Here is a 72089-nt window from a genome sequence, read left to right as displayed (position 1 = left end):
CAGAGCTCCAGCTAGGATTAGAACGCTGATGAGAAAGTTACATTTCGAAATAATAATTGCGTAGATATCCGGATGTGGATTACAGCGGTAAGTCTGATGTTTTGGGGTAACTCTCCTGCGAATGCTTTTATGGTGAAGTTCCCATAGCTTGGTTCCTGTTTAAAAACTACGAACACTGGGTACTTAAAATGGACCGATGATTAGAAACGGTGATTAAAAAAACCCCCCTGATACTGCCAACAAAAATTCCTATGCCCATACTGCTATGCTGATTACCTCTCATCGAGAAGGCTGATTTTTCTCGGCACCTTTGAATGAACGACATATTGAGCGAGCAGATGTATCTTCACCTATGTGGTAAAAATCCCCTCTGTTAAAATGTGTCTCACAGGAAATGGGTAGAGACCAAGAAACGAAGCAGTACGCGCTTAAATGTTTCAGTGGTCTAAGACTGTCTGACAATTGCTGCAGAAAATACACCCGCAAGTACTCTTAAGAATTTTGAGACCGAGATCATGTAATGCTAATGGTGATATGAACCACTGCTTACTTAGGCAGCTTCTAACAAGCTGAGGAAATTGGGAGCTTTTTTAGTCTTGTCCCCTCCACGACACATACAGCTGTTGCCATCAGATCATTGCTAAAAGTGAGCGCCAGTCCTTCAAAATACGGTCAGTTCAATAAAAAAAAAGAAAAATAGTGATTAGGCAAAACAAAAAAATCTCTCTATTCACAGCAGCGCTGATTTCTGCAGAAAACCATTTTACAATCCAGTGGTTGTATCTTTTGCAATCATATTAGAGTAACTTTTATTATCCTTTCCTTAAAAATTAAAAAAAGAGCAAAGGACAAGACAGTGGCTCAGACTTGTATGTTCTTTTATTCCTCAGTGCAAAAATTTCAAGTTTACAGAGCTACAATGCCTCACATACAGAGAACCTGTGCACCTGCTCTCACAGAACAGCTAGGCAGGAAACACAGGCCCTGCAAAGACACGCCTGTACATTTAACAACGTGTTCCAAATGCCCCATTGTAACTGGGCTGGTTACTCTGCGCAAAATTAAGCATGTTTAAGCCTTCCCAAACTGGGGTTAAAATTCTACTCTGGAACCAACACTGCTGTAAAATTCTACAGCTGGTCAGCTGCAGGCAGAAAGATGTTATTAAACCTGTTGCTTTTCCTTTGTCTAATCAATGTAGTTCACTATACCATCCACTGGCTTTTCTCTGGGTACTTTCAGAAAACAGCTTTGTTTTCCCTCGATCCACAAATATTTGTTTGTAACAGGATCTCCCCGCTCAACACAAAATACTGCAAAATTGTCTTTCACTGAGCCATTGTATTCTGATTTCTGGTGGGAATACAAATAAAAGGAAAACATAACTGCGAAGAGGAATCCCCCTAAACGAACATAAAGGTAATGCTCTGTGCTGCAGAGCCAATAACACGTCTAGCATATAACCTGCAACATGCTATTATTAGATTTTGAAATTTAAGTGAATTTAGGACTGTTTTCTAACCTTATTGCTTGAAACCATCAAATTCAGTTTGTAGCCTTACACTTGGTATCAGGTCAGAGCCTACCAGTTCTCTCAGTTACTCAAGCGTTGCTGAACTTGCTAAAGTACAAGAGATGATATGGGTGATTTACATATAAAACTGGCTAGCAGTTGCCTTACAAGTGCTGCAGAAGGAGCTCTTGAGAGAACAACTGCACATCCTATGAAGATTATATAAGCAGGTAACACTTGCAGCCATACCAGCATCTTCTCAGGTAGCCCCTAATCTGATAGAAAATTTTAAGAACTGCAACTGCTGATTTTGCTTGCTTTGTTTTGCTTTTCCCTGACTACAATTATTGCCAAACTACTATATAAAGTGCACAGCAATTCATACATGACTGATGGCTGTAGTGAACTTTATGAAGCAAAATAGCAAACAATGAGGCTGGCTATTGTAAAAGAAAAACAAAAATGTCAACAAACATTGTGCACTTCAGTAGCGCAAATGATTTCTCAGGGATGTTGCACCCAATAGTCTAAATAGTTTAGATACTGAGGTTGTACTGTACTTTCATAGAACAAAGAACCCAGAACTTAAGGAAATGATGCAAACTGCTAGTGTTTTTTAAAGTCAGGAGAAAATTTGCCATCTGCTAGAATGGGACTGAGATCTCTGTGGCAGTTTTGATCTACAGTGAAATAATCAGCCATGCTTTTAAAAATGGAGGTAAAACAAGAGTTTGGCTACACATTGTAAAACAGAAGAGGGGTGAAAGATGACTATAGTATTTCTGCTGATAAAAGGAGAGGTTACAGACCAAAAAAAAACCCCAAACAAAAACTACCCATAGAATGGAGAGGGTATTGACAGCCAGGAAGTCAAGGAACTTGGAGAGCTGAGACACTGACATTGAGAGAAAAGGAGAAACAGCCAACTTGCTTTAGCCTAGATAATATTAAAAGCAACAGAAGTACAAAGAGGCAGACACAACTAGGAAGCATTTATTAAAGAGGAAATATCTGCAGTTCGTGGCCTCCTGAGGAGTAGCACATCTATCTTGTACTTTTCAGCAGTGCAGTATCACATCTTTCTGGAGCTTCTCCCTCCTGGTCTGGAACTACCCAGGCCATACAAACTGAATCTGAAAAAGAGATTAAAACTTTAATAGAGAACAGATTAGTGACATTTCCTCTGGCTAACAGGGACACTCTAAAGAAGCAGTCAGATAAGAGGGTTGGGGAAAAAGAACCTAGAAGCACAAAGCCTCCCAATTAATAGAAGGGAAGAGTAATCCTAAGAACAAAGCCACAAAGGAGTCCAGGCAATGCCTTTCCTTTCCCAGTGAATCAAATGAAAGCTGGCTTAGAAGAAATATGACAGGACAGCCAAGCAATTTTAGAAAGAAAGGTTGGTAGAAATGAATAAAACTTCAAAAGGTAAAAGCAAATAAAAAAAAAGACATTTGTCACTACAACAGAGCAAAGGGAGCCAGATGATGAGTTTGAGCTGGTAATCTGAGCTGGTGTCTGGAGTCACATGGTGGCAAGGGGGAAATAGAGTCACAAAAGGTAAAAAAAGCAAACCAAACAAAAACTGTCCGACATCTGAAGCTTGCCTTCCGTTCCCATCTCATTTATGGAGAAAAGGTTCTTTCTGCTTTGCTGCAACCTTCAAAAACATACCTCTTAAATCATTATGAACTCAGGGATTGGTTCTAAAAGGATCAAGCTGCACAGAAGGTCCAGCTGCAGGAAAATAAAAAAGGATCATTTTCAGTGTAAATAATAAGTAAAATTGCTTCTGTGCAGTAGAGAACATGCCATGCGTTACACTGCATTGCTGAAAGCCTGTAGCTTTGTGACTGAAGTAGTCTCTGAATTTATGATACAGGTCTCTTGCTGCAGGTGACAGCGGCAGCTGGATTGACAAGCTGCTCCCGAAGTGCATCCAGACATATCTTTCAAGCATTTGCAGAAACACCTTTTTTTCACCACTTTTTTTCATGTTCAGCTGAAATCACCTCAAGGGTTCAATAGCATTTAGAAGTGTGAAATATGCAGGGCTCTATTTTCTGGCTTGCAAAATAGTTGCCATAAGATTAACATGCCTACATCTTTCAATTAAAAGGAAAACATTGACAAACAGTTGACAGTATCCAACTCCACATTAGACTCTTAATCTGTTTGCCTGCAACTATCCTGTAAGATGCCATACCAACAAGGCAGTTACTTTAGATTGTATCACATCAATCTGATGTGCCGTTATTGAAAGAGAAATTGATTTCTCCAAATGACACTGTATTTAATTAAAGGTGATAACAAGGCACATACCAATTCAAGATCTATACTGTAAATAGAGCAGATACCTAGAGCCATCACATAACCACTGGAGAAGTCTGGCTTAAAAAAAAACAAAGGCTTCTCATTTACAGTCAAAAAATATACTAGATGCGAATTGTGAGAACTGAAAGTACTATTAAGTGCTAGCAAAAAAGTAGTCTTTTGAGTTTGTATACTAGATGCGAATATACTAGATGCGAATTGTGAGAACTGAAAGTACTATTAAGTACAAGCTCAAAAGGCTACTTTTTTGCTAGCAAATAAAAACTGTGCTTGCAGTAGCATAAACTATTACTGAAGGACCACACTGCTAGTTCTTAGGCCTTTAGAGGTTCTAAACCTAGCTATTAAGAGCCTCTAAGCCCGGCTATTCCTAGCCCAACCTTCAGCTAGCTATAAAAGCTCGAAGCCTCGCCGCCCCGCACAGAGGACGGCCCGCGACCGTTAGCGCGCGGGCGACCGTTAGCGCGCGGGCGACCGTTAGCGCGCGGGCGACCGTTAGCGCGCGGGCGACCGTTAGCGCGCGGGCGACCGTTAGCGCGCGGGCGACCGTTAGCGCGCGGGCGACCGTTAGCGCGCGGGCGACCGTTAGCGCGCGGGCGACCGTTAGCGCGCGGGTACAGCCCCCCCCCCCCCCCCAACCTCTGCAGGGAGCCCAGGCGCTGCTTAAGCCCTGTTTCAGGGAAAGAAAAAAGAGCATCTCCTTACAACATACCGTTAACGCGGACATACTGTTTCTAGCACTGAAAACAGGAGCACTTGCGCCGCGTTTATTTGTAGCCGCGCAGCTGAGGAGGGAGGCGGAGCTTCCGGCTCATTGCATGAGAGGAATCTTCTGGAAGGCAGGCGGTGCCGTCTGCTACTGAGCATGCTCGGGGAAGGGCGGGAGTTAGGTGGCTATAGAGGGCAGGTGGCTATAGAGGGCAGGTGGCTGCGGCGCGTGAGGGTGCTGCGTTTTTTTGTTTTTTTTTTTTTGTTTTGGAGTTGGCTGGCTGTCTGGCCGGCCTTTCCTGAGGGGATGGAAATGGTATGCAGCACTGGTGTTACTGCTTTTTCTTTTTGTGTTGTTCTTTCTGTTCCTATCACACATCTGGTATGCTTTTACTTCAGACCTGGGGTGGGGGGGTTACTGTGCAGTCTGTAGGCCAAACAGTGGTTGCCTGAAGGCTAGTTAGCACAATATGTTAATTTATAGAATAAGTATGTAGTTAAGTAAGGGGCTTATCTACTGGAATGGAAGATTGGCAACATATATTCAGTTTGCCAGCAAAGGAGTGTGTGGCAACTGTATTAGTGCTTTTATTTTTAGTGTGAGGTGGTTGTCTCACTAAAATGTTGGAGTAGGATTAGCAGATAAAAGAGTTCTGATGAGGAAGAAAAGGTGTGTGAGTCATGGTAAACTGTATCTAAAATGAGAGGAAAAAACAGGGATGAATAGGGATGCTGGTGTTGGAAATCGTGTGCTAGAGTTATATGAGGGTGTAAAGAAGGAAGGGTTGAAAAACAGGGTGGAAGTCAATGAAGTGAGACTCTCACTGGTGGGGGGGAGGGGGAGAAGTAATGTACTGCTGTTCTGACTGCCTCCATTAAAACTCATCGCGTGTTCCTCATCCTTGTAGGTGACTCTTCTACCAGTTCAGTGTAACCTCAAAAAAAAAAACAAAAAAAAACAAAAAAAAAACTTGACACAAAGTGGAGAGAGGACAGAACCCTGAGGGAGAATAATAAATTCTTTTAATCTTTTCTCATTTATAGAGATGTTGAAGGCTCAGTTAGATATCAGAACTCAGAAAAAGGGACTGCAGAAAGAGAAGGGGTTCAGTAGGATGAAAACTTTTCAGGCTAAGAAAGGTAAGTGATGAACCAAGTCATATTGGAGGTGATCAGGACCGGTGTGGGCAGCATGAGAACAATGTTGAAAGGATGGAAATGAGAGTATAACAAAGGTACTTGAGATATGAGGTAGGATGTTGAAATTTGGGCGGGATCAGGATTTGGGAATGGGAAGAAACGTATTCCAAGCCTCAGATGAGACAGTGGCTATTCAGAAATTTATTCATGCAGTACTGTAAACTTGCATGCTCATTAAAACTTGGCTTTAGCCTCTATTCTTGTTGAGGTTGAGTATAGCTTGCGCAATGGCTTATTTTTATCTTGTTTCTTCAAGATGAAAGGCCATGGAGATGTTCAGCAAAAGAGCTAATGAAGTGAATTTGCTGTTTGCGTTGTCTTAAGATTATTATCAGGCAGAAAGCTCTGGAACTGAGATCAAAGGTTTTGCCTTGACTGTAGCTCTCTGCTTTTCCCTAGTCCATAATTGGTGCTTGTTTGGTGGAAGTCAAAAGTCTCTTTTATTCAAATTTCGAAATAAGCAATAGTATAAAATGTGTATGTGTCAGATACTTATTACTTCCTTAAGCCTTAGGTGTTTGTGCTAAGCAACTATCCTGTCTGTAGACTAATGGAGCATTATGCAGTATAAGCAGCTTTGCTCTTAGAAAAGAAGCAACTGACATTTCCAAAACAGGCCTTGCATTTATTTAACATATGCTGGTAAAGCCATACATCAGCTTGCAAAATCAATACAGCCTGTAGGACAAATAGCTAGCAGCATCATCTGTTTAAGTTATCGTGTAAAATTAAGTTTCATCTTTAAAAAATAAAATAAATTGTTCATTGTACATGATTAAATAAATGTGGAAATGATAAATAAATGTGGAAAGTATTGCATGTTTTTTTTTTTTTTGGACAGATACTGGTTTCAGTGGAAGGTGCACTTTCAGCTGTCGATGTGCTAAGAAGTGCACAACAGGCTTGAATAGATAGAACTCTTGTGTAACTGATGCCTTTTCTGCTCAACAGGTGCTGATATTCCCCCCACTTTTTTTTTTCCAGATGCCACTGCAGAGAGTCTGGGGTTTCTTTGTTACTGGTTTCCCCAAAACCATATTGCACAGCTTCTTGACAAGTTTGTCATCAGTGCTGAGATGCTGCTTTAGCACTGCAAGAGAAGTGGCAGTGAAGGGGATGGCTTCATTTTCACAGAATTAACTTACTACTGAATCAGGTACAATAGATGGTGGGGATGGCATCAGATGTCTGAAGGAGAAAAAAAAACAGGGCATGAGATGCATTGTCATTGCACGTGTTTGGCTTCCACGAACAGCCGATCCATACTAACCAGCTGAATGCAAAAGACATGCTATATAAATGCTTTCTGTGGCCAGTGGCATTAAGATAACATATATAAAAACAACTTTCCAGTCCTCTCATTGGTCTCATCTTCCCAGTCCCACGAATAAAGTTAAGGAAGATGAAGGAAGCACAGAGGAAAGTCTCATTGCTAATGGGACATCTGCCCTGGAGGTAAGGTATTTAGCTCCTAAAAGCAATCGGAACTCAGTGAGAAGTGTTCTGACTAAGCAGTTATTCTGTTTCCACAGCAAAACTGAAAAGTATATTAGCTCTTCCAGAAGGTGGTAGTGGAAGAGCTCAGTTTTTATTGCTGTTAACAGTTTAACTGTGCTTTAAGTCAAAATCATTTCTTAGTTACACAACAGGTCACACTCATGACAGTTACCATTTAAGGGCAGGATTTTTGACAATTGACAAATAAGGTGTTAGCATGTGACAGATGATTTTTGTTTGATTCTTGGAATTTTTCTGTTTACTTAAAATCAGCTTGCCATCTATGCAGCTCAGCTTCCAGTGAGCTGCTGTGGCCTTTGTCCCAACGTGGACAATGAGGCAGAGCTACTTCCCTGAAAATCCCTAAGTCCTACTTCTGCAGAATTGCTTTTTCCTCTTAAATCCATTGCTCAGTTAATTTTCAGAAGTACTGTGGTAAGTGTTCTGCATAGATCTACTAAATTCTGAAGCTTTTTCATGTTAAACTATTTGGACTATATGTGCTTTGTTCTGCTTGGTTTTTAGATGTTAAAAATAAGGACATTTGAAAATGTTTGGCTTACCAATATATTCTCATGCCCTTTTCCTCATAAGCTTATGCCTTTGCTTTTGAGTTTAGAGTACTAATACAAATCAGTTGGTTTTGCGCAAGCCTTTATGAAGCAATACTTAATGTTTAAGCCCTGGTCCTGTAGAGAGCTTGAGACATTATGCATACAAGTTCAGTAAGGGCTAGTGTGTGAGCTAATGCAGGTGCATAATCTTTCTGATCTGAATTTCTGTATGTGTTCTGTTAGATAAGACTTTGCATGGGAATCCAAGTGTAGGTAGAGGTATGTGTTAAAAGCAGGTGTTAGTCACTAGATAAGGCAAAAGAGTATGACCTTAAAAGCTGTCTGGGCTGGTATGGGGTGGGGAATCCCTCTTTTGCTGATTACATTGTTAGATGGTCTTTAGTTGTGCAGCAGCTTAGCTCCTGTTACGGACTGATACATTGGTATTGTGGAAATCGGGCAGTTGCTCAGACTGTGGCACTTAGATGGTTTGCTTGCATATTGGTTAAGAGAGAGAAGCTGGAGAGCAGCACATAACGAGAGAGAGAGGTTATCTTCTCATAGCCTTGAATGTTGTAATGCCTGTAGAAGTAATCAGAGTTCTGATCCTGCATCAGTCAGTGGCAGAAGTAGAGGGATTGAGCAGGTCGGCAGGATCCAGTATATAAGCACGTTTCCAGAACATGGCAGGATATTCGGGTTTCCAGGCTATCGCTAAACTTTACCCCAGGGATATGTATTGGAGAAAATGATTTTAAATTAAACTTCAGAATTATGAATCTGGCTTAAGCCCTGCATGCATAAGCGCGAATAACTTCTCTTCTTCATGAACTTTTGTTCAGTCTCGGCCTCTGAGTCACTGTCTCTTCTTGCAAAGGTTGCTTTTAAGCATAGTAAGCATTGCCATGGTGAACCTGTGATCAACTGTTTGCTTTACATGTATCAGCAGGGTTGAACCCTGATGCACTGTTGTCAGTTCATGCTACTTGGTGTTTTTGCATGTTTCTAATGCAAGTCTCATGTTCACTGCGATGTTTTAGTAAGAAAATCATGAAAGTGTTTTCCAGACACATAGAATAAGCTTGGGAACCAGAAGACCAAACCAGCAAGAACATAAGTATTGAGGTCTGTCTGGCAATCTTTTAGTATTTTAAGATTGCTAGTATCGCTCACTTCCGGCAAGGATGTCTAGACCTTGAAAGTAGGCAATATAGGGCAGCGGTATTAGCCTGCAGCAGTAGTATATTGGTATCCTGTATATGGGCTCTCTTTTTATGTGGTCTATACTCGGACTGCGTATTAAGCCAAACACCACTGTCACTGTTTTCTGGCAATCTCTGTAATGTATTTGTTGCTGTTTCACTTCCTGTATGGAGCAGAGAATTAAAGCTGACCTTGAATCTAATCTGACAGATGCGAAGTGAAATGGTCAGTAGAAAGGCACGTGTTTTTCCTTTGGGCCATGTTTTGCCGTGAGTGAATCTGGGTTTTGTCACAAAGCATGAGAAATATTGGCTATGCTAATGAAGGACCATCAAGTTTGTGGCATGTATTGACAAACCTTAATTGGAGGACAATGCTATAGGAAGACCTAAGTTTACTCCTTTGAGATGCTTCATAAGTGAACGCATGTAACCACAGAGGCAGTATACCTTAAACAGCCGTAGTTTCAGTAAATGCACTTTGTTTTGTTCATCTGTGAATAGTAATCAAGCCCTGGATTGCATTTATAATGAGGAGGCAGTAAGACAACTACCATAATGTATAATAATGCTTAAGAGCTCCAGGGAGGCTCATTGACATGATAGTGAAGGAAACAGTCTTGCTGGGAATAAGAATTAAGAGGCTGGTATTGTGTGAATTACAAAGTGCTTTTGGTGTGGGGAAAGCTTGTGAGTGACATGAAGTTATTAGAGTATAAAAAGCCATGTAAAGTTCAGTTTTAAAAAGATGGGTTGTCTTTTGTTTTTTTTTGATTATGACTTGTAATAAAGGGGTTCCATTCCTCTCGTATTTGAAAGAGACAGTAAGGTAGTCTGAGGGAGCTGGACACTTCTGTTTCTGAAGATTTTGATGGTCTGGCTTCCATCGCAAAGAAACCCGGGCACGTAAGCCCAGTGGAAACTGGAGCATGTTTCAAGGACTCTGATGTGGTCAGCTGGGAAAGAAGGTGTCTCTAATGTTTCTTGTATTTTTTAGTTATATCACTGGTTTATGCTTGTCACTTGCTGTTGGTTGGGTGCCTGATTTTTTTTTTTTTTCCTGCTTTGATAATCCCTAGGAGTGTTCAAATGTTATCCAAGTTTAGACTTGGTAATAAAGGATGCTGCAGTTCTCATTGGTTGGTTGATATTTGGCAGGGGCGTTCATCAAAGCATCTCATCTTGTGCTAAGGGCTATTGATAGATAGATATAGATGGGGGGGTGTATGGCAGAAAGGCAGCTAGTAGGAGTAAGATGCACAGGCAGTCAGTGATAAGCATAAAATGCGTAGTATATTTCGAAACCACAAACTCTTACTTGAGAGTATGTTAAAATTTGGGCTTTCATGTGTCCTTGCTATTTGCGCACTCATCACCCCTGTTTTATAAATTTGCTGAAAATATAACTTGAATTGTTTGGTTAGCTGTGTAACTTACTTTCTACTGCTGAGGAAACTCCAGTTATCTGTTAGAAAGTAGACCTCAGATGCCAGTGAAAAGCAAATGCTTGGTGCATTTGCTTCAGTGCTCTGTGCAGGATAATCCAGGTCATGTATTGATTTCTCTGCGAACAATGAGGGATAACGGGAATAGGCCCACATTGTATAATCATCATAAGAGGCAGAAAAAAAATTAGGTGTGCTTTGACGCACTTTGTATTTTGTGTTTCTGCACTACAGTTTCCTACTGTCACTTTTATGAGTGATGCCTTATTGTAGATGACTGTGCTTACAGTTGCTGAGGCATTGCATGTGCTGAGCCTGTGCATTCAGCCACAGTCTAGAAGGTGAATGAGAGATCTTTCCTATTGCCTCATGGGATAATTTGAGAAGGACAACAGAATAAGAGTCCATTTTATCCTGCCACCGCTGTAAACATAATTCCTTTCTTCCTCAGGAAAGAGGCTGTCTGGCAATAGTGATAAATGTATATTTCAAAGGCTTATTTTGAAGTTTCAGGTTTCCTTCTGATACATGGGCAGTGTGATCCCTGGACCATTTTTGTCTTGTATTTCTTTGGATTTTGGGAAACTGGGAGATTTTGGTGTTGTGTCCCTGTTCCCCCTTCCCCCCCCCCCCAAAAAAAAAAAAAAGCTTTTCTCTGTGCTTTCATTTGATTTAATATTGGATGAATTTTTTTCTCACTGCTATACTGAGTTTGAAGGGCCTCATTAGTGGTATAGTCCTCCAGGTACAGGTGTTTCTTTTCTGTAATACAAACCAATGAAGAAGCAGCACTTTCTGGGGTATCTCTTGTGCTAAATAAAGCACTTCAGAGTTATAAACATTTTTGCATTTTTAACTTCATTTGTGAAGGAGCATGAAGCTTTTGTATTAAAACTTCTCCAAGAAGGATTCAAGACAGTGAATTCTGGCAAGCGGCTCCCCGAGTTGTCCTTTCTAATTTGATTCCCAAATCAAGAAGTTGTTTTTAGGATAACAAGACTGATAAACCTGCAAAGAGGCGGCATCATTTGCCACAAGGTTGTCAAATGGAGAAAATTCAAAGCAAAAGGCATGATGTCTGGTGCAAAAGGGAATTACTGTCTGAATAAGCTAGAGCTTTCTGCACTGGCAGAAAGCTTAGCCTGAAACTGATAGACTATTAACAATCATGTCAGTAACTTTTTAATTGCATCAGGAAACTGTTGCAGACAGTCAACCCAGAGGAACATTAAACTGCCCTTGAAGGGCTTAGGTACTCAGCCCAAAGGCATGGTCAACAGTAAGCAAGCATAGTAGCAAAGTACCATTATACCTCAGTTTTGTGTAAATGAGTTGAACAGGAAAGATTTATGTGACTGAAACACGGAAGCGGAGCTTAACGATATTATGAATTATTCAGAGCCCTGCATTGCATGTCCTGCCTTTGTCAGCTTTCTTCACTCTTAACTGTGTACATCATACAATGTTGCGTAGAGAAGAAACATGCTTTTTGTTAAAGTTCCTTTGGCGTGTTTGTTTTGATTGAAAAGATTTTGTTGCTTTGTGTGACATGATAATCTCTTACCGATGGCAATTGGTTTTGAAGGCAAATCTAACTAAGAGAGTAGAACTTAAGTAGAAAACTGCCTGTTCAGCAGCCTAGGAGCTCCTTTGGGAGGAGTGATGTCTCCTCTTGGACTACAGGCCAGAGGGTCAAGAAGGCTACATCTGTTTCATGGAATTACTAGTTACTTCCTTGACCTGAAAAAGCTTCCTTTCTGTGACTCCATTTCTGTCACTCCAATTTCTCCATGTATAGAAGAATGAACTTAATGACTTTTTTACCTTGCAGACCAATCCATGATCTTCCGCATACTACCACTGAGTCATTTTAAATTCATGAATGTTTGTCCTCTAAAATGTTTGAGTCCATAAGCACAGTGTGCAAGGAGCTGTTTTTTTCAAGTAGTCCAAGTTCCCTTTAAAATTGGAGGAGGCTAAGGGAGAGTGTTTACAAATACTAATTTTCCAGTGCTCCCTATGTAGTTGGAGAGACAAGCTCCTGTAGGAAGTGATTTGTAACAGCCCTAACTTAGCCTCTGTCTCTGCTGACTGCAGAGCATCTGCAACAATTGGCCTCCTTAGCTGAAGTTAGCTTCTTTGAATGTTCCCAGAGGTATACTGAGAAGCTGTGAGCATCTGCTCCATCGTATTTGTAAAGCCTACTGAGATCTTGCAGTCAAGATGCTACTGGAAAACAAAATAGTATACCAGTTGTTATAAAGTTGACATTAGTATGCCCCCATGTCCTAGGGGAAGGCACTGTGTGACAATCAAGTGTCTCGATAGTTTTCCCACCCTAAAAAGCTAGTTACTCTTACAGCTGCTGTACCCTTGTTTATAAAACATGTCAGTCGATAATCTTCAGATGTGACTTTTTCATGCCCCACTTACTTGGTAATACTGCCTCCAGTTTGTGAGCTAACTTGGGATGCTCCTGACTTGAATTCTGCTATTGCCTTGCTGTGCAGTGGTGTCTCCAGAACCGAACTTGCACCACCTAAAAACAAGTTTTCAGATTGCTAATGTATATACGGTGACAGAGCATTCTTTTTGGTGATAGTGACTCCAGAATTTATTGTTTTTATGGTCTTGATTGGTTGACTTGAGAGTTGGAGTCAGAGTATACCTTGCAGAAGTGGCTTCTGCATACTTCCTTGCAGCTGGGCAGCAGTCAGAGGGGTAGTGAAAGGACTGCTTGGATGAAGGGCGGGGGCGGTCAAGTGGTGGATATTTTGGACCGATCAAAAAAACAGGTGCAGTTCTGTGTCCTTGTAGGTACTGCTTTTTGTTCTGAAAGAATGAATTGGTTAACCATTTATTTGGGGAGTTGGGAGGGCAGGAAGGGTGCTTTTGCAGAAGTAGATAGCGTCATCCACTGCCTGTTGAAAGACACCCTCTCACAATGTTACAGGAAGAAAAAATGCTAGTCTCCTTGTTAACTAGGTCAAGTGATCACAAGTAGTTTCTAGACCAAAATGAAAACCTGCAGATGCTACACCTTCATTAATATTCACACAAACCTGTCTTTCCTTCTGCTCAATGCTTAATGGTCCAGTAGGCAGGACAGTGGCATCCTAGAAAGAAGGTGCAGCCATCTTAGCCCTCCATCCTTTACACTCTGGCCAAGTGCTTCTATTAATAGACAGGACAGTGGCTTCTGTCCCAGGTTCTCTTTCTCTCTCTCAATTGCATGCTTTTAGTTTTCAGCAGAGCTGGTTGATGTGCTCGTTGGACCTTGAAGGGTTTGTTCCATATCAGTATGCTGGATACTAGTATAAGTGTAAGACATACACAGGGCCTTAAATATACAAAAGAATTCTCACAAGGCTGATGGTGGGGGGATGAGGAGGGGAGAGCTGAAGATAGGTTGGTTTTCCTGCCTTATGTACCAGGAGAGAGAGCGCCCTTGTCATGGTAATCTTGCTGGGATGAAGCAGTTACCTGATATTTTTTCAGACAGAATGCATGATCCCCCTTTTGGTCTCTCCATTCTAGTGGTAATGGAGAGGACCACTGTTGAGGTCAGTTCAACAGGAAAAAATAAAGCCTCGGGGGATTTAGGGTCTCCATCCTCCTGCCCCCCTCGCCGCCCCCCCCCCTTCCTTCTTAGGCTCTTTTTAAAGATCATCTGACACAGTTTGACTTCCTGTGGTTTATTACTTTTTCTGTAGAGGGAGAAGAATTGTTTATTGGCTGCAGTGTAGAAGCAGAATAAGAATTAATCTGTGCACTTAAATATGCTGGCCTTCTTCCAAGGATCATAAAGCACTCTGTAAAGGTGAATTGGCGAATTGCTTGTTTTATAGGTAACTGAGGAACCAAGGGTAATATTATGCACCTTGTTCTATGGGTCTAAAGCCTGATAATATCACTGGTTTTGAAGTGAAGATAAGGATTAACTTGCTTTGTAAGAACACTTAGCTCTTATGTAACTTTTGACCTGTCTGCTACTGGTGAAAGCACTTGAGTACTTTGCAAGAGCAGATCTTAAATGAGCATTGGCAGGAGGACATTTTCCTTCTTAAGGTTTTGTTAAGTAGGAACCCCTGGTCTGGTGAAATTGCAGATCCCTCATTTTCACTCATCAAATGATGTGCATATCCTGCTCCCAGCCCGAACTTTGTATCGGTGTACTGATCTGTTTGCAGCAAATGACTAAAAAAGGTGGATGGCTAAGGTAAAAACACTACCTGCAGTGGAGTGAATGAGATTTTTACTTAATTTATTTAAAGAAACAATTTTCAGACCAACTGGTCAGTTGCTCTGTGGACAAGCTTTTAAATTTTGTTGTTACCAGATTAGAATGGCTATGCTGGTAATAGATGAGCAGAGTGAGTTCAGAGCCTCTTGTGCTTGCTTTCTTCGGGGATGGGCCAACTTGTAAGTGTTTTTCCTCCTGTTTCACACCAAGTTAACATGCGAAAAGAAATACTGTATATGTAAACAAGTACATCTGTTATAAGAGCATTGGAAAAGAAGGAAATGCTAGAAGTACTCCTTGCCCACTTGGAAGACCGTTTTATTGGATTGGACAAGTGTAGTTGTAGACCTCGGCTCCGGTCTGGCTTTCTGTAATCTTTGTATATGTTCTGGTTCTGGATCTGTAAATTCTTAGAAGATGAGGCTGTTTAAGCTTAATTTAGGACAGTTTGATACTTATGAGCAAAGTTCATGTACCGCAGACAAGAACTGCGGAACTCGGCAGGTTTGTTTCACAAGACTTGGTGCATATATTGTCTCTGGTTTAACCTGCTAAGAATTGGTTCTTTGCTTTGCCATGTTCTCCGGTTTGAATAAACCAGATATCTCAAAGCAAAAATCGTGTGTGTGTGTGGGGGGAGGAACCAAAAAAACCCAAACCCGGCCTCTGAGGGTTTTTTCTGGTTTCCCATCACAGCCAAAGAAAGTGGTGAACTATGTGGTTTTGACATCAGACTAAGGTTTAGCTCAAAAATAGGCCTAAGAGTTCACTTGAAACCTGCAGCAAGTTCTCGATAAGCGTTGTTGCAGAAAAAGTGTGATCATTCAAAAAAGGACTGAGAATCTGTAACTCCAGTTTGACGCTTGTGCTCAGATTGTCCTCTGAGTTCAAAAAGGAGATTGCCTATCTCAGTCCAGTAATCCGTACTAGGGAATGAATTTCAAGACGTGGTGTCCCTTCTCTGGCTCTTGCTGGAATGTTGCCCTGACTGTTCTTGTTTTTGGCAGCAAACCAACTCTGCTCCCATGGCTGTTGGGAGAACTCGGTTCTGTCACGTTCTTAGAAATAATCTATGCGTTTCTCTTGAAGCAGTTTCCTCTCCAGTGTTTATCCTCAATTATTGTGTAAATATGGAAAGCACACCGACACTAGCAACAATGGAAAAGCATTAGATGTAACAAAATGCTGGTTTTGAAATTCACATTTTGAGCCATGTGAGGAACAATATGACATAAATTACTGTAAGGTGTATGCTGCACTTTATTGCCACATCTATTAACTCGCTTGTTTTATATGAAACAGGGCTTGATAGAGGCAAAATGTGTTTTTTAGTCTTTGTGAAGTATGTGTTCCAAGGTGCTTAAAAGGTGCAGAGGGTAGTTTAAATGAGATTTTTAGGATGTTGTCAATTAAAGTTATCTCTTTCTGTCAAGTGAAAGTCTCTAACTTTGTATGAGTGAATAGTTTCAGTTGACACCTTTGAGAAAGGAGGCTTGTTTCCTATGTGAATTCAGAATTATCTGTCTGAACAGGTTTCCCGGGCCAGAGAGAAAGGACTAGCTTTATTGTCTTTATTGACCACATTGGTGCTTTATGGCATGAAATGCAGAGTGAACAGGAAAGGCAGTGTCAGCTGTGTACCCATCTGCCTTGAAGTGATTTGTTCTTGGTGACTGTGTATCCATCTGTGTTGAGGAGTGTTGCCAAAGGTAACTGTGTGTCTCATTTCCATCTCTCTTCGGTAGAGATGGACCTAAACCAAAGCTTTTAAGCTATGCTTCATTAAACTTGGGAACAATTCTGATCTGGGCCAGTTCTACTTTACCAGGTAATAGAAATGATTATCTTGAGTGTTTCAGAGGTGACTTCACCCCAAATTCCATCTCTTCACCCTTATATATGTAATTGGGGCTAGTTCTGAATATCTCTAATCTTGAGTGAAAGGAAAGAGAGGAGAGCGCATAACCTGATGTGGTTGGAGTAGAACTTGTATTTTTGCACTGTATGTTTTGGTTGAAAATGATATTTCCGAATGGTATTTTCTAAAGTCGGTTACTGCTACTTCTCATGTTTTAGGAACCGTTGCTTCATGTAAGCAGAGAAGTACTGTATAGCTGTTAGCTGTCCTTGCGTTTAAAACGGAAATTATGGAAATCGTATATACAAGAATAATGGTGCGTGTTGTGAAGAAACTGCCGTGTTGCTTTATTACTTACCTCCTTGTTCCAACTGTGAAAGGAACTTTACTAATTCAAAGCTGTGTCCCTAGCTACTTCGTTGCATTTTTTCCTTTGTAAACTTGGAATGCGTGAGAGAGTTAATTGTGAAGAAGGTCTTATATGAGATCATGGCAAAGTAAACTGAGATGAAAGTATGTGATGTATACTGAGTGAAGCGGACAGGTTTTGGTATGATGTGCTTCCTGTCTGCTCCCTCCTTTTGAGGCCAGAGTTGCTTTTTTCTTTGGTTGAGTTCTTTGGCCAGTTGCCGGTATGTCGGAAGGAAATCGATGTGGCAGTTAAACTATCTTCCAGGTATGAGCCTGTTAACAACAACCGTTCTTTTGTTCAAGAGCAATGTGCTCATCTCGCTCAGGCTCAAAGCATTAGACCCAGCTTTGCAACTTATTGGGATCTTGTGCTGCTTCTGGTATTTGTTTGACTGCTTTATCACTGCTTTTCTTATTCTGCAGGTTTGGCAATATCTGTCTAATTCCTGACGCCCGTGTAGTTGAGTGCATCTTTTTAATTAAAGGCCTAAGATTGGAGTATTTGCCATATTGGTGCATTGACCTGTCCGTTCTGCTGTGTGGCTTCTGATATTAGCAAATAAAATGGGAAGGTAGGAATTGCCAGACCTGATGAAATCAAAAAACCTTTTAGAGTAATATCCTGTCTCTAGCAGTGCCTGGGGCTGCATCAAAATACATAGTAAATCCAGAAGTGAACAGTTAGGAAATAACCCATGTCTGAAAAGCTTTTTCCTTCCTCTCTGATAAGTGCTGTCTGATGCTCTGAAGGAGGAGGTTTAATTGCTGGTTAATGTTTGCAAAACATTGTGAATGTGAAAAGAGTTTGTATTCACATATGTGAATCCAATTGTTTGAAGCACATCCTGAAGTTGTTTCTGAAGCTTCTGTTGGGGTAAGTCATCTTTGTGCATGTAGATAACATCCTGTATGCAGTTCTGGGAAGTTGTTTTGCCTGCCTGTTCTTTGGTTGGCCTATCGAAGGGGCAACCTCTAGCCATAACTGCATTGCACAAGCGTGCTGTGTGGTTTGTTTCAGGCTTGGGTCTGTGTTGTACTTGGGAATGCTAGAGGAAGGCTGTTACTGTGTTAACTCAGTGGAGATGAGCACAGTGGAGATGGATATGCTTCTGATCCCTATCCGCAAAATGCGAGTGATGTGTGCTTAACTTTTTAGGGGTGTATAATTCAGATATATCCAGATTTTGTGTAATCCGTGATTCTGCAAGCAGCCCCCTTGAAGTGGGCATGAGAAACCAGAGTGAAGTTCTACTTATTGGGAATCATCTGGAATCCTGCTTCTTTGAGAAAACTTTATGATGAGACAAGTGTGTCAGTTCTGGGATAAGCAGACAAAATGTTTCATAACTTGGTCTCTTTCTCCCTTCCCTTGCATGCATTATAATACCTGTTTATAGAGGGAGGAAGCTTTTCTCTTGCCAATGAAAGATTTCGGATTCTTTTGCCTAGTTGGAAATGATCTGACAACTTCCAACATAGCAGGAAGTAATCCCTGTTAGTATTAAAAAAATATTTTTTATACTATCATATGAAAAGTAGGCAGGCAAAGAAGAAGAGAGAAGATGACAGGAAGGAAGGAAAGACGTTCTTCCCTTTGCCTTAAGACATGTGCCTTTTTAATTACTGCGTATATGTTGCTATCATAACCGGGGGATAAAAGCTTGTTCTTGTTCCCTCTTGTTCTTTCATATGCCACGCATGAAGTAATACTCCTGCAGAAGTGGATGGAGAGCGAAGTGCTTTATAAATTCTTAAAACCATACTTTGAACTATCCAAATGATCATTATAATACATTATTCAGTCAGTTAGAAGTACTTTGCAAAAAACCTGAAATATATCTTCATTGTAAGTGCATCTGTTGTTTCTTGCAAGTGATTAGCTGTCACTGAAATGTAAATTTTATTTTATTGTGTGGCTGCACTGATTTGTTCTAATTAAGGAGCGTGCGCGCGACTAAAACTAGTTGTATTTGGTGGAGCTAGGGCATTCGGTCATGCTGTGTTTACCAGACTGTAAATGTGGTTGATAAAGTAAAGTGTGGGGTGTTATGGCAGAGTCTGAAGACTCTACCTGTGCTTGAGCCCCATTGTTACACAGGCTGGAAGGATGGATAGTGAAACCAGCAGGAGAGTGTTAGAATCTAAATAGAACAGACAAAGAGCTGAGTAAAAGACATCTTATTTTTAGAACTGGCTGATGTTTATAATTCTCATTTTGGTAAGGGGAGGATGAGAAGAGCATCAAGAAATGGTTTTGTTGCTGAAGCAGAACAGCTGTGAAAAGGTCAAGGCCAAAACTTCCTGTCCTTCTCTCCCCTGCCCCTGAAAAGCAGAAAAGAAACCTCCCTACCTCCAGAAGAACAAAGCAGAGCACTTCTGGGATAAAGAAAAATTAGAGCTTTCAGTTTGGTTTCAGTTTTAAAACCGAAGGCTCTTCCTTAGAAAGTGTTTCTGAAATATTTATATTACATTCCTGTTTCCACTGGAAAGCAAGGCCTGTTTCATGTGATGATAAATGAACAGAGGAAGATGTTATTTTGTAGTTGAAAGATTGTTCTGAGAATCGGGTCAGTTTTTATCTGTGTTCTTTTATGTATAAACATTGATAAAATGGAAAGCACGGAGTGCTTGGAGATGACCTCAGACAAGGCAGTTATGTAACTCCTATACTTTATTCTGTGATAGACTACATGTTTTGTTGGGTTCTTTACATAACTGTTTTCTATTGTAGTTAGAGAAGTCAGGCCATAAAGGGATTGGGGAAATGCTCCAAAATCATGAGGATAGGTGTGAAGGCTAGTGTTCTCTAGCCTTACGTAGTGAAATTTTCTTAATTTTCGGTCAACTTCTTCCTCTTCGATCTTCTCTTTGTCATTTAGAAAGAAAGTATTACCACGAGGAAAGTGTATACAGTTAGCTGTTTTCGCCCAAATAACTACTAGGTAGACTAAGCATGTGCCTAGTTGATTTCTGTAGAGGAAAAGGGGAGAAGTTTGAAATGCTGGAAAGATGTGGCTCTACTTTCACATACCAGTTTTAGCAAAATAATTGTAGGAGATGGTAGTAATAGCATGAAGGAATAAGTGCCACAGTGTTGTGGGTGGAAGAAGAGTAGGAAATAACAAAGAATGGAAAAGTATGATGTGCAGATGACAAGGATGGCAGAAAGGATAGGTGAATGAGTAGAACCACTGATATGAAGACCAGCGTACAGGTGTGCTCCCCCCTCCCCCAAATGGAGGTGATTCAAAGCTTTATGCAGGGGACTCCAGACAACTTGAGAGGTAGCCTTGAAGGCTAAAACTTCCAGCTTCTGAGGGTGAAATTCACTTTTGGGCAAAAGTTTTCTGAGTGTGTAACAGACCTGAAATGATACTGTGCTTTATATGTAGCATTTCTTTGGCAGAGCATGCAGTTAATTCATTCATCTAGGGACTTCAAGCTGTCTGGAGAGCTCAACTCTGACCTTTTAAAGTAGCTACTGAAGTGAAAAATGCTAAGCAGTGGAGTTGGCAAGCTGCTTATCCTTAAACTGAGGTAGGCAGGGTTCTGTGCATTTGGTATGTTCTGCACTACTTCAGAGTAGTAACTATTTTACTGTCAACAAAGAGCTTCATTCCACATCACTGTGGCCCTACATTGTATGGCTATTTAAAGGAGGTAATATTTGATTATTTTTCTGCTCTCAAGCTGCTGCTTTTTAAGTTGCCTTTCCAAGTTAGAAACTGAAGAGCACCAAGTTAGAACTCATAGCACCCAGGCAGAAAGCGGTTCACACTGTCAGCCTTAGGTGCCTCAAGCAGTACGCCCAGTTCCATGTTTTATGTAGGCTTGCATGTGAAGTTAACTTTTGTCCAGCGCAGCTGCTGAGATGATCAGTAAACACTTGGATCTCTCCATAGGACTGTTTCTTTCTGAGCTGGTAAAATGAAAAGGCGGTTAAAGGGAATAGCTATCAGCAAATAAACAGATATTAGCAAAACAGGTGGCTGTAGGAGATGGCCTCTGTGTTGCTTACCCCCAAAAGAAACCTCTTGAAGCGTGAAGGCGTCTTCCACTGTTCTGGCCTTGTTGCTCGTGGTCCAGCTGCTGCACTAAGAATGAGTTGTCTTTTTTTATTTGTTATTGCCAGGCCTTTTCGTTTGCACTCGGAAGTGGAACAGTTGGGAGGAAGCTCATGGTAAGTTTTTTCCATGACGTTTCTATGGAAACTGTCAGCTCTCCAGCAGGTTCTCCAAAGGGCACGAGCTGCGGATGCCTCTGAGTAATTGTTACATTTACGCACCTCTGAACCTTGGTTCCCTGGACGCCAGCGGATCTCTCTAATGGTTTCCTAGGTGACTGTTCTCTGTGCTGTGGACAATAATAGGTATGTCAGCACTGCTAAACGGCGCTTTCTATACTACTTGTTGCTGATAGTGAAACATCACCTGAAATCTTGGGACTGTAGATCCCAGTCTGAGGCATTTCTGTGCAGTCAGGGAATGCGTCTGTGAGACGGTGAAAGTATGCATTTTCATATGGGTTACGGTGACAACTGGATTTTGTCCTGAGTTGATAGAGCTGCTAGGTGGAAAAGCAGCTTTTTCTGCTGTGAAAACGTGGGGTTTTTTTGCCTGTTATTGCCTCTTTCTCACTGTTATGATCAACTGAGGACCTTTTAGGGTGGAAGATCTTTTCCTCAGGAGTAGGTGGCACGGCTCAGATGTTCGCTCTTTCTTGTTGCTCGAATAAACTTTTGGAAGGTGCATGGAAGTTCCAGCAGAAGATCCTGCAGAAATAGGCAGGGGTTATCCAGTATGTTGTCAGTCCAGGCATTTGCCTGAACTGTAAGAGGAAAAAAGTTTTAAGGACTTGCTGTGATGTGTATATAAGTAACCATTTTATTCAAAATGAAATGGACAGTAGTGAGAATTTCACTGTAAAACGGCTCGAATCTGCTCTCTCCTGTAGTGTATTACTTTGTTTTGTATTAGACTCTACAGAAAGGTTTCTGAAAGAGAAATAGATGATTCTTTTCCTGGAAGACATATTTCAGTTCTTCTATACAAAAACCCTTCTCCTCGCGTCTGTCCTGCCAGCCATGGTGGGATGATAGGCTGTGATAAAAGCTTCTAGATAAATTTTGTCTTTTTTTCCCCCACTATTCTAGTGAGCGGAGGTAGTGGGTGTGAGTTTGTGGGGGGGCTGTTTTCTTTTTAGAACTTCAAATAGTTGTATGAAGTCTTTAAACCTTTATTTTAAACCTTTATTTCAGCTTGAGTTCTTTACAAATGCTGAATCTGTAACGTAATTGCCGCTTATGGCAAAGTGACATCTGGGCATCAAAGATGTGGTGTTTTGGGTGAATGGGAATATTAGAAACACAGCAAAGCTCCTATTTTGAAGATGATGTCTGTAGAACTCTGGAGTGCAAATACTTTGTTTTTTCAAAAAATAATCTTTGTGAAATGAGAACTTTAATTATAAGAAACTATTTCAACATGTGCTGAAAAGTGAACAAATTCTCCGAGTTGATCGATAATTTCTTTTCAGTGTTAGAATGGTTAAATGCAAGTCTTAAATACAAAATTAAGGCTTTTAGTACTGAAAGAAAATGTCAAAAATGTCGACCTTTATCTGGGACTGTTTCATTGGCATGCAGCAAGTCTTTCCTTCATGAATACAGTAAACTGCTTTTAGTCTTGTTTTCATAGTTTTCCTCTGCTAGAGTTTGTCATCTTTGAGTCGTGTGGGTTAGTGGGGCAATACAGATGTAGATTTTGAAATATTTGTAAGATTTTTACATGAGAAATGACCTCTTGTGACATTTGGTTGGTGTGTGGAACTACTTGAATGTGAACGTAAGGTTGAACATGGAGTAGATTAATAGATTGTCAGCAATGCCTGGGTAGGGTGTGTGCATAATACTGTCAAGAGTGCAAGCTAATACTTCAGTTTTGTCCTACTTCCGGATTGCATTTGTACTCTGATTGGGCTGGCTGGGCACAGAAGTTGAGACAGAGATCCTGAGGATTTTTTCCATGGGTGAATTTAGATCCTGCTTGAATAACCAACAAACCAAAACGCATCAAGTATTTTTGGCTTTTTACTACTTGTGCGGTTTAACCTCTTCTCTCGTATGGGTAGGCTTGTATACTGAAGTGCAGCATCCAGTAGGATAAATAATGGAAGCTCAGGATCTGTATAAACTGAAGTTGTAGGACAGAAAGTAGAAAAACACCTTTCTAGGCAGCAGCAGTTTAGGGAGGCCAAGTATGTAGATTCCAAGGTAAAAAGCCGAGTGTGACACCTTCATTTCAATGACTACAGGTAGTCAGGAGCCTATTGTTGGTGGGGTTCTTCTTTTTGTTGTTTGTTTTGTTTTTTGTTTTTTGTTTTTTTTCCCCCCCCCAGGATGTTTGAAAGTGATAGGGCTTTCTGATTGGCGCATGCACTAGTTTCATCCAATGTTATTCATTGGGTACTAGCTGGGAAAGAAATGGGGGTGGGGTGGGGAAGAGAATGTCAGCTCCTGAATCAGAACACAGTTTGTCTTTAGAGGTCTGCCAACAGTATATACAGACACAGCTGAATGTTTTGAACTGGAGAGATTGTTGAGCACTTCCTGAGATCTAAGGTGAAGAACAGAAGCTGCAGTGGAAGAGAATGAAGGCAGCATGTCCTGTCACTTCATGAAAGATGATGGCAGTTGTCCAGACAAGCAGAGAGGTCTATAGCAATTCATGCAAGCCTGTATCTTTTATCCAGTTTAAGTGCCTGAGGGCAATATGTGATCAGAGTAGTGTTTCACTCTCGCAGGAAGAGCACCAGAGGGTTCCAGTCTATGTCACTTCTATCTGTAAGGGCAGGCCAAAATGTTACATGTCGATGGTCTGTTGCAGAATGAGAACAGAGTTTCTCTGTGTGAGATGAATCTAGCAACAACAATAAAAATGGCTATAACATATGTTACAGGGCTGCCAAATGTCTTTAAGCAGTCCGTAAACACTGCATGCTGGAATCCTTTTTCCCACTGCTGCCAGGGTGAAATGTGGAAACCGCTTAACACTAAGGAAGATAATGCACCAGCTCCTAATGACAGTAACTTATATTTTCTAAAACCATTGAACAAACAGGTGGTAGAGCAGGTGACTTCAGTGGAACAATGTTGAGTTACGGGAGTGAGATGATAGGGCTCTGGAGTGGAATTTTTAGAAAGCTAAGAGTACTTTTAAGCAGTCAGGAAGGTGGTTATGGGAAAGCTGTGTACGCTTGAATAGAGAATGAGTTCACTTTCTTTTGTGTGATTTTTTTTTGTTGTTGTTGTTGTTTTAATAACCAATTTAAACAGTAGGAATGCAAGTCGCTTAAATTCTGTGGATGAGCTTTAAAATGCAGAGAAAGCATCTCCCCTTCTGAAAAAGGACACTGCTTTATTTTAATTGCTGTACCATCCTATTAACTTCTTATTGGCTTCCTCTCTAGGGATCTGTGGGGAGCCTTATAGAAAGGGCTTTGTAAGGTGACACGGTTCAATGTTCATTTTGACTCCTGCATGGGCTTTTTGTAAACAGTGTTGGGTCAAGTTCTTCAATCTTGGGAGCTGAGGTTATGCAGCATCTAGTAGAAAATGCTTGAGGATTTGGCCTAGCCCTTCAGTAGGTATAAATATAGTTCTGTCTTGCATGAGTTGCACACTTGATATTACCAGCCTGAACAAATAAGGGTGCACGCTTCATAGTTGAGAGCGGATGGTCGCTGTGGATCAGACTCGGGAATAAGTTCGTAATGTTTTTGAACTGATAGGTGCTACCTTGGTGCCTGACTGCTGCTTTTCCCCACTCTCTGGAAAGAAAAAAGAATCAGTTATCTGTGGGAGCAGAGAGGTGCTTTCTAATCTCATGTGCAGCAGTAGAATGTTGGAATTACTTCAAGTCCTTTCCTAGGGTGAAATCTTTGTTGCTTTCTTCCCTGCTGAGGGCCTGCCAGAGGAGTGTAGATGGTGGTTGTGAATACTCGGTTCCCAAGTCTAAGCAGAGCCTGTTGCTTGTGGTGCCCTCCTATGTAGAAGTAAACCTTACCATTTTAGAAGTGATCTCCGATCTAAGTGCCTTTCTAGTGCTCATGTTATTCCACCCTTAGTGGTTATTTAACCAATAATCACTAAAGTTTAACAGTGCTAAGAATCTGTTTGAGCTTAATATATTAAATATGAGCCTTTCTTCAGAACCTTACTGGGAGTAATCTCTGAAAAGTATTGGGGGGGGGGTCTTCCCTGCGCTTCCCCCTCCCCCCACTCATGAAGAGCCCTAGGAGATCCCATAAGGATTTTTTTTCTATGCCGAGCAACTCAGAATCAGCAGGGTTAGAGGAAGTGCCTGACCTCTTCTGTCCTTTTTCCCCTCAAAGCTTTTCTAAAGGGCCTGTAAAAAATGCTTCTGTAACGAGACACTCTTCTCATTTGGATCCTTTTGCTAATGGTGACCCTTGTTGGCAAAGAATGGGGAAAATCAGACACTGATTTTATTCTTCAGTGTTGTAGAAGACTGACGCTAATCCAACCAGTCAGTGGACTTGCCCCATGTATCCCTTGACTTCATTGTGCAATAACTGTTGATCCCTTGCATGGATGTAATGAATATGCAAGTGTGCTGCAACTGACTGTTAAGCCTAGGACAGGGAAGGGTGTATTTCCTGGTTTTGTGTAACCTGGACCTTCAGGCGGAGGGAGAACTCTCTGTTCTTCCTTGTTCTGTTGGCCCTGAGAAATCCTAGAACTGGCAAGGCCCATTAATTTTTAATTTAGTTCTCTCTACACTGCACTGCTGTTGTGTTTTATGAGGACGTTATGCTGAAATGAGGGCTTGTAAAACAGAACTTAAGTTTGAAAAAAGCACAGTTGTACATAATATGCATGCTGAAGTAGAAATGAATGGGTATTTATAGCACAGCTATATTATTTTTTATTATTTCATCCTTATAAGTCAACTGGATATTAAGACAATTTAGTCCAGGAATCCTGAGGCATTAAAGGCAGATGACTATGATATGGGGACTTCAGGTGTTGGGACAAGCTTTGCAGATACTGGTGCAGGAAGAGACAGCTACTGGTCTATGAAAGTAACGTCCTCTTTGTACCCAGTTTTCACAAACACACCCGTATCCCCCTTCAGCCTTGGCCCAAGCTTGTTGTATGTGAATGTTTCTGTTCTCAGTCACACGACACTGTTTTGAAATGACACCTTTTTCATGCGCCTTTGCCCTTGCCGTCACAGACACAAAATGGGTCCACTGTCCAGAGAAAGAGTCGCACTGAAATGTATTCAGGTGACGGTTACCCTCATAAAGTTGTACTTACTTTATATTTTCAAGCAAAACAGTTTCAGGTGTCTGCTGCTAAAAGGCATGCTCTCTCCCTGTGTTCATATGTTTTCACCTCTGTTTACTTTCTCAAAATCTTACTGGTGAAATGCATCAAGGATGGTAGATGTGGGTACATTGTAGCAGGCAATCTTATTAAGAAACCTCTCCGCAGCAGTTATACTTCACGTTCTTGCAGGAGATGCTGTTTGCGCTGCAGCAAGGTGGGCCGAGGAATGCAAGCCATCTTGTAATGAGGAAAGGCTGATGACTGACCATACTGTTCATCAGGCCCTTTATAGCAGTTGAGACAGTTTTGGTTTTTGGATCAGACTCTGGCTGCTATTTTGTGGTTATTCACCAAAATAGATGGAGATACGTGAAGTATCACAGGTGAAATTGAGATGGATGTGACTTCAGACAGGGTTTGGGGATACAACTGCTAAAACCAGTGGGGTGGTATAACTGCAGCTGAGAGCAAAATTTGTGTTTTCTGGGTTCTGCCATCTTTTCAGAGGAACAGAGCTGACATATAGATAAGCAGAACCCTTGTTTTATGTCTTGTTTATGCATGTGTTGGGAGTAAATTCTACTGGTGGGGTAGCCTGGCCAATCCAACTGAACCTGTGGGATTTTACTTAAACCTGGGATCAGACTTAATTTAGAAAGTACTTAAATCCATGCTTAATCTTGATACAGAATGTTAGCACGTTTTACTTCTGTAGCCTCCAAAAAGGACTACAGGTTTAAAGTGGTTTCTTTTATCATCTAGTTTATACGCCCCTAAGTAGCATTATGAGCATGCGTATTATTATTCAGAGCTACTACCATGGAAGAAGGTCTGTTACATCAGTGGCAAACCTCAGAGGTGCGCTTCTGTCTTTAAACTAGAGAGAACCTTCTGAATACTGTTTTCCACTTAGCGCTATTCATCTTTGACTCAGATGCTTTTCAGAGTGATATGTTTAACTTTGCTTTGCTTGGGATTGTAGGGTAGTTCAGTTTGGAAGGGACCTGAGGAGGTCGCTAGTCCAAGCAAGCTCATGCTCAGAGCACGGTCTGCATTGAGGTCAGACCGGGCACCTCGGGGCTTTATCCGGTCGGGCCTTGAAATCCTCCAAGGGTGGAGACTGTGTGACTGGTCTGTTTTGTGTTGGCTTGACTGTCCTCACGGGGGATGATGTTTTTCCTTGAGCCTGTTCTGCTGAATGTATCAGTGTGCTAGGCTCCAAGTGTGTTTTGATCCACTACTCATCTTAAATCCCAAACCCTTCACCTACAGCTCCTTGTTCACCCAGAAACGTTATCGGTGTAGTCACGCTTCTGTTAGCAAATAGTATTCGTTCATTATGACACTTTAAACTTATCTCTGCTTCACCTAGACATATAGGTGGTCTGTCTGTTCTCAAATAGGAAGTTGGGCATGTTCGGAATTCTTGTTTAGTGTGCCCAAACTAATTTCTGTGGCAGTGTCCTAACTTCTGGATTTTGTGGTGCTTGGAGGAAAAGGAGCAGTTCCTTTCAGGGTTAGGACTGGTTGAAAAACTTTCCTAGAGGGAAACTTTCAATGGAAGTTTCCAATGAAGTACTTGGGCTTTATTCATGAGGTACTCCAGTTTGGAGCAGAGTTTTGCCCTCCCCTGAACACCTGAGCAGCAGATTTTCAGCTGCGAAGCGAGGTTCAAAATTTCGAAGACCTCCATGAAGGGCAAAAGAAAATCCAGTAAAAATCTAAATAGTTCACATAGCAGTCAGTCAGGCTTTAGTGGGACAATCCTATTGCAGAAATAAATGCGGAAGCGCAAGTGTTAGCAGGGTTAAGGCCGTGTGGAGACTTCAGGATTCTAGTCTATGAGGAGATTTCTAGTCTGCGAGGAGAAATCTTGTTCAGGAGTGTGCTGTGAGAAGCTCTTGTTCCCAATGAAGTTTTCTATGAAGCTCGATTGTGTGTATTTTATCAAGGTCATTTGCAATATTGGGTGATTTCTCTCTGTCTTCTCCCACCCTTCATGTAGTATATTTTTATGAAACTGACATTTGTGACTCTCCTGAGTCTCAAAACCAAACTATGAGGGAAAACTGACAGCAAAATATTTGTTCGGAGTTCATTAAGCTTTTGGGAAGAAAGCTTTGAGATGCAGGGAGTAAGTCTTCAGTCCTTTTGGACCTGTATTGTACCCATCATGTGCATATCTTCTGTAGAATGCATGATAGAGGCCTATGAATTCTTTGGAAGATGTCTGCAAGGTAGATAATTTCAGGACACAGAAATTGCTTCATCCTGAAACTTCCTCCTGGGATGTTTCTCCCCTAAAAAGGAGAATTTTCAGAGTACGTGGCAGCAAACCCCTGGATACCTCAACTCTGAAAGTTTTCTTCCAAGAGAATGTTGTTTAGCTTCTCTACTGTGCGTGGTTGAACAATATAGTCAAGGAGCACTTGTCTCTTACAGATAAGATGGTGAGTCTCAACTCTTTACTCACTCTGCTCCAGGTTTTTCTTCTAGAGCTGTACTTGATTTGTTTGAGCAGAAATTGAGGATGAAGCGTACCTAAATGATGATTATGTTGTGGTCCCATGAAGGTAAGAGCTAGTGAATTCAGGTACTTAAAAGAAGGGGGGGGGAGGAGAGAAAGTACTTGCATATCTACAGACTTAAAAGGTGAAATTCTGATCCCATAGGAGTCGATGGCAGAGTTTCCAGGACTTGAGCCAACTGTGCAGAATGCAATGTGAATTAAATTCATGAATATCTGAGAGGCAGCTTGTATGAAAACTGTATTTTGAAGCAAATCCATTATGTTCATCTGAAGTTTTGAAACTTGTATCCAGCTCAAGAACAAGATTGAGGTTTCTGTGTTCTTTGCCTCAACATGAGTAAATAGTTCACAACTGTTGAAATAATTAAGCAGCACTGGAAATGGAGAAAGCTTCCTAGGTTTATTTTACTTGTTCCTCAGTTTACTTGCATGCATGTAAGTGAAATAACTTGTACAAAAGCCCACTGGATGCTGTGCTCTCCTGTCTGGAAATCGGCCTGAATGTTGGACACTGTTATAATACTGTTTGAACAGTATAAATAGTCCCACTTGGTTAGCCCTCTGGCCTGGAGGCCTTTGTTTGGCCCTCTGGATCTGAGGGCCTGCTATGAGAGGGCTGGAAGCGTGCGTGAGACCTGGTCTCAGTCTTCTGTGCTAACATGTAGAGCTTAGCATAAGAACCAGCTCCGGCTGATTTGCTCTTGTTCTTGACAGGTTTGCTGCCGGGGAGAGGGTGGGTGATTTGGAAGGCTCAGGCTACTTGAAAACTGCAGCATCTTAAATCTCTGAAGTTCCCCTCCCTCAAAGCACAGAAGAGTAATGAAAAGTTGATGAAGCCCAGGAGGAAGTTTCTAGTCAGCACACTGCAGTGATGGTGAGTGGGGTTTTCACAGCTCACTAACCTCTTAAGTGTTTAATAAATCCAAAAGTGCCATTCCAAGGATAATGTGGCCCTGTTACCTAACCAGACGCTCTACCTGCTGTCATCTTTCTTAAAACTGACCTCGAACAGCAGGACCAATTACCCTGCTAACAAACTGGAGACAAGTATCTCCTTTTGTGGCATGCTGTCTGCTGTGCTAAAGGTATCATGGTTGCCATGGCGATGTTGCTTTAGATGCTGATAGCAGAAGTGGTTTTGATTAAGTGATAAAGCATTGGGTATGTAGGTTTTTCTCCTGCTTTTTTTCATATAGATTTTCTTGGTTAATCATGTGACCTCTCATTGACAGATTGAAGAATAGGCTTCCCTCTTGTACAGTCGCCGATGCTATGATTACTTGCTGAAGCAAATTGGAGACTTCAAGATGCAGTAGATCATGAAGACATATCGGTAAATGAGTTGCTGTGCTGGATGAGATGGCCTTGCATGAATATCTGAAATCCCCCCCCCTTTTTTTTTGCAGGTGCGGTGCTAGGGATGAGCAGCTTTAGCTTTCCTGTAAGCTCACTTTAAATGTTGCCATAGCTCTGTTGAATTTATACATATATACATAAATTTTTTCTTGTATGCTCTTGATAAAGCACAGATAACCTGGTATCTCCAAGCAGGGAGTTAAGGTCCTGTAGGTTTTTGGATCTTAACTAGTGAGTCTACAGCCCGAGGTAAAAGGCCTGCTTCCTGTCTCAAAGTCTGTACTGTCCTGGGGGGGGGGGGGAACATGCTATCCATTTAATAGAGAGGGGTTAAAGAAAGGACACAGAAGTTTAGCAACATAGCAGTGATCCTACAAAAGGCATTGTGGGGCACAGCACTTCCTATCAAAGCTACCTCTTCTATCAAAGGGTGTACTAAGGGGTCACTGAAAGGGGAGCCCTAGAAATTCCTGAAGGAAGAGAAACTGATTTTTTTTTTCTTTCCCTCCTCTCTCCTCATGAATAGAGTTACAAGTCTCTACCCAGCAGGTAGCTTTGCTTTCCTGAAATGCCCCTTCAGTTTTGTGAGCGTATCATCTTTGGTCATGTATAAGACATGGGAATTTTTGTTGAATAGTTCTGTTAACAAATATGGGGGAAGAATTGCTTGCCTCAGCAGAAGAAATGTAGAATTTCTGTGAAGGGACCAGATATTACTGTTATTCAGTGCCGGTTAATACACCCTTGCTGAAGCTCCAAGGAAATAATTGCTGACAATGACTGTGCGTGTAGAAGTGAAAAATCTGGTCAACTTACCTAAGAATGACTAGAATCATGGTTTATCAGCTACTTCTGAATGTAGTGGAACTGACCAGGTATAAGGATAAAGGTCTCCACTGAGGCAGTTAGGTGCAGATTCATCTAGTGCCTCTCTGAGTTTGTTTGGTTTTGTTTTGGGGTTTTAATTTGAGGGCAAATGTTGACTTCTAGTGGAATATTCTGAATTTTTGGACTGTGTGTGCAAGCTTTGAGTCTGAGCTGATGCCCAATTTATGTTAGCTTAGGAGGAAAATTATCTAGACAAGAGAAAATGATGAAATGCTAATGAAGGAAAGTTTTTCTTTTTTCAGAAAGCAGATGCTCCTAACCCTATGCCAGCAGGCTTAGACCATTGTTTCTGTTCGGGCAAGTGTGTTTAAAGTGCTTCCTTTGACTGTGATCATGTACTAGTGTGTTTTAAAGGTATATGCTCATTCAGAAAGGTAGGCCGGCTGGGAAGAGCTGCCTAGGTCATAATAGTGTGTTGATGGGAGGAGGGTTAAGCAAGCCTTGTTAGGAGTTGTCTAATACCACATTCAACAGCTGTGTTGATTTAATGAGGTACTAGAGAGGAAAAATGCAAGGTGGCAGGCCAGCAGCTCTGGTGCTGCATGCTGCCTATGTCACCTGTTGGCCTGGGTACTTGGTAGGCATTTGCTTTGAAAGCTTATTCCTGATGTAAAGATACATGTGGCTGTTTCCCTTCATCCTTGCCGCAGTTGGACTGGGGGTTGAACAGCTGGGGATGTATGTTTTTTGTTTGCAGCATCCAGTTCTGTTGTCATGGAGGGTGGGGGTTATGGCTACAAACCATGCTGCTATTTGTTCTTGCTGCTGGATGCAGTGTCTGAGTAATGAGAGAACTCTCGAAGAACTAATGATAGTCAGGCTCTTTAAAAATCTTCCTAATATTCCCCTGATACTAAGGGCGAGAACTTGCCAAAGGCGGATGTCTAAGACATGGTAGGTTTGTAGTGACATGAATAATGGTTGCTCCATGTAGTGTTGGGTATATATTGTAGTTAACGCTTATGGGGAAGCTGATGTAATACGGAATGAATTCAGCCCCCTCAGTGATTTTTTTTTTTTTTTTTGGTGGTGGTGGTTGCGGGGGGATGGAAATCACTGACCTAACAGAATGGATAATATGGTTTGGAAGACTCTTCCTCTGGACCTGGAAGTCAAGATTTCGGCATCTTGGTGTTTCAGCCAAATGCAAAACCATATAATACTCGCCAGGTTTGAGATGGCATGTAACAGACTGAATTTTATGCTGCTTAAATAATGGAAGAGAAGGAGTAGAAATAAAATTGGGTTGTGTACAGAGGCATTGTTTCTCTGGTATTGTCATCAAATTGGCCGGAGTTAAGTTCAGGTCAGTGTCATGCTTTTTCCCCCATGAGCTAAAAGTTATCACCTGTGTTTTCTGAAAACCTCAGAAATCTAGCATCCTTGTGCAACACTTTCTGTGGCATCCCTGAGCAGATTGATTTCTTAACATGCTTTAGCATAATGCTGTGATCTGATCTGTTTTATTTCTAGCCTTATAGCATGTTGGTTTTTTTTTTTTTGGTGCTTAGAATAAATGAAGTGCTGTAGTCGCTTCCTTAAAAAAATATTTTTTGTTTACCTGGCATGTGACTCTATGTTCAGGATTAAAGACTTCACAAAATGCTTATGCTCTGGTGGTTCAGGGATGTGTTTCCTATTAATATTTGAGGTATAAAATCTGTTGCAGTATTTCTTCCTCTACTCCAAAATGTTGTGGTTTGTTTGTCTCTGTATGTGTAGTAAGATTAAATAACACGCTGACAAAACAGCTGTCCAGAATGCTGCTTTACTGTTAGGAGGTATTGAGCCTGATGTGAGAGCTGTGGCTTCTGCTGACACACCGATTTATTACCTCATGCAGATACAATGTAGCTAGAGAGACGATAGAGGATGCGAGCTCCCTTCTTGGGGAGGATTCATCAAGTTTCACCGTGGCTAGTGACAATCTTGATGTGAACTGCATTATGTAACTATGCTGTCAACCCTTTAGCAGGCAGGGAAGCGGAGCACGGCCTTTCGAGTTTGTGTGAGATGCAGTTTCAGACTGACTGTGGTGCTTACCAGTGGCCAGGGCAGCTTTTGTTCTTTCCCTGAGGGAAATAGTAATCCATTGGTCTCTGTGCCTGTGATGCTCAGTTTGGTAAGACTGGAATCGGCAGGACCACAGGGCTTCTGTTAATAAAAGTAGTATTTGAATGCTCATTCTCTCTCCCCTTCCCTCTTGCTTCCGAAATAAAGCTTGGTCTGCGTTTCTCTTCTCTCTCATCTTATCCCCTCGTGCTAAGGGTTTTGTTGTCTTACACGCATAGAACAAGCTGTTACTACACTGAGGTGTTTTTCCTCTCTGTTTTCCAAACTTGAATTTAATAGAAAACATGTCTTGAAGGGAAAGCATGTTTGTGATCTCGATTCCTCGTGGAAAGGGAGCTGTGGCATTTTCATGGTGAAATAGGCTGTTTTGTTTTCCTCGGTAGTGAAGAATGCTGAAGCAGGAGATCTGAAGACTGAAGCTTTTTACCTGCTGCATGGGTGGGCGCGGGGCAACTGAAGTACAAGTTTCTTCATGCAATGCTGTTTTCATCAGCTCTAGTTTGGAGAAGAGTCCTTTTTCCCTTATCAATATGGTCTGTGGCCTCCCTGTTTAGACCTCTGGAAGGAGGAACAAGTGGGACTGGATGCTTGTGACGGTTTTCCTTGCTAAGTTGCACTTCATTTTTAGTTTACAGATGTTACTGACACGTTTAATATGGTAGCTAAAGGTGAATTTATTGTGGGTCTATTCTGTGAGATTTCACTGAGTTACGAAAAGGAAGGGGGTGGAGGGGAGTGAAAGCATGACCAGAAAAGCACTTATGTTAACTGACTGTGGAAACACTTTCAGAGCCTTGCATGGGAGGCTTTAGGATGTGCAAAGTACTCTTAGAAGTAACTTGCAGGATATACATCAAAAATGGGGAATAATGAGGCTGACTTTACAGGCAGTGTTAACCATGCTCAGGGAGACTATTACTTTCTTTCAGAATTTCCTCTGTAGGGGTGAGATAATTGTTGCTCTATGTTTCAGTTTGAGATCTGCATGAATATCTTGCTCCTTAAGCTATTGCTCCTGGTCAGTGTTGTAGATTAGGCAAACGAAGAGCTAAGGAGCTGAGATTCTTGCCAGGGAAGGGTAATTGGGGAGCTGATATAATCGGACAATTGATGTCCTAATCAGTCAGCTGGTGGCAGAAGGCCCAGTCAGCAGCTCTGAAGTGATCTTCAGGATGAGCTGCTTGCTCTCCAGATCGAGTCCCTGTGGAGTGATTGCGTGCTTTATTTTCAGAAAAATTGGCTGCTTGGCCCTGTGGCTGGTGATGCAGTATTTAAAGTTTTGGGTCCTGCTTCAGCCTGGAAATGTGAGAATATTGGACTAAAAGACAAATCTGAAGTCGCCATCTTTTTGTTCTTGTATCCTGTCTGTCTGCATATCTGAAAATGACAAGTCTATAGACTGTCATCTTCTGTCAATTTGTATGCTGTAAACTATAAATAAAAAAAGGAATACGAATCACTCAGTTTGAACATAACTGAGTGTAATTACATTATGAAATGTTAGTGTTGGAAATGAAAGCTATATCCATGAGGTATATTTGGGGGGGGGGGGGGAGAAATGGGTAGAACCATTTGCAAATGTCAGCTGAGCTGGCATAGGATTTTGAATAGCTAGATAGCTATAGTTTGCCTTATTTCTCTCTTTCATTTCTAGATTGGCTCTCATCAGTGCTGAGCATGCTTGTTCTCCTAAAAGTTGCATCTCTTCCGTGGAAGAGTCTAAATACTGCAGGGTCGATCTCTTTGGCACAGTTAAAAATACCTAGCTGACAATTGTAAGGGAGGGAACTGGAAAAGAGTAGAAAGGATCCCTTTCAGATTGGAGCCTTAGGATGGCTAAAGCCCATGTGTTGGGCTGAATTTCTGATTTGGGAGTTGAAAGGAGGGAAGGGAAGGAGTAGATGGATTTGCTGGTCCAGCAGAGCAGGTGGAATTTTAAGTGTGTTTTTGTGTAAGCGGTTGAGATAGAAAACAAAATGCATGTGATGGAAACTGGAGATAACAGTGAGAAGTTATTGCTGTAAAGCCAACATGTCATTTCAGGGCTAGTTTTATTCAATAAGTCTGTATTGTGTACAGGTGCCATTAAGTTAACCTTGTTACAGTTTCTGTGATGGCAGAATCTTTGGGAAGGTCTCTCTCTTTCATGTTGCTGGGTTCCGGATTGACTCACATATTTAAGCGGCCTAGTAAAGTGTTAGACCAATAGAAGAATTTAAGACTGAGGCTTTGAAATAGGAGACTCTGGACTAGCAGCCAAATTGAGGCCTGGCTTCTTGCTGCCGAGTTGTTCAGTGACCTTGGGAAAACTGCTTTTTGGTCTTTTTGCCTCAGTTTACTTAATAATATTGCTTCACCTTGAGTAATTTGTCTTCATATTTAGTATGTTACAAGAGGGAGAGGATTAAAAATACCTGTGTGTTTTTTTTTGTTTTTTCTCCTCCAAATTGTCCTGATACTGTATATAATTGTCCTAGAACAAGCTAAAATTGCTTTTTGACCACAGAACGGGCATGTTTTCTGCGGGTTGGTTTTCTTCCTTCTAAGCTTGGCGCATAACATGAGAATTGACAGGGATGAAAATAACAGCAGGAGGATCAGAGCAAGTGGGTTAGCTTACACTGTGAATGTGATGTTCCTCAGTAACAGCAGCATACTGTACAGTGACAGCCAGAAAGTTCTGGTGATATCATAGCAACAGTATTGCAGCACAGTGATTCTTCTACTCTGAAAGTTCAAGTCCTGCTGCTCGGTGACCAAATTCCTCGTTTCAGCTCTGTAAGGGGCTCTAACACACACCCTGGAGTGGTTCTGATTTAATTTGTTCAGGGTCTTTTGCGCATATACATGCGGGTCTGATAATATCAGTGCAGAATCTTCTCTCGCAGGTATCGTTTGGAAGAGTCTGTGTAGATAAACCTGAATGAGGAACAGACTGAAACATCTCTGTAGGCTAAGGTTTTTTCACATGTTTACAGTCTGCATATAGGCCTAATCTGGAAGTTGATCCAAACTCATCAGCACAACACTGATGCAAACAGGTTGAGCTCCAGTCTGTCTGTCTAACTGTAGTTGTAAATTTGTATTTTGTAGTTAGGGGTCAGAGCAAGTCTGCTTACTCCTGTGTTCTGGCCAGGCTCCGGTTGCATTCTAGGAACAGGCTCCGGTTCTGTAGTACTGGATCCAAAGTGACTTAGTACTTTTGCAGGAAGTGGCATTTGTGCCGTTCAGTGACGTGGAACACAGCTTAGTAAAACCATGTAAGGGCATGCACCTTGGGTGCCAGCGGGAGAGGTAGTGATTTGCATAAAGAAGGTAAAAGCCTTTACACATTGCAGATAATGCGCTTTGTAAAACAGTTACAATAACATTCACTGCAGGCATGAAAACAATTTTACAGCAGATTAAACACTCTTAGAAAAAGAGAAGAGATGAGCGTGAAAGCAATGCGAATGCTAAATTAGGGTTTAGTCAGCAACGGAGAGAGAGCATGAGAAAATGAGAAGATGTTCTAACTTGTTCTCTACTGCTTTAACTTTTTCCAGGGCAGCTGTATTTTGCTTTGGTAATTTTGTTAGGCTACTGTTTAAACTGAGAGCTTTCCTGCTTTCTGAAATCATGCAAGTGCTAGCAAAAGATAACTGAGACGAACTGTTGGTTGAATTAGTGCTTAGCTGGTAAGTCAGAGTTGCGTTGTTCTCGGACAAATACTTACTTGGTGGGTTTGGTCTTCCATCTTCCTTTTTCTTGTCAAATGACCTGTGAGAGGTTGAGAGTATTGGAATCGGTTTAGTCGAGTGACCTACGTAGGCATATTTCATTGGGTTGCTATAAAACTGCAGTCATCAAGGTAATGGTGTTGAAATATTTGAGGTACGTTATCAAATCCCATTGCGTTGTTTCTGTACGTGGTTTGGAATCTGTTGTACTGAATGCTCCTAGCGTGAATGTGGTGTAGAAGTTGAGACAAATGCCGATTTCTGACCCGGATTTGAGCATGAAAGGCTACATCCTGCAGGAACAAAAGTGTATTTTGTGCTCAAAGTCATGGTAACAGGTAAGTGATTTTTAAACTCAAAGTTCACCTTCTGTAAATGTTTTTTTGACTTAAAACTCTTTCCATGGTAGTTCTTTCCTGCATAAGTGATTAGTTAGGTATTTTCAGAAGGGTGGTATATGGTGTGAAACAAACACGCAAAAACAAACCTGAGCTGGTGTTGGAGAGCACTGAGCCCCGTGTCTGTGTGCTAGCACAGCCTAGCAGGGGAAAAAACTGGGTAAATTTAACTTGGGCAACAAGAGGAGGAGTGGTTTTTCAGAGCTAACCCAAGGAAAGGACTTGCTTTGTGCTTTGGTAATGAGATGGATAAGGCATAATGGCAGTGCAGCGAGAGCCTCTTTGAGTAGGGAAGATAGAGAATGAGGGGGGTCCCGCATGGGTTTTCTGTCCCACGTTGAGCGGTATCATGAGTTTCTTCAGTGTCACCAAGTGATGTTGGTGATGGAAAAACCCAAAGCTACTGGAATTCAAGAACTGGAACAATAGCAGTCTCCAGGATAATGCTGTAACGTGTTGCTGCTTGAAATGACAATTTCTTCCAGATAGGGAGAGCTCTTAAGATGACAGTAAAGCCTGTGCAACAGTGGCATAGTATTTGGGGAACCTAACTGTTCTTACTTTGATTATGCAACAACTGGAAGAGGTTTGTGATCTGTGGTTAACGTTTACCCTATGACCAGTAGAAAATCCCATCTAGAGTGGGTCTCTCCTCACCTTTTATGTCTGTCGCTTACTGTTATGAGTGTGCTAGAAACTTGTAGGCAATGTTCCTGATGAAGATGCCTCCTCATGTTATCTGAGGATAATTGCTTTGTGTGCTTGTTGCCTGAATGCAGGCAGAATTATGCAGCTTTGAATGACTTATGCAGAAGTCAACCGTGGCTCTCCCAGTCAGCACGATTTATTAGTCTTCCTATCTAGCAAGGTTTTGCACTTCTACGCTGTGCGAGAACATGAGCGTGTAGGGTGTTTTGTTTCAAAAGTGTTCAGGCTCATCGTTAGGAACTACCAATTACTTTTCCTCTTCTGTGTGTTGTTACTTTCAATGTTTCCTGACTGTGGAGAGGCTTTTTCTCTGCATATAACCGCAAGGTGCTCTGTGGTGGCTTTAAACCAGTGTCTCTTGTTACAGTGTGAAAAGGATGGAACAGAATATACAGACATGTTCTTTACTGCTAGCCTTGTCATTTTGATCGGCTTGGTGAAAAGATAGTGCAACACAATTCCATGTCTATCCCGATCCAAGGAAATTGGACCATTTTGTAAATGGCAATGGATAATCCCTTTCCTATGAAACCAGACTAGTGGCGGTGGTCAAGTTTAGGTGAAGGAAAGCTGAGGTACAGAGAGAAACAACCTAAGTAGTACGCAAATAGCAAAATTACTGCTTCAGAATCTGATTTGCTGTATGATGCACCAAGCGCCGTGTCCCCCTCTCGTGGCTGAACCTTGTAAAAAGCAGGAGCCTCGCTAATGCCGGTGGAGCAGCTCCTCAGCTCAGGAGGTGGAGGCCTGTGCTTTGATGCCAAAGGCTTTAAACCAGTCTCCACTGACAGTACAACTTGGGAGGTGAATCACGCTTGTTTCAGCTGCTTGACTGTGTTGCCTGTGGGATTGCCATTAATGAGCAGTTGGTTCTGCTGTGTACATGAGCATTTACTGGTTGATTGTGTGGGTTTATCTTGCTATAGCACATACGCACCTATGGGGGGAAAGAGTAATCCTGGTAGAGTGAGAAAAGAAGCCTCATCTGATAGTTAAGCATGGTGTGCTTATAGCCCACCTGTCAGGTCTGTTTAATTCAGCGTGCATGCCTGTGTCAGATCTTGTGTTGATTCATTGGGATTGCTGGGCATCTTTTGTAGATATTAACCTTGTACGTCTGACAAAGCGACAGGCTTACTGCAGAAAATGCAAAGTTGGTCGTAAGTGCTACAGACTTTAGCATCTAGTTGACTTTCTGTTGTATAAATAGCCTTATCTTTCTTTCTGTGGGTCTTCTTATGTATATACCCATATCACTGCAGTGTTCCACAAGAGTTAGCATATGTATGACTGCCTCCTGCTGAATAGACTTAGGACCGCTCTGCTGTGCTTCATGGACTTAATGCTGGTGACGGTGAAAGGGGGTTTCTCTCCTTCAGCTCGTGCACCAAAGGTTAGGTGAGTTTTTTGGAACAAAAGTTTGGATTTTCTGTTATGGCGAAGGTCTGCTTGGCTCTGATGTGTTAGGGAGAATAGGCGACTTAAGAGTCTGTGGCCTTGTCTGACTGTTGTCTTTCAACTGAGGCATTCCATGTGCCTTACAAGTGATAAATATTCTGGTGCATTATGTTTCCCTTTTGAAAGGTTTATCATCAGGGACTGGGTCTAATGCAAATTGCCATAATGCTTGATGGCAGCGGCCAAGCTCAGAACTCGCTGGCACTGTTGCATGAGGTAATGAAATGGTTCTTGCCTTAAATGGCTTGTTTTCTCTTAATTCAAAGTGGACTTGAGCAAGTAGATGTCGCAGATAAGAGCCTGGAGATAACTCTAGCCATGAAAAACAGCAGTTGTGGCATGTCAGCTGCCACCATATGCCTTTATTCCAAGAGGGAAAGGGTGAAAGGACAAGAGAGGTCAAGGAACTTGCCCAAGGTCAAAGAACAGATCTGTGGAAGAGCCATTACCCATCTTAGGGTTTTATACTGCTGTTCTTCAGTAAAATGTAAACTGCCTTCTGTATTGAATTGATAGCTACATCCTTAGTAGACTTTATACGGTTCCTGGAAGATCTCTTGTTTGGGGTATGAAAACAGCTTTGAGTGTAGTTTTTGTCTGGCTGCTTGCTCTTTTTAATTAAGTTTTCAATTTCTTTGGCAGAAGTCTTGACAAGGGCTTGATTTCGGCCAGCATGCTGTCACAGATAAAAATGGAAGCTAAAGCTCTTGGTTCCCAGTCCTGTGCTGTACTTAGCGGGGCCTTTTTTTTTTTTTTTTTTTTTTTTTTTTCAAGGTACCGGTGAGAAGCGATCCATATGTATGACCATGGAAGCTTTCTCTTATCTATAAGACAGAGCTCTGTACAGATGATGACAGATCCAAGTTCCAGCATTGTTGTTCTGTCCTTAGAGGTATTTGAGATTCAAGCAACTGAGTACTATACAGTGCATCAAATAAGGGCATTAGTAACCGAGCTGGAAGAAGTGAGGTAGGGAGATCTTACACTAAAGAGTTGTGTAGTTTTGCTGTAGGAATTATGGCGTTGTAGTAACCAGAGGTGATTCTTGCCGAGTTAAAGAAGCTGTCTGTTGTAGTGAGCGTGGGGATGATGGAAAATCTGCTTTATGAAGTGCTGTGTTTGGATCAGAGTACTGCATCTCTGCTGTGCTTGAAAACCTAATGTAGTGGCAGAGCCAGGATAACTTGGTGCAAAAAAGGATCCAGTCTCTTGCATCTGCAGTGTCATGTTCGGGTGATTTATTTTCTCTCTGAGTGTTTATAGGTTCATAACAGATTCATTAATTTGGGGGTTATGTCCTGCATTCCTTACTAGGCTGTTGGCAAATTCACTCGGTGATTAACCCTTAGGTGGTTTGTGCTGGCTTTCTACAGAATGCAGAAGGGCAGAAGAAGAGTCCTCCAAGATGCAAGGTGCATCCCTAGTGAGTGTGGAGGAGTCCCAGTTGTGTTCCTGGCTGTAAACATGTTGACTTGTGACCATGTGCATGTGGTAAGAGCATGTCAGTGTCTATGGGCAGACATGCTCTTCTGTGACAATGTCTCCGTATTTGTATTTGCGTGCATTTCTTTAAGAATGTCTGCGACAGAATATTGCAAAAAGTTTTAATTCTTGAAGTGTGAGAGGAGGTTAGATGAAAGTCAAGAGGTTGGTTCTATCAGGATCTTGTTGGATTTTGCATCTGGCAGTTTCATTACTTGAAGAAACGATAACTGACTGTATCTGAAGAGGTGAGAGGAAGAGTGATTTAGATCATGTCCATTACCTGTCAGCAAATAATATTGCATACAGCTGCAAGGAGTCAATTGAGTGCATCTGACATTATTAGTAGCTCTCCAGTTTGACTTTTCCTTTGTTGTTTATTGCTATGTTCTCATTTTTGCACTGAATTGACTAAGATTTCAATACCACTTCCTTACATTAAAACATTCCACACTGTCCTTGCTTTATTTTTTGCTCCTGCAGTTTGCTGTTTATTTTTCTTCTGGCAGTGTACAAAAGAGGTACCTCAGAGCTATCAGGCAAAAAAAGGCGTTTGATGTCCCCAAAGGACTGACGATGCGCTGTCTTCCTGGGGACAAAGCCAGGGTGTGAAGATATTTGTTTAAATCTTAGAACCTCTTTACTGGGCTTGTGCAGTCATCTATTTGGAGTTGAACGAGAATAGCTTTTTGGTCTTCTGAGCGTGAGTATCAAGAGGGATTTCTTCCTCCACTGCTCGGTGGCACTGTTTTGCATCTTGTGCTTGTTTGCTCTCAAATCGGCTCTGTTAACTGAGTTACCTTTGCTAGTTGCCCTGTCAAAAGGAATAGCCAATACTCTTGGTCACAGATAAATAATGAAGTAGATAAGCATTTATATATGTTGTGTCACCTGTTAAGCCACAGTGTTGTCCAATTTCCTGATGTCCTCTGTGCCTGAAGGAAGGGGATGAGAGGCAAGCTGGACCTTAAAATTACACAGTTTAGGTTGGAAGGGAATACACGAGGTCATCGTATATCATTGTATCCCTGCTCAAAGCAATGCTAACTTCAACTTTAACTTCCATGTTGCTGGGAGTAGTTTCCTAGGGGAAGTGGGGTAGAAATGCAATGGAGGAAGCCACTGACTGATCTTAAAAGTAGTGCCTCTTCATTTTCAAGGTAAGTTAAAGTTTCCCTGAAGAGTCCTGTTCGGAGCTGAGGATTACTGGTGCTATAAAGCTATACAAAATAAGTTTCCTCTTTCTTTGAAACGACGACAGAAACGGCTCAGGAAATTGATAAGACTGCAGCATCTTTGCTGCCCACGGAGGTATGTTCTTGAATTTAGGTTCAGAGCGCCTTTTCGTTATAGAAAGAATATTATTGCCCTAAAGAGGGAGTAACATGGGACAACCAGGCTGATTGTGGGCTTTAAGAATCCTTCTCATGTGATAAAGTTCAGCCAGGTGGCTTGCTAGAGTACAAAGTGACGTAATGCTTTTGCCATCAGTGAGTTGATTCCCATTCACTCTCCTGGTAGCTCAGCCGGTCTCTTGTCTGTTGCGCTGGTGCTCTAGCCTACCTTTCCAGTGGCAAATAGGATCTATGAGTGGAACATCCATTTGTGCCTTTTTTTCTGGAAAAGAGTAATTCTGCATTGATTCCCACAAATACCAAAAAAAAACAAAAACAAAAACAGGCTAGTTAGAGACTTTACTTCATCCCTGCCATTTTCTTCATTGTCTTTCTGTGGATCTGGAGGAATTGATATAATGTCACTCTTAGCTTTTGTTAGCTTTTCAGGAAGAGCTGCTACTTCTGTGTGTGGTTTTTAGGTGGCACCCAGCACAACTGTAGATACTTAGAATAACTGCAATTTAGGAAAATTTAAATTATGATAACTTATCTTGGTAGGGATTATCCTATGTACCTATGGAAAATGCGCAGTGGGCCACTTTGCGCTCACGGATGAGGAATGTTAGTAGAAGAAAGTTCTGAGACAGTAATTCTTACTGCAAACACCTGGCCATGGCAGTCATTAAAAAAACTGGCATGACAGTGTTCTGATATGTTAATCTCATTTCCATATGGCATACAGTTTTCCTAAGTATCGTTTGAACTCTTTAGCTCAAAGCAAATACATATTTATGATTTGAAAATAGCTGACAGAATAATTGCATGTCTAACTTCCGTTTCCCTGTTAACAAAAAAGTCATGTTGTTACTGCTGTTAATTAATAGAAAGATAAAATACTTCAGGGGGTAGCTTATACTGGTTTCACTCCTCACTCAGTGCTTATGTAGATGTTCAGGAGCTCAGTCTGGAGGAGAGATTTAATAGTTTGGAACTACGTTCTTGAGTCTTAATCTCCTTCTGCCTGGGCCTCAGGGTGCTGAGTCTGTTATATCCATAACTCCCAAGGCCATGTTTGCAAACCAGCAAAAGCCTAGAAGAGCCATCAAGAAAATAAATAGGTGCCACTGAGTGTTGTGTCAGATTACACAGGAAATGATATGCCAGTATGCTGGTAGGTCTCAGAGTAGCTGCTGGACTGTTGGAGGTACTAAATTTGCTGTTTCCACTGTTGACCAGTTTTTTGCTTGGCAGATGTCTGTGGTGGTGTATGGCTTTTGGGTAACAGAGTATGTAACTTCTTGGCAGGTTGCTGTGCTGTTCTAATGGACGACTTTTCTCCCCTTCAAGCCTTGCTGGGAGACCTTTCTTTGCCAGGTCTTACCAATTTAGTTGACCACGTGCGACTTGACTCTTCTCAATGTTCTTTTTTCACCCCCTTGTGTGCTGAGCTGCATGTAATACTTGGTGAGGACCCTTTCCGGCCTCTTTCTTCCTTGGCTTGTCCAAATAGTAAAGAACATGGAAGATGCGATCCTGAAAGTTGCACTGTCATCCTCAAGGGAATTGCTTCACAGTTGATGTGCTCTCCTGAGAGTTGACTGTGTGGTCTGTGAGTATTCTGACTCATGGATGTGTAACTTGCATCCCTCTTTTTTTTTTAAGTCATGTTTCTATGAATGTGCCTTGATACTGATTAATAAGTAGGGCGTGGAGTATTTTTTCTCCCCTTTGAAGACTTCTTCTGGGAATAACTCTCAGCAATCAAACGATATAGAGACATCTTACTTAGGTTGATTTTTCTGATGAAGTAAAAAAGCGTAACGTCTTGTGCTCAATGTATCTTTGAGGGCTTTAACTTGTTCACAATAGCTGGAGCTCGTAACACTGTATGTGAAGTTTTTTTTTAGCAGTGTTTGTGGGCTGAGTATTAAGGAAGAAATAGGTCTGAACAACAGATCCCATGGTACAAAACACTGGCAGGTTTTGGGCAGGTATACATGGGACAATTCCCTTGCAACAGCTTAAAAAAAAAAAAAAAAAATCTGAATTGTCAGCCTACTGAAATGCCCGGAGTCTGGGTTAAAAACTACCTTAGTAAGGTAGCCTAGGTACTTTAGCAGGTTAGGTAGTAGTAAGGTGCTAATGTTCCCTAGCAGGTGAGCTGAAAAACCTACTCTCTCTAATGTCAGAAGCATCACATAAATTTAAACCCCGGCAGGTTGGAACTTGCATTGAATCTTGAGGTATCCTGCATCTGTACATTTAAAATGTGCTTGGGAGTAAGGAGTTTGCATAGTTAATTGGAGGTCTGTGTTAGGCATTTTGGATTCGCATGAGCATTGTCAAAACTTCTAGAACTTATTCATAGGCTGCAGGTGCCTTGGCAGGAAGGGGTAAGGGACTGGAAGCTAATGATTCTTCAATTTTTGTCTGCCCTCTGGAGAGTTCTAAGATGCTTCATACTGGAGAAGTGTGCTGTTGCTGCTCCCACTATGTAATGGTTCTGAAGAGGTTCATGCTGTGGGAAATGCAGTGATGATTTCTGTCTTGGGGCATTTGAATGGGAAGAGTTACCAGAGGAAAAAGGGTGTCCATCTTTTCAGGAACATGGCGCTGAGCAACATTATCCTAATTGCACAGCTCCTCTTCCTTGCCTGGAGTGGAATGCAAAGGCACTTTCCTTCTTGCTCCGTAATTAAGTTGAGGAAAAGAGACAAGAAGGTGAATTTGGTAGGTAGGGGTGGGAGGGGGGTGTGTGTGTGTGTGTCTGGACACAGCAGCAGTGAGGTCCCTCGGGGGGAACCCTTACTTTATGAAAAAGGTCTCACCAATCTTTTTCAGTACTGTTTTTTTTCCCCCTTATGAAACTGCAGATGCCAAAACTTCACAAATGGTCTCTGAAAAATTCATAAATATTTCATGGACTGGTTTGCAAACCAGTGTTGTGCTGAAACCTGGGTCGCGTTAGGATGAGCAGAGACTGAGGGCATGCCGTCAGGGCTCTCTTCCACTGGAGCATGTTCCTGAGGACAGCACCTTGGTTTGTCTTTGCAGCACGCTGGCCTGATTCCCAAGCTTTCTCTCAAGCAAATCTGCCTACTAAAGACAACTTAATATTTAATGTCTGTCTTACTGCCCTTGGATGCTATTAGCGCAACTTGGAATAAGGGGAAAATGGTGGCACATGAGGGATATGTAAGCAAGAAGCAGTCGTTTTCTTGTTCTAAGGGAGTCTTTCCTGTCCCTAGTTTCACCCCACAATTTTCTTAGCTGGTGAACACATTGTCTTGTTTAGCACTTGTTCTCTTGCACCATTTATTTAGACTTAATGAGTAATATTTAGAACGTTAGCTCATTTGGGGATCCTGGAGATGTTTGAGTAAACTAATTTGGCATTGTGAGGTGAGATTCAAGAATAATATTCCCTGTTTCAGAGGGAAAATTTGATATTACAGAAGGGAAATGGAAGGTCAGCAAGTAAGGCCATGGCAGAGTTGGGAAACCATGTTTCCATACTCCAGTCTGGGATATGGTTATTAAAGTATCCCACACTGTGGAACCAGCCTGCATCTATGCATAAGGGAGGTTACATATCCTGTATACATCTCCAAAGCAGATGTATTCCAGTGTAACTAACTTGTAAAAAATTCCACCTGTTGATGTTGCTTCAATGTAGCTATGCCTGGCGTAGCCAACAGTCCAACAGCAGCAACAGTTTGTGGAAGTCATGGTGATAGTGATCTTGGACTGTAGCCAGGAAAAAGGCCCTCACTTATATGTCGGTAAAGAATTAGTGTGACCTTTAAGGCCAAAAAAGCAGCAAAGATGGAGCGCATGTCCTCAAATACTCTCCTGAGGCACTACCTAAATGTGTACGTACATCTACTCTGTTGTCAATACCAGCAGTAAGCGGATTGTTGTGGGGGGGGTGTGCATGGGTTTGGGGGGTTTTTTGGTCGTCCATTGCAGTTACTGATCCAGTTTAAGTCCATTAAGTCCGTTCAGCTCAGGAAATCTGATATCGTCCCAGTGCATGGTAATGCAGCTGGTACTTTTGATATCCAGTGTTGATACTGCTCTATTTCAAAATGCTTGCAATATGAAACTGAGTGTTTTGAAAAGACTGCTGTTGGTATTAGGCTAATTACTATTTGTCATTGCTCACAACAGAAAGGGGAAGAGCATGCATTTTGGGAAACAAGCGGGGTGTATGTGTATCTTCCTGTGAATAATAAAAGAGAAACAAGTGAACAATTGAACAGAAGAAACTGGAGACCAACAATACCCCTATTCTAATTGAGTTACTCTGAAGTCACTGTTCTTGGGTAGAGTGACTTTTCTTTGTGTTTGAAAGAAGGGGGTTTCTTTGTGCTTTGGCATTGGGCACAAATGCCTTTGATATTACAGGATAAAAGAATCATAAGTTCACCTTGATGTACATGCAGGGAATGACCTGGTTCGAAGGGGAATATCAGATAATAAGAAGAACACTGCCTGAGTGTTGCATGCTGGCAAAAGCTTTGCATGCTGCGGTGCCCATGTCTTTCTTGCAGGGTAAATGCATAGAAGAGCATAGGAGACAGCCATGTGTGGTAGCACATCTAATGGCTGGCTTTGATTCCCTGCTGGTTTTCACAAGTGGAAGCTGACTGTGTGGATTTACTGTGACGTGAAAACCAGCTTGAATGGTTGGAGAACAGGATCCAAGTAATGTGACTACAGCCAGTCTTGTGCAAAGTTACATAATGCTCAGAGGTGACAGTTGTATGATTGGTTGTAGTAACAGAATGTGAAAATGATCAGATGAAATATGAAAACAGGCAGAATGTAAGAAAGGGAAAATGCCTTCACCCAGCCCTAAAGGGGTGGTCTGAGACACTTTCAGCAGCAGCATCTTTGAGTATCTAACATAGTTGTCCTCTTTAAAATTTCCTGTTTCACTAAGCTCTTCAGGTTGGTTTTTGTAAGCATTTGTCTTTTTGCTTTCACAATGTTGCGTGGCCATGAATTTTGCAGTTGAATTATGCGTAATGGTAAGCACTTTTGTTTTTGTTCGGTTGCGATCTGCTACCTGATGTCTTCATTAGCTATGTCCTCATTTGGTTACTGTGGAATTAAGTTCCACATTTACTTTGTACATGCTATTTGTGATTTTTTTTTAACAAATCAAATTTTTAATAGATCAGTTGTTAGATGATTCTTTTCTTCTTTTCCTAATGGGTTGAATTGTTCTTTCTGTAACTTTCTATTTCAACCCTAATCTTTTTCAGATGAAGTGACCGGAACTGGGTGCAATGTTTGAGGCGGTTACATGGGTAAGGATCTCAAACAAAAGGTCAACACCCCACCCCCAGAACCCCCTCAACCTCCTCCATTTTCATTCCTTTCTGAACATTTGACCAATGATTTCCAAGAGGTATCTGAAATAACTTGACACTTGAGTCATAGTGGCTAGTTTAGAGCATATCCCTAGAGCTATTACCTTCACTATTGCTGAAGTTTGTCTGCCACGTATTGCCCACTGAGTATTGCTTCACTCTTGATCTCCTTTCCCAGATGGTTTAGGAGCATATTGAACAGTACAGTACAGATCTTCAGGGAAGCTAGCTGGGAACCATCTCCTGCTAGGGGAAGCAATAGTGCTTTCTCTGTTAGCTTTCATGTAATCACTTTATTTCATAACACATCTGCTTTTCACTCTATCCACCCTGCCCATTTCTAAATAACAAGACCAAGTGCACGAACTTATTGCCATATGATTTCTTCGTTCAAAGGGAAAAGGAGAACCTCAGCTTACCTGGTAACTTTGTCATACTTGCCTTAGAAGCAGAAAGAGCATTTCTGAGAGATGAAAGATGCCGTTGCGTGATGCGCTCTTAGTTCTTCGACCTCTAGGTGAAGGCTTCAAGCGCATGTCGGTTCTGTTGGCTTTATGATAAGACTCTGTACCCTGCCGAACGACAGTGGCGACTTCCTGCTTGTTTCGACAAACTCTTGGTCGTTTTTTTCCCCGGGCAGGAGTCTAACCAGTGCTTTAAAAGGCAAAAGTCTGATCTCTTAATACTGTCTTGAGTGGGTGGTAAGTGTGCCCTTCACTAGAGCGTGAGCAAAAAACAGTCTCTGGGGGCACTCTCTTGGGGTTGTTCTTACTCTTTTCAGCTGGTGGGGTATCGGATGTTCACTTCCTACCCAGATGAATGGGTGTGACTTTGCTCACAGAAATCGATGATCTGGGATTGTGCGTTCAGAGACCGCTGGTGTTTTCAGCACAAATAACCTGTTTTCAGAAGAACTTAGTCTCCATCTCGTTCTTCCCTGAATGTAATTAATGGCAAGACATTTGAGTTAGTGGCAAAGACATCTTACAAGAAACGCTTATTGAGCAAGTAACTAAATGAATAGCATACATTTGCATCTAATCAGACATGAAGTAGCCTGCGAGTGATCATACTGGAGCTACTGTGGCTACTAGAGTCAAAAGCTTGTTTACAAGAGAACTAATTGGCTTAAAATAACCCACCAAGCTACCTTCCTTATAGGATGGGTTTTTTTAGTCTTGTATTGGACAAGCTTTACAGCAAGAGGAATGTGCTAAAGGAAGGAGTCTGGCATAGTCTGATTCCTATAATTAAGGTGCTAGTCCCATTTTTATAAACAACCCTTCAGGTATATAGACTTCCGCTTCTTTAGGTATACTGCTTTAGTCACCTACGAAATTGGCATCAGGTCTCTTACAATAATTTCTATATAGGAGGGTATAAATAATGGGTTTTGATTTGGGGGCCCAAATGTGAAAGTGGAACGCAGTTTGCTACTTACGGAATAAGATGTTTTTGTTTCATTTTGAGGCATCTTTGATACCTTCTAGAGGAAGTGGAATTTCAAATTACAGGGGAAAAAGCTCAGCCCTAAAGAAGGCTGAAGTGAAACATTTGAACTCCTCCAAGACTTTACCCATTTACGCATCCTGCTCCTTTTTTCATTTTCTCAACTTAATTACATACTGTAGAATTCTATGGAAAATGTTTACCTTGAACTGTGTTTTTGGTGACCATCAGTCCACTTTTGTCATCTGTGTTTCGGAAACGGTCATTTCTGGTCTAGACTTGGTTATATTTATCAGTCAGATCCTTTGCTGATCAGTTATTTTGATTCAAGTGGAGTGAGAATGGTACAAAGTCATTTTAGATTCTGCATTCCCGTGTGTGTATAGGTGCGCGCACACAGACTCCATAAAACAGTGTTTTGCCAGTCAAATATTCTACAAGATTTCATATCCGGCGTTCTAGTTGTTATCCTCATCCGTTTGGTAAAATCCGAGTGATTTTGTTTAAATTCCTAGGCAGTTAAAGATGCTACCAAAAAGGCACACAATCAGCTTGATCTTTTTTGTGTATTCTCTACAAGAAACAGTAACTTGAAGTAATGGTGATGGGAGTCTTTTGAAAAGAAAAACACGTAGAGAAAAATGAATAGATCTCTTAGCCGTGATGAGGATCAGAAGCTAGAAAGTATTTCCCTAAGGACTGAATTATCTAGCCAGTAATTAGAACTACGGACCTCAAGATAATCCTTCCCCAGAGAGATCAAGGGCATAATCTTCATCTTGCTTACGCTGCAGTAAACCCACTAAATTCGAAACTGAGGGTGCTAAGGGAGGAAGACACCAAATATCATGAAACTGGGGACAGAATATGGGAGATGGGGAAGGGGGAAGGCCTTGCTTGGCGACTTCCTCCAGCAGGACTAGGAGGAGAACGGTACCCTGGCCACACGTGGGCAGGAAGTATCTTGCTCTTCAATATGTTGTAGTACCTTTGTAGTTACTGGGCCTGAGACTTTTGGAGGCGCTGAGGGGGGATTGATTTGCATGCAATTTTCGAACTTTTCACTATTTTGATGTCTCTTGGCAATCTTCCTAAGCGCTTAAACAGCATATTACTGTGAAGAATGTTTTTAAGCAGCTACATGTTTAAATTGGGTAAGGCTTATTTACTGTTTGATTCTTGGCTCTGACGGCATTTATTTCTGTAAGCAGTTGCTGCCAAATGAGATGTTTTTCAGCTAAGCTGAACAGGTTCCCACACTTGCGTTTTTCTCTTCCATTTGCATTTTCTCTCCTTTCTGTCAGTGTCTGTCACAGACAGCTCCCTAGTTAAAGGATGCTTTTTAAAGTCAGATGCTGCTCGACACCAAGCCTGTGGCGGAAGGGGGGCAGAACCAAAGGAAGCCTAGGAAGACCTTGTAGTTTTTAGCTGTTGAATGACATCATCTGCTGTACTGAGTGAGAACAAAACTTGTTTCTCATTTCGCCTTTCTCTTTTTTTAATGGGAGAATTTATTGATGGGGCAGAGGAGATTGGGGCTCAAAGAATGGTATTTCTAGAAATAGGCTTTAGGAGGCCAAGACAAATAGCTCTAATGCTGTGGTCTTTTACATACCTGAAATCATTACTGCACTGTAATAGTGTCTGAGGGAAGTGATGAGTAAGCTGAGAGGTGCCAAGGAATGCTTGCTGGAGTGAGTTACCAGAGTATGTTCAGGAGTAGAAACTCTAGACTGGAGAAGCAGGGAGGGTTGAAGGTCAGGAGCAAAAGAAGTCAGGCTGTGCATGGAAACTCTTTGCAGCTGAAAGCTTGTGCCACATCCAGTGCTAGCCCTCGCTGTCATCTTCCTTGAGCACATGGTTATTTTGAAGTTGAGAGCACTAATAAGATAATGAGTGTGAATAAATTGAAGCATTAGCAGAGGGATTTCCTCCTCATGAGTCAAGGTTGTTGAAGTGTAGCATGATAAAGTAATGTAAATGTCCCCGTAGAGCTGCCAGATTGTGCACACAGACCAAGGAAGTGCAGCAGTAGTGTGTAGGTACATTAGTTCTTTTTATTGTTTCATTTTGTTAGAATTTGTAGAAATGGCTGTAAGCCATACAGTATCTACCAAAATACGTCTCTAATGATTATTTGTGCTGTTGTTTCCTAATGCGTGTTGAGTAGATGAGTCAATTTGAATAAAACAAAAACTAAAATGCAGAACAGTTTTGGAAGTTGAAAAACATTTTTAATGTTTGTCCTACCCTTTGCTTTTTATCCTTTAAAGCATAGGACCCAAACCTGGAAACGGTGGGATTTTTCAAAGCCGGTTTTGTAAAGAATGGGTGGCAGTTGTTCAGGCCGTTTCAGAAGGTGTTAAACACCTGTTAGCTTGGAAGTTGGTCTTCTCTTAAGTTGTCTTGAGCTGGGCATCTGAGAAACTGGGAATCTTCAGTGAATCATGAGCAAAAAGGCTTTTAAGGGCAGAGGGAGGGGGGAGGAAAATCTGAGCATGTGTAAGTATAGAACCAGCCTGCTCAATTTTTCATTTATGTCCTGCTACTTTGAGTGCCTAAACTATAAGAAAAACTGTCTTGGGGTATATTCATCAGTAGAGCATGTTCGTAGGTTTGGTTTTCATTCTTGGAATGAATATTTAAAAATATATTGGAAATGTGCTTTGAAGGTTTTAAATTTATAATTACTACCTAGTGTTGTGGTTTTTGGGTTTTTTTTTAGTACTTATATTGAAGATCTGATCCTCAGGACTTGAGCTCATTAAATCAGAACATAAGCAATTCTTCCTGATGCTTGTGACTCGGAGTACTCAGCTGAGGTACAGAGTAAGAACAGTTTGGGGTGAGGAAACCCTCCCTAACAACACTCTGTAGCTTGGGAGAGAAAAATGGTTTAGTGCTGAAAAGCATGAGCCCACGATAAACAGGCATGGACATCAAATCCCAGTTTTGTTGTAGCATTCCTGAGAGGCAGCTTAATCTCCTGATTTTCCATTTCCATCTGCAAAATGGGATAGGATTTATCTTTCTCATACTTTTAGCTTGAAAAGGAAGAAGGGTTTGTTTATATACAGAGAATAACTTAAAGGGACCTTAGCTTTGAGCCTTATAACATTCCTATTCATGCTATATTTTTACTTGTGATGTACTAAGATACCATATTGCCTCTGATCATACAGGGAAAAAAAAGCTGCCTACAAGCTGAAGTGATCCTGTTGCTGCTGTTCAGAAATGCTCTTTTTTTAATCTTCAGCTCCCCCATCTGCGAAGCACTACCCTATAATGATTTATTTGGTTCAAGATGTAAAAGGACTTAAGCTAGAGGAAATTGACAGTAACTTCGCTATTTGCCTAGAGAAATTAGACACTGTCAAAACAGTGAGTTGCTTGTTATGTCTTGGTGTAGAGTGTTACCTATCAGGTTTTCATAACAAACTCAGTCTTCAGAGGACACTAGAAAATGATGCGTGTATCAAGTCGAGGTCAAGTTACCTGTGATTGTTTGCCCAGTCGGAAAAGTGGTTCAAATAGTCACACTTGACCTGTTAGTATGAACATAAGTGTCAAATATGTAGATGAACTCTGGCTTTATGCCTTCAACTCGAATTACATATGCAAGTCGTGTGATACTCAAGAGACATGAAGTGGTAACTGGATAAATTTCAGATGGAAAAATATCACCTTCCTGTTACAGGTTCTGGCCTCTGTTCTTTGCAGGCGGTGGCAATTTCTGTTTGTGTACGGCAATGTTTTTTGCCCAAGAACTCATTAGGAAGTGAAGGGTCCATCTCTGTCTTATGTGCTGGTATCTAATGACTTAAGTGCTCTTAAGGTGGAGCAAATTAACTTGGATGGGATCCCTTTTGTTTCTCTTCCCAGAAAATGGAGTGCCAACACACTTCCTTGCGAGAGCAGAAAGTCTGGGCTGTATTTACCTTGAAGCAAACTGTCATTCCAGTGGTCCTGATACTCCTGACTTCTGTGGAATAACCTGCTAGGCTTTGGGGCTATTTGTTTTTCAGTCTGACTTTAAATTCGTATTCACACGGGAAACATGTCCAGCAATATTTGAATGTCTGATGAATTGTTTGGCCCAAGCTGTATGTATTTCTGGAGTGTCCTATTGATAGTACTACAGGACTTAATGAAGGAACCAGAGACCCTGGCAAGCTACTGCAAAAAATACTGCCCTCTGAAGGTTGTGCTGCCTAGTTGTCCTCCTTCATCTGTAGTACAGCACTTGACGTAGTTAGGTTCCATAGTACATTGTCCAAAGTCTCTGGCTTGTTTTATTTTGTCCTGTACAAAATGTCTTTCTAGCCTCTTCTGAGCTACTGGCTTCCTACCGAGGTGGCAGTAGACTGCATACGTTTGTGGGAGAGAAGGATGCCAAGACTTCACCCTTCCTCTCTTTCTTTCCTGTTTGTGCACGAAATGGCACGTGCAGTTGTTCCTTATGTTGGAATGTGGCGTGGAAAGTTGTTGCTGTTGGGGTTTAGATTTTGAAGATGGAAAGTAATGAGATGTTTCTTGGCTTCTGATAGGTAGAGCTGCAGAAATTCACTCCCCGTTAACCTGAAAGCTGGTAAGATAAAAATCCACTTGTGTTCAAAAGAAGTAAATCATCGACCCATCGGTAGTGCGGCTTCCAAAGAATGTAGATATCTCTAGTAAAAGCACTGCATGTGTATAGGAATAACAAATTCATTTTGCATAGTGAGCTAATCCCCAGTGCAAATTTGGAGGCAGCTTCAAAGGCTTTAAGGAGGAAAGGAGGATTTAGTTCTGATCTGGCCCACACAGTTGCTAAGTCATGTTGTTACAGTGCCGCTTGGTGTGCGGAAAGAGCTCACGGTCAGCTTCCGTAATGTGAGACTTGGGCATTGTAGCATTGACTAGGGAGGAACTGAAAGGCTTTAGATGGAAGAGGAGAAAATAGGTGAGCTGACATTCTTGGTCTTTCCAGTCCATGCACGAGCAGTAGAACAGCTGCAATAAACAGCTCTATGCTGGCAATGTTGAGCTGTGCCTCTCATCTCAGTCTTGTGTTGCATGAACTCGTGCTGGTGCCTTGCTGCATTCTCAGCCTTGTTGAAACTGTTGGGTATTTCTTTTCCTCATTCAAAGTGAGCAGCATGCATGTAGCAGCTTGCGATAGGGGATGAGTTGGAGGCTGCCATCTTCTGCTTGCCTGTCCACTCTGGTGTCAGGCCTTGTCAGTATCTTGGGTAGCAGGCAGTGCGAGCTGTCACCTGGCAGAGTAGGGAGAGGAGCAAGATTACTGACAGGTGAAATCAGGTCCAGTGCGCTAGCCGAACTCTTCTGGCGGTGGCTGAAACAAAGGATCTTGTCTGAGGCTTATCAAGTTCAAATAGCTTCTGTAGTTAAGCTTTTCACTTTAAGCATCACTAAACGTGGTGTGGGAGCTGCCCTAAGAAGGGACTGAAACAGCTCTGGGGTCATTCTGCTTTTGGTAGTAGATAAGGGGAACTTGCAAGAGCGCCATCTCTGCCATAGCATCGGTGAGCTCTTGGGTTGCCGCAGCTGCTGCTCTATGTAGATGCTCCGGCAGCAGAGCTGCCCTCTGCAGCGGGGCTTTGTGCTGGGCTTGCAAGTTAAGGTGGAGGGCCTGGAAAGAGAAGGTCCAGTTTTTCTTGAAGTTGGGTTTATTTATCAGTTGGGATTTGTTTATTATTATTTTTCTAACTAAAATGTTGCATGGTTTCAAGGTTTTTCTCTTCCTTGAGGAGAGAGAAGAGGAAGAAAACTTAATTAAATCTACATGCTAACTTCTCAGTTCTTGTAAGGTACGGCTTTCTTTGCACTTTATCAACTGAATCCCTTTATCTTGGTTCAGTGAGACTAAAATTTGTCTGGCTCATGCCTAGCATAGGCAAAAATTGAGACCCTAGTAAGTCATTTCTGTTAAGGTAGTGAAATGAAACAAACTTGAAATCTAAGTACGGTATTTGCGACTTGGTCGGTAAATCCATCATTTCTGTCTATGTACCAATTATTTTCAATGGCTAAATGAAAAATACTTCATATCCAAGCATGGGAGCACAGCCTCATAGCTCAGGTTAAGAGGCGTGTGTCAGTTGTCGCTGTTAGAGACTTCACTGCCTTGCTTTCTACAGTGATAACCTCCTGTGCAGGCTTTCTCCTGTGTGTGAGTCTTATCCCTTTTTGGTCTTGCAAATCTGTTACTATAGTTTCAGACACTTAGAAAGCAGTTATCAGGCTCAGATATCTTTTGATAAGGCCAGGCCACTCAGGCAGGCAGACAGAGCGTAACATCCATCTGTCTCAGAATGAAAACCACCTGACATGAAAACTGACCCTGTATCCCCTTTGGGGATATTATTGTCTCTCAGCGGACAGGGCATACTTTTTAGAATTGTAATTCTGATGAACTCCGCTTGTATTCTTCTTGGACAGAATATTTCTGCAGTAGAAGCACAGCTCCGTGTGAGGCTTCGGAATGCATTTCTACTAGAGCATTGCACAGATCCAAGAGATCATGTAAAGTTTTCTAGGCTGATCTCTTGCCCCGAAATTAAAATTTGAGGGGGAAAAAAGGCTTAAAATAAAGTCTCAGTGAAAGCCAAATGATTGACGTCTGTGCTCTTTTCCTGCATACTTGGGCAGAATTCACACTTAAGTTTTGAGAATGTTTGCAAGCAGAGGATGGAGGTGGGAATGAATGCTGCTTTGTGCAGTGACACTGTTGTGATTTTTAAAAGGTTTTCAGTCACAGAGTGGCTGTTCTGAGTCAAGTCCTCTCTTAGACCTTGTGGTCAAAAGGGGATTCTGGCCTAGACCTACTGTTACTATCTGGTGAGGTGGAGTCAGGAGCACAGCTACTTCCCTGAGTGGGTTTCTGTAGTGTAAGGAGCTTTTTGCATTAAGGAACTGCCTGGTGCCAGGACAGGCATTAGAAAACCCTCAAAGGTCTGGGTGGAGACAGCATCTGTGCTCTGGTGCAGGCTTGTGCACACTGGAGCTGCTGAGGAAAGAGCTTGTAAGTAGAGTTGACCTACGGTATTTTGAAAGGAAAGGTCTGAAAGTTAAGTGCAGGTTTAGAGTCTGTGAAAGTTGCATCTGAAGCCCAGAAGGACTACCGGTTCATCTAATCTGGCCTAGGAATGCTGTTAAACTTAAGCCTGTTGGCTGTATGAGCCAAAGCTTTTATCTGACGCAAGGTTGTCTTCTGGAATGTCATCTGCTTTGAAAGAGTATATTGCTCGCCTTTGGAGAGCTTGTTTTAAAAGTGCATCTACTTCGCTGTTTTAAAAAAAAGAAAAATCGCAAACTACAAATTTGCAGCTTGTCATGGATTTAGGACCATTAACAAGGATGGAGTACTGGGCTTTAAGAGAACTGCTGCTCTGTAATAATCACCAACTTTTTTGATAACCTGAACGGCTTGGATTCTTCAAATGTATCATTGCAGAACATGTTTTCCATTGTTTCACTTGTTCCTGTGGCACTTCAGTTTTGGTTTTGTGCTTCTCTTCAAAATGCTGCTCTTGCTCTCTTCTGCAATGGTGTAATATTGCCTCCCTGTCTAGGTCTCCTAGGTTATTCATTAAGGATAGTGTTCTCGATGAGATCAGAGAGACTTCAAGTCCTGCATCCTTCTCAGAGTTTATTGTTCTCCAGGTTGTAGTTGTCATCTTGTGGTTGGTCGGAGTTCTTCTCTTTGAAAGAGACCTGATGTCTGTCTTGAGCTTGTGTGGTGCGTTTGTGGTTGGTTTTTTGTTTTTTTTGTGTGGGTTTTTTTTTTTTTTTAAACCCTGTTTCTTACAGCTGATGTCCCTGCCATATTCCTGTTCACCAGTGTCTGGGGCATCTTACCAGTTCTGATCTGTCTGGAGTTGTTCGCAGCTTTCCTGACCGTGCTGCCTTTGCTGCTTTTAAAAATGTGTATGATTCTACAGGGACCCTTTTCACTAACTGCGGTGCTCAGTCTATGAATCCTGGCTTACTAGAGAGTTAACTGAACCTGGACTCCTTGTTTTTGTGTTTAGTTTGCAGTAATTGGTGGGGGCAGGGGGAAGGGGGGGTTGATGTTTGGAAGTCAGTCTTAAAAGAATGCCTAGACAAAAAATGAAGGATTTTCTTGGTTTGTTAGCGGAAAGGAAGATGGGGAGGGAGGGGAGTTGTGTATGTTTATGCCTAGTTCAAATTTCTGCTCCTTTTGGGGTAGAGTGAGGGAAAAGTCCCCTTACAAACCGTTTAAGAAAGAGGAAGGGTGTAAAAATTAAAGAAGGCCCGTGGAAGTGATCTTCTGTACGTCTGCTGCAACTCGAGTACTGCTTTTTCGCATATGATGGAGTAAAGGAAATAGTAGTGGTAGAATTCAGACTTCGACTTTCGGGTGGTATTTCCAGGCCTTTTGAGCCCTTGATTTGAGTGACCCTTGGATGAGAAGTTGCTTTGGCTCTTTACTTGTTAGTTATCCAAGTATTAAACAGTAGCTGGATGTACCTGTTCCTTAACTGGTTATAGGAGTTTTTTGTGATGAGCTTAGGTATCTTTGGATAGCGTTTGATTTGCGTACAGAAATTACAATATGAGCTACAGTACTGTGGTGAAGATGCATATAATTGGGATCCTCTTGCTATCTTCATGAGACTTAAAACTGTAAGCTTTGGTCTGCCTGGCCTAAAGCAGACTTGCTTACGGTTTACGCCTGTGTATGCCAATTGAGGAACATGGTTGTGAAGGGAGGAAATCTATGGGCTGTCCTAGACTTCTGGGAAGTAATTGTGAATCTGAATGAAGACGAATGCTGCCGCTTTGAAATTGCATTGCTTAACGGAAGAATAATCAAACAAATTTTGAGCTAGGAAAATTGTGATCCTTTGGTAATTGGAAGTTTGCTTCCAAACAATCAATAACAAATGTCATAAAGTACCAATCTATTCAGAGATTTAATTGGAGACACTTAGGAGAAATTAATAATGAATGTTCAAGTGATAGTTCCTTTTTAACTTTGCAAGAATATTAAGACAAAGTAAACAGCGGAGGAATTACAGTAAAGCAGACAAACTGTGTAGGAAAATTATGTATGCAAAATAGAGCTGCATAAATCTGCATGTTATTAACGGGGGAGAGTTCCTGGAATTACCATACAAGCTGAATATTAAGTACAATAAACATAAATCTAACAAAGAGCTCCTGTGTGGGAAGAAGGATGGTACTGTGTGTGGGAAGAACTATTGCGGTCATTCTTCAAAGGACTGCAGCTATTCAGGCTGGCTGATAATGTACGTGGTGTGCCATTTTTTAGATGTATATGGCATTGTTCCCTGTACATGCAAGAAGAAATGTTTAAGATACAGATTAGAAGAACTGGAGCAAATAATTTCCTGTTAGAAACCTCTATTATCATATAGCTATTGTATTTTATCTCCTACAACCCTGTATTTGTCTCCTGGCATTCTAGCTTAAAGGCAAACAGGAAATGCTACTTTCTGGTGCCTGTCTACACATTTTGAAAACAGCTTTTTAAAGACATGTTATCAGTGTTACTTCTGCTGAACTTTCTGAAGCTTTTTTCAGATGGTTAAAGCACTTAAGTGCATCTTGAACTATACTACTCTCAAACGCAGGGTAAAATACAAAGGCCAAATCCCATGAGCTTGCCAGTAGTGGGCCTATCTGAGTCTGTCGTGTGGTAAATGGATCGTGCAGGATGCCAACCAGTCTTCCTTTTACTACTGTTAACACAGTTCAGTCTTTCTGCTGCTTCACCTTGCTAATACGGGCCTTCAAACATGTGAACCTCTGTACGTCTTCAAGATGGGAACATTGAAAGCAATTTTCTCATAATGCAAGCGAATGCTTTGCCCTTTCTGATATTGAAAGGGAGCCACTTCTAAAAACATGTTTTACTCTTCCTCTTAGAATTCATTCAACACCCAGGAGGCCAGAGTTATTCTCTCCCCTGCTTTGGGGTGTGTGTATGTACCTGACAAAACCATAAGAAACACCCCACCTCAACAGTGATGGTTTCCAACTCAAGCAAAGGATTCATGAAAGAAATGCCTTTCTAAATTTCTTAATATGCCTTCTAAAATAACTTCAAATTGGAAGGAAAAGTGTGTGGATAGAGTATGTTTTGCAGGGGATCTTTTCTTGCTCATAATTTGTTTTTGCTTAGTTGGAAGCACTTTTCTTTCCTCCAAATGCTATGAAAGATGCAAGCCTCTTGGCAGATATCTTCTGTTTTAAAAGACAGAAATATACTTTTGCATGTTTTTGCCTCTAGATGCCAATTTTCATGTGGGAGCATTGCAGTGCTACTGCTGCAAGAACAGTGAGATAGAGAGTAGGTAGTCCTCGTAAAGGGAATAACTGGCTTTTATGGAGGAAGGTTTTTGACTAGGAATGTGTTGGTATTTCTCTGATGTCTGGAAATGTTTAAGCAACTACCAGATGAACTCAAAGGTGACCCCAGTCTCCGAGGACTGGGATGAGAAGAGAGGACAAGGTTTTCTTTGTTAAATTTAAATTTCAGGACTTTCTTAAAGAGTGAATTAAATTTAAATGTACAATTTTGGAAGCCAAAGACCTTCATGTTGGCAATAACTATTTTGGAATTATACAGTGGTACTTTAGCTCCTTCAGTACATGTAGAAGTGAATGGGGTGTTCTGGAAAACACACTGAAGAGAAGAAAAAGCAAGATGCTTGTAGAAACTTAACAGCATAAGGAAAAATCTATCAGAATCCAAAGGCATGCCTAAAGGAGGTTGCATAATTATAAGGTGAAGATGGTGCCATTACTGCGTAGATTGGGGGTTGTTGGTGATTTGGAGAAATAGTTTACTTCAGTGACGGTTAACTTTGAGAGTGCCTTGCTTGCAGAAGTACAGTCTGTTGTGAAAACCCTCCCTCCACCAAGAGGCAAACAGAAGGGGCATTAAAGAAGTAAACAGTAACTTCATTTAATAATGAAGTCATAAGTACTGACTGTGCTAATATTACTTGTGTTTACTTTTGGCATTCCACCTTTTCTACCGTTGTACTCAGGTTTGTGATGAGAATAGTGGGAATTACAGCCCTGTGTTGGGGACAGAGGGATTGCATACCATGTCTTGATTACACAGTCTTCAGGATCTTGTAGTTAAATTCACCAATGCTGAAATTAAAGTAAGTTTTCTCCCATACACTACTGGTGTCATCTCATGCCCAGTTGATGAATTTTGTTAAAGGGATTCCCATGTGAGTGTGGTAACCTGGAGGGCTCGGTTTGTTAGAGCAGCCAGCATAAACAGTACGAAGTGCTATTAGGATAGCAAGTGATGAAGACTTTTTTTTTTCCAGCTCATACAGGTATTTGATGATGGCTCAAGTCCTTACTTAATGCAGGTAGTGTCCTTCAGCATAACTGAAAATCGTGGCCCCCTCCTTCCCCCCCCCCCCCCCACCCAAGGTAATTTTTTCAAAAACAAACTCATGGGGCACAAAAACAGAGTTTGTGTGGGTGCCTTTGGAGTGTATGATGGATTATAAGGAGAGTATATTTATCATATGCAACATAATTAAGTTATCACATAAATTGTATATGTATTGTAACACTGGGTGTTGAATTGGGACCCTGCCAGCAGATGACGCAGGCCAACAATTGCTTCACTTCTGGATTCTCGCGAGAAGGAACTGCTTGCAGACTGAGATGCCTGCAATAATGGCTGGTATTCCTGCTGTAGAGAATGATATCTCCAGTGGGCACCTTAGGGACAGATGCAAGGGATCCTAGTTGTTTCTAGTCCTAGCTCTGACACACATTTTGACAGTTGGGTGGGGTATTTTTATTTTACTCTTCCCCTCTCCCCCCTGCCAAAAAAAACCCCCACCTCAGAATGATACCCTGTTCTTGGTGCATATTGTTCTGTAAGAAAACTTCCGTTAACAATGGAGCCTGCCTCTGGTTTTGGGAGAACTGTTTTCCATTTATGGTGCTTTCCTTATCTGTATTATAGGATAGGTATAATGCTTACTTGCTGTTTTTTGTCTTGCCTGTAGTTTTGAAGATAACTTTGGTAATGCAGTCCAGCAAAAGTTCGCTTTTTGTAACAAAAGCTATTCTTCTTGTTGAACAAAGGAGTGAAGTTTTTTTTTTTTAAGTATTTTTTGTTAGACCAGCTATTAGGCTGGGATGTATAATTACTCGCAGCTGCCTCTCAGGACTTTAGCAGCCTCAGACAGAGGATCCCCGAAGTGTTGAGGGCCCTCTACAACTGTTGGGTGGCTTTAGGGTAGTGTAGGTTGCTGGGTATCCTGGAAATATTTCAGAGGATAGTTGTTTCAGCTTTGGTAAAAGACTTCTTAAGATGCTGCATTTAGTTGACTTTTCAGGACAGTTCTTGAATGACTTTTAAAATGCAGTTGTGTCAGAAGTTGCAGTTAAGTATGTTACTTACTTTTTGAGATCTGCGTTGCTTCTGATCAGCCAAGCTGAAGAGTGTTCCACGAAAGCACCAGTGGCAGGTCAGGAATTGTTCCTCCATCTTCTGATCATATTTCACTTTGCTTTCTTCTTCTTCAAGGGACAGAGGTGTTTCCTGGAATGCTCAAGGGCCTGTGTTTTTTCCCAACACCATCATTTTGTGGTAAAGCTGCGTTATTCATAAGGTAGTATCTTCCTGTTTATCATTTGCAAAAAGTGTTCTTCAGTGGATGCACATAGTATATGATAATGACACTGTCACACTTGGAATTACTTCCAGCTTGCCGTTGTTGGTAAGAGTCTGTATGAAATTGGTCCTGAGTGTAGGTCTTTTTGTGACAAAGTTACGTGACGGTTTGTCTTGGCCCTCTGTACGTACTCTAGAAATTCTGCAGAATTTCCAGGGTATTACCACTAAAATCGGAATGACAGAGTAGGTGCGTAGAGAGTTTCAGGATAAGTGTCATCGGGCTTTACTTCAGCTCATTGCACTTCAAAAAGCACACGTTTGGCCCAAGCTTTTCCAGCTTGAATCTCATTGTCATGCACCATGTGAAGGAATGCAGGATCCAGACTCATGTAAAATAGGGACTGTCTTGTACTAGGTGTTAAGTTAATGCATAACAGGGGAATTTAGGCACAAAGACTATGAAATAATTTGCTCTTAAGCCCTTACGGGAGTCTGTAGCAGGCTCTTGTCCTGAGTCTTAACTGTAAGAGTTTTTTTGGTTAGGTAGACGAAAAGATTTTTTTTTTTTAAACTCTTGACATAATTGATTACTGTAACTTCTCTCCCTACTGCATAGGCAGACAACAGCAATCCTCATGCTCAGGAGTCTGTCTTCCCCCGAGATGCTGGGAAGGCTTGGAGATGGCCATCTATAAATGGTGATTGGTAACCAAGCTCTGCCATGAAGCTGGGACGAAAGGTCTCCCGAGTGCCAGGAAGGTCTGGAAAGAATTGTTGCCCTATGGGTGTTCTCAGTGGAACGATGCTACCACTGTTGCGTCTTAGCGTCGTTTGTTAAAATGCGTTCTCATCCTGCACGTCTCGGAGCCATCTTGCCTTCTTTTTGTCAGCTGGGGAGGAAGAAGTTCAGTATTGCACCTTTGGATAAATTTTTCTTCTGATATCTAAATGTCATAGCCTGTAACTGCTTTAGTGGTGTTGGTTTCATTTGCAAAAAAGGGTTTGGTCAAGTGATAAGGGCACAGGACTAATTCAGAAATCTTACATTTTGTATCTGCTGCTGTTTGATTTTGTGACTTTAAATGTGTTGTTTCCTTTAACCGTGCCCCACATTGCTATTTGTAAAGACGATTCGCCATGCCAGGTGGTTTGAGAGCTATGATGAGAAAAATAAAATGCAAGGATTAATTAGTTACTCCTTAGGGAACGGTATTTTCCTCCAAGAGAACATTGATGATATAATTGTCTGAATTAGGGTGGGGAGAGGAGAGAGGATGGAGTAGGGAAATGACTTGAACTTGACTTGACTGAACTATTTACAAAAAAGCTTTTGTGGCTTTTTACATTTCTATTAAAAAAAGAGTTTTGTGATAATGACTAATAGATTAAACAGGAAATTAGTTTGTGGCTACGCTGTAGTAACTATGACTAGATGAAATTTCTACTGCCACACATTTCATAATGAGCTTCAAATAGAGCAGTGTTAAAGATATTAAAGAAAGTGAAATTGGTGTCAATGAATGCATTCCTCCATGCCAAGAGTTCGTAAGCCCCTTCCAAGGCAGAGGTGGGAATCTGCTGATGAAAGCAGCTTGAGGCTACTAAGGTAACATACAACAAAACTTGCAATATCTGCAAGTTAGTAGGAAGTAATTTGGTTCTCATCCTGGAAAAATCTTGCTCCAGTAATGCACTCATTTCTCAATAGCCTCTTGAGGGGCTACTGATGTAAGCATCAAAGAGAAGCTTAGAAAAATTCTGAAGTGATGGAGCAGAAAGGGAGAGAGTTAATGAGTTTATGGGGGTCCTGGGGTCCAGGCATGAGGCTTATCGGAGTTCTGGTAATAACCTCTGGAACAGCAAGTGCCACAACCTGTGTGTGGAATTGTTTTTCCGCAGGTGCCGAGGGCCTGGGAATGTGGCCCTTCCAAAGGAAAGGGAGGTGGTTCTGTTTGTGCAAGAGTGCACAAAGGCACGTATGGGAGGGGGAGAGTGGCTTCTCCTTGTAGAGCCCCGGCTCCTGAAGCGGCACAGTCTCCTCTTCGTTCCTTGGACTGAGATGCTGTTTTATTATAGTGTTTTATCCTGTTACCTCCCTGTCTGCCCTGCAAAGCCAGGAACGCTGTAGCCACGGGTCAAGTGACCAACAGCTTTATGCATGTTTGAGGATGGATGAGATTTCGGAGCATGGGGAGATGTGGCAGAGGGAAAGAGGGGCCAGAAGGGAGCTGCCGCCTTCCCTTCCTTCTCTTAGCACCACGCGGTGTTGCCTTGTCACGTCCCCTCTCTTCTCTCCCAGCACCATCTGGCTACTTATATCCATAGTAAGTGACTTAAAATTTTCACTTCTTCCTTTTGACACATACCCTCGTTTTCTCCAACTGCAATAAGCATAATATGCAAATAAGTGAGACAGAATAGTTGGTTGGCTAAATTTCAATGTTTGTTTTGCGTTTGTGAATAGCGAGTGCACTGCAACATTCTCAGGTTTAGTGCTGCCTTGGTTTTAATAGTTCAGAATGGATATCTGGCCTGCTTATTGCTCCATCTGCTGATGGAAAGTGACCAGCTCTGGGGTGGTGTGTTCAGCAGCAGTTTTGCTTGAGGTTTAGGGTAGAAAGGGAAGCTTCTTTATGCAAGGGAGCAGATGTTTTCTAATTGGACACCTTGTTGGACTACTCCTGTTAGGGAAGTGGGGGAACAACCAAACTACCAGGGGACCATTAATGAGTAAGAGCAGTTGGAATAGCTTTTTTAAAAAAATATATCCTATGTAAAACACAGCAACTCTGGTGGCAATAGAATTCCTCTTGCTGGAAAAGTTTAATGTAGATCCAGCGGGATTAGCGTCACCGGCCGAGTTAACACTTCTGCAAGCTTAAGAGAGTTAACTGATATTAAGCTTGCATCCATCTTACTGGACCCAGCCCTGTTCTCTCTTTAGCCCCAAATGGCACAGGGCATGTTGAGAACCTCATTCAGCTAAGATTTGCAAGTTCTTTGATGTATCTAATCCAGCTGAGTTTGCAATGCTGTGTCCCTTCTGGGAGAATGGGGGTGTGCGTGTGTGCATATTTGCTTGGTGATGTGATCTTGTTTTTGTATGAATGCGGGAAGAAGCCTTTTACATGGAAGGAGTAACCGAATGGAAAGATTTGGATTATTGTTTCACTTTTAATGACTGTGCATATCCAAACGCAGGTAGCGAGGATGATGGCGTGTGTGCAAAAGGGCTGAAGGAGAACTGGAGGAAAGACAGTGGGCCTGGTAAATGGTTGGCAGTGCTGTCACTTGGTTTCCGTTTAGGGGTATCCAGTTGCTGGTGGTTCGGTCTCAGAAGAAATGCTCCTTTATAAGGGACTGCTGGCTCCCAGCAGCTGGTGTCATGTAACCAAGGCAGGAATAATTAAAAAAAAGCCTTATTCCACAAGTTCAGAAAGATCTCTAAAATCCAGCTGCAGTGGTGATGACGTGTCATCTTTAGTGATTTACTCCTCACTCTGAATTCCACTCATTGAAAGTAATGTGAAGGTGTCACAGCAGAAGTTGAGCTATCATGATGCTGGCAACAGGGCTTAGAGAAGAGACCTTTTTTCTGCTCTTTCTCCTGTAAAGGCCACAGACCTGGGATACTACTGTACATTGTCTCCAGACTGAATGAAGAAATACTGCTCAGGACAGAGAACATGTTTGAAAATGTTAAAATAAATGAGAGAAAGCAAGTTATGTAACAGCTGGCAATATGGATTTGTGAGTTGATGGTTGGAAGCTCAGCTGTTCTCTTGTAATGTGCCCTAATTTTTGACCAGTGCCAGGAGGATCGATCGAGTCCCCTGCCCTCCAAGAACCTGGTCTCTTCTTCCCTTCTAAAAAGATGGGTAGTAAGTTGCTGTTTTTCAGATTGTGATTTTGAGGTGTTACATGCTCGGGTACAAAGAGAATTGCATGGCTTTGTCTCAGAAGTTCTTGTTTTCTGGAGGAAAAGACTTCCTTTTGTTCACACTGTGGGCAAATGTGAATATTTCTTTACGTAGATTGAGGAAGAAAAGGCACAAATGTCTCTGCTACCCATTTATGAGAGAACTAGCCTTTCCTGCATACGTGCTTTCACATTGAGTGCTCATGGTAGAGGAAGATTGGCCTAAACTGTGCTTTCTTCAATGTTTCATTTATGGAAACTTGGGCTTACAGGTATGAACTAAGGATTTGGGTAATGTTTTAACGTGTGTTCCTTCCAGAGTTTTTCTTTGAACTGTGTGGTGTTGTGTGTGTGTGGTGGGGTTTTTTTGTTTGTTTTTTTGCAGGCCTTAGCTGACTAGTGCGCTTTTTGTTCTTAAACTTGTAGAGATACTGAGTGTCAGTGGATACCTTTGAATTCTAGTCTTCTTGAAATCTGTCCTGTTTCTCTGCACTGAGTCTGAACCCAGTTTTTAATGTTGCATTATGGTTGACTGCTTTTTTTTTTTCCCCCTGCTGACAGATAATGTTCTTATTAAAATAAATAAATAAATAATAAGTATACCAGGAAGCCCAAAAATATCTTGGGGAAACTTTGTTTCATGAAAACAAAAACGTAAGATTTTGAAGTCAACAGCTGCATTTCCTTTAACCTTTTTCTTTTTGTTGAAGTCCTGTTTTCTGTTAATTGACCCTAGTTCTTCCTGATTTTTAAGACAAGGAGTACTTACCTGTTCAGGGGCTTTGTATTTACAGTGGGCTGTATATCAGGCCTTCATATTCCAGATAAACCTGCTGAAGAGGAGTTGGCCTGAAGAAGTTGAATCTTTACAGGTTAGCCATTACTGCTTCAGACGGAGGTATAGCCCGAGATAAAACTAGGGCTAATATACCTGTGTGTCCTCCTTAGACGTGACTGGAACCTGCTGGTGTAAGGTTCTAGCACCTACATGTAGAGGTTTTTGTCTATTTGTCTTGCTCCGAGTCCTTGCAATGAATGAATGCAGAACCTGGAAATAGGACTCGGCTCTCCAAAATCGTTGGTGCTAATTCACTGTGAACTATGGATTGCTAATATGTCTGGCTCTGGGCTCCGCTAGATCCCAGTAAAACACCATAGACCTGTCTGTTTGACATAATACAGCTCCTTCCTGACTGTGTGTTGGCGATTGTTTGCTCTGCAGTGGATAGATGCAAAACAAGAAACTGTCTGCTCACTTCCTCCTTAATCCAGTGCAGTATCTACAGCTCTGGGTTGCCTTTGCTGAAAGTAGGTGACATAATAGGAATGCAGGGCGTCAGGCAAGGCTATTCCGGAGTTTCTTGTCAAATGCTGTTATTCCCCACGTCTTTCCTGAGATGCCAGAGGTGGTGGCCTGCATAATCTGTCTGTGGGTTGTCTTGCTAGAGAGGTGGAACAAGGAAACAAAAAACCTTTTACTGTGTTCTGCGTGTTCCCTCTGTTCCTCTTGTGACCCTACCATAGCACCTAATGTGTTTGTAAAGACAGAGCTGACCTGGGGCTTGTTAATTAGTATCCCTGCTTGATTTGAGTGGCTGGCCTCCTGCTTGTCAGGTCAGATAGGCTGTAGAAGCAGGCAGAAAGTGCTGCCTTTCTAATGAACTGCTTAAAATAAGTACCAATTAAAGCATTAAACAAGCTCTGCTCCTGAACCAGCCAGAGATTTTGCCTTGTTGGTTATTAAATGACAGATTGCAACTGAAGAAAAGCCATTAGCAGGGACCATTTGCAGTACAGTGGCTTTGCTCTTTGTTTGCGTTAGACGAAATGGACAAGCAAGGAAATAATGTTTTGTGTAAAGTCTTGTTTGGAATGTAGGTTAGGCAGCAGGAGAAACGTGAATGCTTGCCATGGAAATAGTTCTGGAAGCCAATATGATCGCTTGGATGGACGGGCAGGGACCCTTCCCCATGTGTTTGGTGTATAAATCAGTGTGATGGAGCTGAGGGTTTTGTGTCTGGGTGTGGCAGAAAAACCTGGAAGCTAGCAGGGTTTTTTTTGCTGCTGTGGGGCTGGGAACAGTTGTTAAAATCTCGGTAGTGTAATGTAATTCATCTGTCTGTAAAGCAAGGTCACATGTGGCAAACTGTTAATGAAATTCTTGCATAATATGAAGTGAGGTGGAAGTGTTAGCAGAAGTGGCTGGATCTTGACACATGGTTCTCGTGTTGGCCATTTTCAGAGCACTGGTTATGTAATTATCTCAACTTGAGGAAATGGAGGCAGAAGGAAGAAAGTCTGTCCAAAACAGCAAATGAAGTTACTGCAGAATAGCAAGTGAAGGACAGGTCTCCAAGCTCCTCTAGTATACTGCTGAATCTGGGCCCTCCACACAACTGGAATAAATTCAGTAACTTAGAAAGTTGCTCTAGAACAGTCGCTCAGCTTTGTAAAATTCTGGTACTATTTGCAAAACCGTGTAGAAAGAGCATGACTTTACATTTCATTGCAAGACTTAAAACCTTAGCTGGACTCGAGTTTGTAACCTTTTGAAAGGAAGGACGTTCAGTCACAGATGTGCCTTCTCACAGAGTACGCCTGTGAATCTGGTTGAAAAGCGTTCATTTCTTCAGCATTTTTATCGAGTTCTGGGGTGCTGAAATGAACTGAAAGTAAAGATGTGGAAGGCGTATGCATGCCTCAGACTCTGAATCGAAGCAGTTATTAAGCTGTGACTTAAACTTACCTGGGGTAATGACAAAACGCTGCCCGGTGTAATATCTAAATCACTTCGGCCGCTAAGGATCAGCTTAATGCTCTGCAGCGGAGGTCTGTTAGCTTTGAGATCGAGTCTGTGTTTTCTTTCTGACCTTAATAGGTAGCTGGCATTGTGCTATGTTCATTTATAGCAAGTCAAATTCTTTCTTCTGTGGATAATAGTCCTTCATCACTAGCCTGCCTTTTGGGACTTTGTAGGAGCCATTTCTGGCAAGGTTGTATCCAGTTACTTGTTACCCTTGCAACATACTGTTAGTAAGTGCAGCAATGCTGCTTTAGGCTGTGCTAATAATGCACAGGTGTATTTCTCTTAAGGCCATGGTTGGCTAGATACTAGGCTACTTTGATTCTTCATTTACAGTAGGATAAAAAGTGGGGTGGGGTGGCAGTGTGCGTGCATGTGAGGCGATGAGGAAGAGAAGAGGAGGAACTTAGGTTTTACAAGATCAGTTGGGATCTTGTAGGATTCGGTGCTATGTAGAACAGAACAGTCTACTCATGTAATTAACAGTTGCTCCCAGCTTTCCTTGACGCTGTGCATAAATCTGGCTGTTTTACCGGTTGTGGTAGGTGTGATTTCTAGGTATGCTTTTAGGTAGGTGTTACGTGAATACGTGACTCCTCCAAATACGATCGGGTTCCTGTATCAGAAGCAGTGCAAAGAACCTGAAATGGTTTCTGAAATACCTCCTGCTGCCTTGGGAAATTAGGCATCTGAGACAACGTGGATATACACTGTATTATCGTCAGGTGCTATACAGAACTCTTTTGTAGTGAAACTGAATTGAATGCTGTGAATATTTGGCTGCTCTAATCTGTGGCAGTTTATGATGGGGAATTCCTGTTCAAGAAAACCTTCCTTTGCGAATGCTCTTGCTTGGAAGGGTTTAGTGGGGCTGGGCTTTGCTATAGAGTCTGTTATTTTCTCTTCCTTTTTAAGTCTACAATTTGGGAATCCATTGTTTGTATACAAGATAGGTTTCTCTGGAGCTCCCTTCACTCCTAATGTATGTTTGTTTGTATAAAACCTTATAGATATGCATCTGACAGAAGAAGTAATTGCAGATAAATAACAGAGCTGAGGTTTCCTTTCCTTTGCTGGCAGGATATCTCTGAAATTATGGACTATGTGGATGCTACTGAAGCAAAATGCTTAGCTCGGGCCTTCGTTGCTACAGAAATTGATTATTGTAATGCTTTGTTCTCTGGATTGCTTGATAATTTGCTAATGCCGTTCCCCACGCAGCAGCGTATCTGCCTGCAACAAGGAAATACTGCATTCCGCTTCCTTTAGTCTTTCTTCACTGGCTACGAGTTGATTTGCAGTTGCTTTTGACAGTTTTTCGTGTTTAAATTCTATTTTGGGTGCTTGCGTTTTCTTATTTAGCTCAGTTGCTGTATCTTGGATTATGATATTAAAAAACCCCTACACTGATCAGCAGGTGACTGCAGTTTTTCTAGTATTAGCGTCAGGCAAGAGTTTCTTTTTAAGACGGGTACTTCACTGCTGCTTTACTTTTGACTTGTGTGAGCTACTGAAATTCTGTGTTGGTTGGAACCTTTATTAGAGCCATCAGAACTTTCTTAAACTACTGATTCTGAGCAAGGACTTTTTTATTTTTTTCGCCTGCATTGCTGTTTCCTTCATTTTATTTTGAAGGAAATATTGGGCAAAACCAGAAACCTTATTGTGACCTGAGGCTAACTTGATGGGCTGAATATTACCAGTTTGCAATATGGGAGATGATGTGAAGGTCTTACTCTTCTGTAGACCTTCTGTGTCACCCTGGACAAACTGCATGTCCCCACAGTGCTGCAGGCTTGCTGGCAGCTGCTAAGAATACATCTTGTTACATTTGTATTTAGAAACCATTCTATTTCAGTCTGTTTTGATGTTTGTCTCCTCCTTGTACAGGCAAATCCTGTTCTAATCTACCTTCCTCCTATCCTGTGGCAATTAAAAAAAAAAAAAAAAAAAAGCTTATGTTAATCTTACAGAATCCTAATTCTAATTTTGTGTGTATGGTACCTCATCACCCTATTACCTAGGTGCAGCCACAGGTCACTGTTTTCCTGTTTTTATTATCTGTTCTCTCTTTTCCTCTCCCTTAACGCTGGGTTGTGGCTGCTTGTACAGAGCACTGAGAAGAGAAGGATGAAATGAAGCATCCATTCAGAGTCTGGAGGAAAATAGGCCTAGGAGAGCTGCCACGGTGTCAATGCTTGGGTTAGACGGTTGCCTTACTAGTCGCTGTTTGGATGGGTGCTTCTTAGCTACTGCACCAAGCGAGGAGCTAACCTGGCTAGCTGTACTAACCAAGATAGTTTTGAAAGGAAATGTGAATTTGATGAATGTAAAGTAAAAAATGGTTCCCAATGTCAAAAACTGAAATCGGCATGGGCTCGGATGGTTTTTCAGAGAAAGGATGGTCTGGAAAATATTAGATGCTGTTGCTTAATGTTGAGTTGTATTTTATTCAGAAATGTTTTGTGATGTTGTCTGAGCGTAATTTGACTTACTGCACCTCTATTAAAGATGGGAGGGGTGTAGTATGCTGCTGCTCAGCTAATCTGATTCAGCTTCACTAGTTTTGTTGTAGATGCTTGATCTTTTGTCCTCTCTGAGAAATGCAAAAGCGGGGAATGTTTTCTTTAAAAGCTTTCCCCAGTGGTGGGGAAAAGCCTGGCCTGTATGTGGATGTTGAACACCTCCTAACAAATTATTAGCAAGTTCTAGGTTTTCCTTCTGTCACTGAAGCATTTGAATAGTATCTTCAAGTACTTTGTGGTGTGCTTATTGGTAGGAAAAGCCCTCCTGAATCTCAGGCTGCCTTTTTCATTCGCAACGCAGTTGAGTATTCTGAATGACGCTGCTGCGTTCAACTTGCTCGTCTTGGCTATTGTTGAGTCGATTGCTGCAGTGCTGGAGCTGGAGGTGGATTGTTGAAAAATGCCAGAGGTCTTACAGCACCTGAACAAGGTATAAATACCTTGGTAGAAGGCTAAAATGTGACCCGGTAACTCTGGATGTTCTCTTCCATGCATCACCTTTATCAGCCTTGTATTACATATGACATTCCCAAAGTAAGTATAGGGTCATTATGTGTGCAGTTCTTTCTCACGGGTGCAATGCATTGGGTACACAGCTGGAACGCTCCTTGGGTGTAGTTCTGGAGAGTTAAGACATGAGCTCAAACCCATTAGAAGTGTTTGGGGTACCTGTTTGCAATGTGGAAAAGCTTAAGAACGGAGGAAAATTTTGACTGTGGTGTCCCTCTGAGTATGGGGCAAGAAGAAGGTTTTATCTTCTCAGCCAGGCTGGCTTGGTGTCTCGCCCTCTTCCTACAGCTCTGCAAATCATAGACTTTTGGCTTCACAGGCATGTTTCTCTGCTATTTAGCTGTAAAAGGGGATATTTTTTTTGAGGATGTTCTTGTCCTCCTTTCTCCTTCAGTTTACAGTGCCTTATCCTCGGTGCGAGTGAAGTATGCGAGTGAAGCTGTGCATGAGTTTTAAATGCTAGCAGTATAATGGTTTGTGCTGTTTGGGGATCTGCTGGGGTCTTTCCTGAAACTGCACCCGGCACCATTTCCCCCAGACACGCGACGCATGCAAGACTCTGTCAGTAGCCTTGTTCTTCCCTATCCGAG

The sequence above is a fragment of the Apteryx mantelli genome, chromosome 23 (assembly GCF_036417845.1).
Source record: "Apteryx mantelli isolate bAptMan1 chromosome 23, bAptMan1.hap1, whole genome shotgun sequence".
Lineage (NCBI taxonomy): Eukaryota > Metazoa > Chordata > Aves > Apterygiformes > Apterygidae > Apteryx > Apteryx mantelli.
This window is presented reverse-complemented; position numbering follows the sequence as displayed.